The 62,445-nt window shown below is 43.5% G+C and overlaps 3 protein-coding genes across 8 annotated transcripts in view; 1 reads left to right on the forward strand and 2 right to left on the reverse strand.

Annotated features, from left to right (window-relative positions):
• Positions 1 to 2,817: 2,817 nt before the first annotated feature.
• On the forward strand, positions 2,818 to 23,407 carry NLRP2 (NLR family pyrin domain containing 2). Its single transcript, XM_044759950.2, has 12 exons — positions 2,818 to 3,227; positions 4,920 to 4,964; positions 6,659 to 6,736; positions 8,061 to 8,135; positions 8,283 to 9,879; positions 10,598 to 10,768; positions 12,580 to 12,744; positions 14,351 to 14,521; positions 14,842 to 15,012; positions 16,710 to 16,880; positions 20,656 to 20,826; positions 23,052 to 23,407. Exons 1-12 carry the CDS (start codon positions 2,948 to 2,950, stop codon positions 23,185 to 23,187), a joined length of 3,231 nt encoding a protein of 1,076 aa, XP_044615885.1. The 5' UTR covers positions 2,818 to 2,947; the 3' UTR covers positions 23,188 to 23,407.
• Positions 23,408 to 26,110: 2,703 nt separating this feature from the next.
• GP6 (glycoprotein VI platelet) lies at positions 26,111 to 41,099 on the reverse strand. Its single transcript, XM_014856711.3, has 8 exons — positions 40,860 to 41,099; positions 38,583 to 38,618; positions 38,208 to 38,465; positions 32,344 to 32,628; positions 31,382 to 31,435; positions 28,683 to 28,742; positions 27,778 to 27,828; positions 26,111 to 27,230 (listed from the first exon to the last, which is right to left on the reverse strand). Exons 1-8 carry the CDS (start codon positions 40,891 to 40,893, stop codon positions 26,995 to 26,997), a joined length of 1,014 nt encoding a protein of 337 aa, XP_014712197.3. The 5' UTR covers positions 40,894 to 41,099; the 3' UTR covers positions 26,111 to 26,994.
• A 14,741-nt stretch (positions 41,100 to 55,840) lies between these two features.
• Positions 55,841 to 62,445, reverse strand: part of RDH13 (retinol dehydrogenase 13) — a 17,722-nt gene continuing 11,117 nt past the window's right edge. For 3 of the 6 annotated variants that reach the window (XM_044759748.2, XM_070498562.1, XM_044759749.2), the window contains 3 exons: positions 62,097 to 62,309; positions 61,149 to 61,250; positions 58,020 to 59,690 (listed from right to left, as the gene is read on the reverse strand). In XM_044759748.2, coding sequence (XP_044615683.1) covers positions 59,446 to 59,690; positions 61,149 to 61,250; positions 62,097 to 62,309 — 560 coding nt within the window. In that variant the 3' untranslated portion in view covers positions 58,020 to 59,445. Of the gene's footprint in view, positions 59,691 to 60,309; positions 60,431 to 61,148; positions 61,251 to 62,096; positions 62,310 to 62,445 lie in introns of those variants that run through there. The other 3 variants (XM_014856639.3, XM_044759750.2, XM_070498561.1) reach the window with 3 other exon arrangements.

Here is a 62,445-nt window from a genome sequence, read left to right on the forward strand (position 1 = left end):
GAGGGGAGGAGGGGGAGTGACTGCTTAATAGGTATGAGATTTCCTTTTGGGGTGCTGAAAATGTCTGGAACTAGACAGAGGTGACAGTTGCACAACATTGTGAGTGCACTAAATGCCACTGAACTTAAAATGGTTAATGGTTAATTTCGTTATGTGAATTTTAGGAAAAATGAAAACAATGTATATGCTTACATGTTGGGTGGTCCACAGGATTTGTTTCAAAGCCCAGTGCAAACAGAATTATGAGGTATGCAGTCCAGCAGGCTTGGGGAGTGTGGAAGTTGGGATGAGCCTCCTGTTCTTAGGGTAGGATGTTCACACCTGAGGTTTCAGATATAAGGAAGCTTCAGCTGACTTTATCCCTCAATCCATGTCTGGAGTATACTCTGGTGCAGCAGCCTAACCCCCACAGGGTCCAGCGTCCCTCTTGCAGCTCTGCTGCCCTGAGCAGGGCCTTTTACCTTTAAGATTGCAAGTATCATCTCTGCTTACCAGGCAGGGTGAAAGGTCAAAGGGTACACAGCTGTTTCTGCCCCTTTTTATCAAGACAGCAACAACATTGTCAAAACCCCCACCAAAAAGACTTTGGCTAACTTCATTGGGCAGCAATGTCCCATGCCCACCCTTGGCTGAAACATGGTTTTGTGATGGAGCTGGTGACAAAAATCAAGTAGAGTGGGCGTGCACCTCAGACACACAGCAGAGGGGACTGTTCTTGACCCTAACCCTAAACCCAACCCCTTCCTCACTGTGAAGGGTATGTGGGAAGCAGCCAGAGGAGTAAGGAACCGGGCTCAAATGGAGGCTTATTGCGTTCTCACTCCCTCCATGTCCAATCAATCACAAATTATTGATTTCTCTCTGAAGATGTAACCTGAATTAGTTCTCCATGACTATGCCCGAGATCAAACAGCCATGATAGCACAGTGATCAGCTGAAACATGGACTCTGGAGCTATTTATTTTACCTGCTTCAGAGCCCAGTTCTGCCACTTTGTGGCCACATAAACTTAGATGATCTGTCTAACTTCTCTGGTACCTCAGGATCAATATCTGATCCTGGAGAGTATAGCACCTGGAATACTGTAAGGATGAAATAAGGCAAGCCTAAAGGGCTGATTGCAGGGCATGGCACCTCACAGAGACTATCAAGGTGTCCCTGAGCCCACTCTCACCTGGAAGAATTCAGATCCTAAGTAGGTACTGACAAAGACTCTCCTTGACCAAACTTGAACCAGTGCTCTGAGTCCTCTTTTCACTAGACCTCATCCTTGGGCTCTCTCCTTGGCCCACATAGTCCAGTTTGAGCAAGAGTCCTGTTGAGTCAGTTTAGCACAAATCCTCTACCATTGGTATCAGATCATGATCAATATCGGATCAAATTCCTCATCCCCCAGGGTGATAGCTGATCACCTGGCCTGCCCTCAGCAAGAATCCTGTTGAGTCGATTTGGCAAGAATCCCCCTAGCCTTGATGTTTCCTCTTAGTAGTTTTCCATCCACTGACCCTAACCCTGCTCCTTGGCTATCAATCTCCACTTGTTCTTATTGTATTCGTGGTTGAGTTCCATCCCTCTACCCTACTTCAAACCCCCTGTTGTAGTAGTTCCTCTCGAATAACATCTTCTTTACCTTCTTCAATGAGTGTCCTGAGAAATTTTTCTTTACCAGCTCCTTGGTGTGAGTCTCCATTCTCCCGAAGCAGCATGAGAAAGTGCTTCTGATATGGATCAGATCGTGTGGTATCCCTGCTGGAAACCTTAGAGCTGCACTTAGAGTCAAATCAAAAATCCTAATTTTACCTGCAACTGCCACCTTGATAGGATGGCTGATCCTTGGGTGTGAATAGCATTTTGTGTCCATCTGCTCCAGCCAATACACACCTTATGTTCTTTGCCTCAAACACACTGAACTCATTTCAGCCCCAGGCCTTGATATTGGTTGTCCACTCTGCTCAGAATTTTTATCCCCCATGAATGCCCACAACTGGTGGCTCCCACTCTTCATGTTTTCAGTTGAAATGATATTTCCTCTGAGAAAATGTCCATGGCCACATGAGGTAAAATAACCCTCATCCTACTTCCCTATATCATTATCTTCATATTTTTATGTCACCTGCTTCTGTTTGCATTCATTTATGAAATGTTTCCTCTCCTCCCACCCCATATGTGTAGTCAAATTGAGTAAAAACCCCAACTGGGCAGGGTTCTGACCCATCTTTACAGCTATCACTTTAGTTCTAAAATTGTTCCTGGCATCCAATGGGACCTTTTATTTGAATAAAGGAATGCCCACACCCACCTAATGAGGTGAGTGATGGCATACTTGTTTTTACAACTGGAAATTCAGGCTTAGGACCCTTGGCTCAAATACTCAACTGTTAAGTGAATAGGATTTCAGATCTACGTCTGTTGAGGTCAGGAAATGACTCTTTTTAAGCAACAGTGAATTGGGAAAGTGTACTACTCAACCGTATAGTGAGTATCTGTTCAGATATTTTCAACTCAAGATCCTTGTCTAGTACTCAAGCTCCATAAACATCCTGAGATAGCTACACATCAAGTCATTCCTGAGAGCTAAAGTCATGGTTGTCATTAGCTCATTTGTCCATCAAATTTACTGAAAACTAACAGATGATCTGCTAGGTCCGGGAGATCCATCAGCACGGGCTTCCTACCTACCCTCAGAGATTTTCATATTCTCAAAAAGGCCCTAGACTCTCAAAATGGGAACTGCTATGTCGAGCCAAGAAGTAAGAGAGTTCTGTGTGAGTTTTACCTCTGTTGGAGAGTTTGTTCTTAAAGTAGCAAGTTAGGCAGTGAGAATAGCCCAGTTACTGGCACAGAGGCAGCCAACATTTGAGATAGGAGTAGGGATTCACTGTCTCTTTCCATTTCTTCCTTAATTCTTCTTTAATGTTGAAAGCTCAGATCCCACGTATAGGACAAGATGGTAACTTCTGGACAGCTGGATTTCAACTTGCAGCCTCTTCTGGAACGGCTAGACCAGGATGAGTTGAGCCAGTTCAAGTCCTTGTTGAGGACCCTTTCCCTGCAAGATGAGTTACAGCACATCCCCCAGACAGAGGTAGAAGAGGCCAGTGGGAAGCAACTGGCAGAAATTCTCACCAACCGATGTCCCAGAAACTGGGTAGAGATGGTGACCATCCAGGTCTTTGACAAAATGAACCGAACAGACCTGTCTGAGAGAGCAAAGGATGAACTCAAGGGTAAGCAGAAACAAGTCCACACTGTGTCCTGGGAGGAAAGCTCTCCATGGTTTTAGAAACACAGAAATACATTGAGCCTTGGAGAAGCCACCTGTCCTGAACACAAATGCTAGATCCTCATAAAGTCCAGTGGTGTCTTTCCTGGTTCTTATATTCTAGCTACTTCTGCTCCTTCCAAGTGTTGTATATCTACCCTGTCCTCCTCACCATGCATCCCTTCTCCTGTTCAGGACAGTTTCTTTTTTTTTTTTTTTTTTTTTTCAAAGATTGTATTTTTTTCCTTTTTCTCCCCAAAGCTCCCCGGTACATAGTTGTATATTCTTCGTTGTGGGTCCTTCTAGTTGTGGCATGTGGGACGCTGCCTCAGCGTGGTTTGATGAGCAATGCCATGTCCGCGCCCAGGATTCAAACCAAGGAAACACTGGGCCGCCTGCAGCAGAGTGCGCGAACTTAACCACTCGGCCACAGGGCCAGCCCCCAGGACAGTTTCTGAAATGTATTCACGATCCCATTCTTTCGTATGTCCTCCAAGATGTTAAATTATTATAGACCCTCTGTTTTGTTTTCAATTCCCACTTATCAAGTTTCCTTTCCCCATATACTATGTCTGTAAACATCTCCCTCTCTCCCTTTCTCTCTCTCTCTCTCTCTCACACACACACACACACACACACACATACACATTCAAACTCCTTCCTTCCTTTAGTTCAGCAGCACTAATAACACTTGGGGCTGGATGATCCTTATTTGGTAGGGAAGGGGCATCCTGTGCACTGCAGGATATTTAGCAGCATCCCAGCACCTCTACCCATTAGATGCTAGCAGCACACTCCCTCCACTGTGACAACCAAAAATGTCTGTAGACATGACCAAATGTCCCCTTGGGAGCAAAATCACCAAGTGGAGAAGCATGTTTTAGGCCAGTGGTTCTCAACTTTGCTGTTCTTGGGAATCTCCTGGGCAGCTTTAAAGGCACTGACATCCAGGACCTCTCACTGGAGATACTGATTTAGCTAACTGATCTGTATGCCGCCTGGCCATGGGATTCTTAAAGGCTTCCCAAATGATGCCAATGTGCTTCCAAGGTTTTAGAATGTCGTCTAGGGCTCTGCTGCCAATACACTAGCTGCATGTGGCTATGAGCTTTTGAAACGTGGCTTGTTTGAATTCAGGTGTGCCATAAGACTAAAATAGGCACTAGCTTTTAACTGCATTGTTGTATTACTATCTCATCAATAACTCTTGTATTGATTACACATTGGAGTGATAACATTTGAGATAGTTACTGAAAACTTATGAAAAATAGTTTCACCTTTTTTTTTACCTTTATAATGTGCTTACTAGAAAATTTTTAATGACATAGGCAGCTTACTTTTGCAGCAGGCATTATATTTGTCTTGGAGAGCACTGCTCTACAGAGTTCTTTTTCTCTGTCTTTTGCTCCTCAACAAGGATATTTAAAACATCTCTACTTCCTATCCTATGATTTTTTTAATTGCCAGTTTTATTCCAGCCAGGGGTCAGTTTTTAGCTTTCTTTTCCCTGTCTTCCATGGACAGGTGAGGGTTTTAGCCCCTAGCTGGCCTCTGGAGATTACAAATTTGAAAATAGCATGAAGAAACTCAGAGTTGTACACCTACAAAGGTCTTGGCTCTGAAAAGTGAAAATTTCTTCCACTTTCTCCTTTTTCAGAAGCAGCTTTGAAGTCACTTCAGGAAAATAAGCCTCCATCATTAGGTAAGTTACTTCATTTACAGCCTTTTTTTTCATATGAGACTTTGGAATCCAAGGACTGGTTTTAATTACACAAGATATGGTGCTGAGCACTAGGAATGCAAAGAAATTTAAGTCCCTATCTCTGCTGTCATCCAGGTGGGCAGTAGTAAGATAAATAAAGCTAAAATGAGGCAGTATTTATACTAGACATCAGTAAATACATGCAAATGTGGGAAAGAAAATGAGCTTTCCCTTGGAATCTGGATAAGCTGGATTTTAATCTAAGTCAAGTGTTAGCAAACCGTGGCTCCCAAACCAAATGTAGCCTGCCACGTGTGTTTGTAACCCCACAAGCTAAAAATGGTTTTCACATTTTTTAAATGGTTGGGAAAAAACAAAAGAATATTTTATGCCTATGAAAATCATACAAAATTCAAATTTCAGTAAACACAAAGTTTTATTTGCACACAGCATACTTACTTGCTTTTATAATACCTATGACTGCTTTCGCCCTACAAGGCAGAGATTAGTAGTTACAACAGACAGTATGGCCACAAAGCAAAAAATATTTACTATCTAGCCCTCTGCAGGGGAAAAACAAGTTTGTTAATCCTGGTCAAAAAGATTTTTGAGTTAGTGATTTTCCAACATTCTCTTCTCTTGACATCACCAATATCCTTAAAAATATGACTCGGGCTCAAGGCAGTAGTAGACTGGGGGGTGGTTTGAAAAGTGAAGCCACCACCATTCACCTAAACCCCAGAGGATCTGACTACATCTGTCAATATGTAAATACACAAATACCCTACAATGACATCCTACAATGATGTCCTACAATACATAAATGTCCTACAATGATGACCTAAATGTCAAACATAAATTGGTGGTCTAGTAGATGTGACATTTGACAAAGCTTTAAGGAATAGCACCTGCCACGAGGCTGATATTCAATCAAATGTTCTGAGTGAACTAGCACTGGAGAGTTCTTTGTTTAAAACCTTACTCTTGGCAACATGACATTGCTTCTTGTATTCTGTTACTTGCCTATGATCATTTTTCCTCAATTCTTTCAGAGCCCCTCTTCTCTCACCTAATCTTCAAAATGGATGACTGGTTGGCCATTTTTTTTCACTCAGCACACTGCTCCTGGTTGATATCACTTGGAGTCTTACCGGCTATTTATATCCTGAAGACTTTCCAAAAGATATCTTCAGACCGGCATTTTCCCTGAACTTCAGGTGCTCATATCCAGTTGCCTCCTGGATATCTTTTCAGAAGTTCCACAGACTCACCTCTTCATTATCCAATGTTGAGCTTGAAATATTTCTTCTCCCATTACGACTCCACTCTGTTCCTCTATTCCTTCCCAAGACAATGTAACTTCATCTACCTCATCAGAAACCAGGGAATTGATCCATGAAATCTTTCTGATGCCCTTAGGAAAGAGTGATTGTGTTTATGCATCCATTTCTCTCACCATGTGTTCTGAACTTCATAGGAATTCACTTGCCAGAAAAGGCATGTGAGCCTGGGATCATGGCCTGACACACTTTAATTTTATCTGCAGTACCTCGTTAACATCCTATTTGTGTAATCTGGGCTTAAATATTGAGACCCAATTGTTGAACTTGAACTGTCTTGATGTCCTACTCTCTCCTAAACAGAAGGTTCAATACTAGCACAGTGACAAACCCATAATGTCCTCTTTTCTTCAGGGATCACATGGACTCAGGAATCAAAACGTGAAAACCTGGAAGAAATACAACAGCATTTAAAAGAAAAGGAGGAGCCAGGTTGGTCTTAGAACATCCACTGTTGGAGAAAGCTAAGTGGAGCATACTCTTCCTTGCTGTGCTCTCCCACTCCTTTTGGGAATTCCATCTCTCTAAAACCTCATTTTCTCCACTACTTAATAATCACCAATTGTCTCATAGAGAATGCCTTCCTCCTTTATGTAAGAATAAAGGGGGAAAATGAACATTGGAGAGAATTCAGTTCATAGAACTTCATATGAAACTAGTTCTTAAAAATTAGGAGTACATTGTATAGAGTTTCTCTTAGATTTTTCAATTTCAGATACTCAGACGACTTTAACAATATCAACTCACAGATGAGAAAATTGAGACCTGTTGTAGGTAGGTGACTCGCCTTGACTGATGTTATGGTTAGTTTAACATTAGTCTTTCTCTCAAGTCTTCCTGGTAGTATTTTTTAAATGGTTTTGTTGAAGTACAATTTATGTATTATAAACTTCACTCATTTTAAGTGTACTGTTAATAACTTTTAGTAAATTTACAGAGTTTTGTAACTATCACCACTATCAATTTTACAACACTTCCCAAAAGATCCCTCACGTTCATATGTAGTCACTCCCTGATCTCTGTCCCCCACTTCCAGGAAATCATTAATCTACTTTGTCCTCTAGATTTGCCTTTTCTGGACATACGTGGTCTTTGTGTCTGTCTTCTTTCACTTAGCGTATTGTTTTTGAGGTTCATCCATGTTGTTGCATGTATCATGAATTCATTCCTTTTTAATACTGAATAATATTTCATTGTATGGATATACCGCATTTGGGTTGCCCATTCATCAATGGATAGACACTGAATTGTTTCTACTTTTTGACTGTCTTGAATGATGCTGCCATGAGCGTTCATGTGCAAGTCTTTGTGTAGACATATTTTTATTTATCTTGGGTAGATACTTAGAGTTGTCTGGTATTCCAGACAGTTGGCACTCCACTACTTGTTTACTCAAACACTTGGGTGACTGTAATGTGTTGAGACTATTATGGTGAAGATCTATGCCCTGACCTCCTGGTGCTTGTTCTAGTCCAGTGGAAAAGATAGACAAGTAGTTTCGATAAATCATTTGAGTTTAGATAGAGCAAGTACTTCTTGTGATGACTCTATAGGATAGAGACATGTAACTTGATTTCAGGAGTCATTTGCTCTGTTCATCTCTATAAACCCAGCCATTGCACTTCCCAGCACATATTGTGGTCAAAGAACTCAGATTAGATTCTTGGACACCTCAGAGCCTGCTTTCACATCATATTTCTGATAAAAGAAGTACACCTATTTTTGCGTCAAGCTCACTTTAATTTGTATTATGCAGAGCTTACACCAGTACAGAAAGAGGACATCACAAACTCAGGAGAAGCAAAAGAAGGGTTGGAAGGAGAAAATCCAGGTCTGTATCATATCTTCCTGGAGTGAGTTTGCTGTCAGCTGATTCTTCATAAACCTCACTTCTTTTTTTCCTTTCCTACTTAAAGTATTTTTTTCCTATTGAATAACCGACTCTATCCTGTCTATTTCCTACCTCATATCACTGAAGGTAAACAAGATAAATATAGAAGTATAATGAAGAAGAAGTTCTGTCAAATTTGGGAGAAGAACTTTTGGCCTGGAGCCAGTGAAAACGTCCATATTGTCACCCAGAGATATGAGACTCTGATCCCATTCTGTAATCCTAAAATGCTTACAGGGCCATTTCCACACACGGTGGTGCTACATGGTCCTGCAGGCATTGGGAAAACCACACTGGCAAAGAAGTTGATGCTGGACTGGACACAGGACAACCTTGCAGAAACATTTAATGCTGCCTTCTATCTCAGCTGTAAGGAACTCAACCACAAGGGGGCGTGCACTTTTGCAGAGCTGATATCTAAGAACTGGCCAGATTTGCAGGATGCCGTTCCGGAGATCTTCGCCCAAGCTCAGAAAGTCCTGTTCATCATCGATGGTTTCGATGAGCTGAGAGTCCCCTCGGGGGCACTCATCCATGACATGTGTTGTGACTGGCAGAAGCAGAAGCCAGTGCCTGTCCTCTTGGGGAGTTTGCTGAAGAGAAAAATATTACCCAAGGCCACTTTGCTGATCACTACTCGACCTGGGACTCTGAGAGAGCTCCGGCTCTTGGTTGAACAGCCACTCTTCATAGAAATAGAGGGGTTCTTAGAGCTGGACAGAAAGGCCTATTTCTTGAAACACTTTGAAGAGGAGGTCCAAGCACTGAGAGCTTTTGACTTGATGAAGAGCAATGCAGCTTTATTCCACCTGGGCTCAGCTCCTGCTGTGTGCTGGATCGTCTGCACCTGTATGAAACTGCAGATGGAGAAGGGAGAAGACCCCGCCCCAACTTGCCAAACCATCACATCACTGTTCCTGCATTTCCTCTGCAGCCAATTCACATCACCTCCTGGCAGCTGCCCCGGTCCATTCCTCCAAGTTCCAGTGACAGCTCTGTGTCTCCTGGCTGCTGAGGGCATATGGACACAGACATCTATGTTTGATGGAGAAGACCTCGAGAGACTTGGGGTAAAGGAGTCTGACTTCCATCCTTTCCTGGACAAGAATATCCTCCAGAAGGGCAAAGACTGTGAGGGCTGCTACTCCTTCATCCACCTCAGCATCCAGCAGTTTCTTGCTGCCTTGTTCTATGTTCTGGAGAGAGAGGAGGAGGAAGATGGGGATAGCTGCAGGTGGGACATTGGGGGTGTGCAGAAGCTGCTCTCCAAGGAAGAAAGACTCAAGAACCCCAGCCTGACCCACATGGGGTACTTCTTATTTGGCCTATTGAATGAAAAGAGAGCCAGGGAGCTGGAGACAACTTTTGGCTGCCAAGTGTCATTGAAGATCAAGCAGGAATTACTCGAATGCAGAGTGAAGTCCACTGAGAATAAACCCTTATCAGTGACAGAAATGCAGGAGGTTTTGTACTGTCTTTACGAATCTCAAGAGGAGCAGCTTGTAAAGGATGCAATGGCCCACATCAAGGAAACGTCCTTGCATTTGAAAAATAAAATGGACATCATACATGCATCATTCTGCCTCCAGCACTGTCGAAACTTGCAGAAAATTTCACTGCAGGTAGAAAAGGGAGTATTCCTGGAGAATGATACTGCATCGGAATCAGACACTCAGGTTGAGAGGTAAGAACTCTGATTTTTTTTTTTTTTTTTTACTCTACTAGCTCTGCCTATCTTCAGCCTCACTCCATGCTCCATTAGGAAGAGGACAGAGTCTCCTGTCCCCTCCTGCTTAAAGTCAGTATTATCCCTCGTGAGAACTTTCATTCTGCCAACTTAACACTCAAGGCAGGAGGTATACCGATGATGTATACTGCTCTCAATGTTTTACCGATGACATGCTTAGAATTTTTTTTTTAAAGATTTTTTTATTTTTTCCTTTTTCTCCCCAAAGCCCCCCGGTACATAGTTGTGTATTCTTCGTTGTGGGTTCTTCTAGTTGTGGCATGTGGGACGCTGCCTCAGGGTGGTCTGATGAGCAGTGCCATGTCCGCGCCCAGGATTCAAACTAACGAAACACTGGGCCGCCTGCAGCGGAGCGCGCGAACTTAACCACTCGGCCACGGGGCCAGCCCCGATATGCTTAGAATTTTAACTTATTCTAACCCTTTCATTAGACTGTTGTGGAGGAAGTTTAAGTTCTTTCTCCAGTGATATGACTTGGGAAATGAGTTTTCTGATAGTGGTGCTAAGTGAGTAAATCATCCAATGTTTAAAGTTAAACTTATTTATTAGGGGTGTATGCCCATAAGAACTCTAAATACCTTCATGATGAGGGACAAATGTTAGTTTTCTCTCCAGCAATATTTGGTAAATTCCCTCCTTTGTCTCTTCCCTGTAGGTTCCAGAATGATGAACATGTACTTCCTTTCTGGATGGGTCTTTGTTCCATATTTGGTTCCAACAAGAATCTGATATTTCTGGACATCAGTCAGAGCTTTCTTAGTACCTCATCAGTGAAGATTCTTTGTGAAAAAATTGCCTCTGCTACCTGTAATCTCCAGAAAGTGGTGTAAGTAGAAGCTAACCCCTGGATTAAAACCCCAAGGGCATGACAAAGCTGCTGACGTTTTTAATACTGGAGCAATATTTGAATTCCTGTTCCAGACTCCAACCAGGTGCTCAACACAAGGAACTGAAATGGTCCAGTCCTTAAATTTGTCTACTGAGAGAATCACATAAAGTAATTTTTCCAATTTTTTATTGTTTGAAAAATATGCATAACATAAAACTTACCATCTTAACCATTTTCATTGACATATTTAAGTACATTCACATTGTTGTACAACCATCACCACCATCCATCTCCATCACTCTTTTCATCTTGCAAAACTGAAACTTTGTCCCCATTAAACAATAATTCCCCATGACACTTTCTGCCTAGCCCCTGGCAACTACCATTCTATTTTTTTTATAAAGTGATTTTCATACAATGTGAAATATGGTTTGGATGTCTACAAAGCACCACGAAGAAAATGAAGATCCTGGAGGCAGTTTTAATACTATTATGACAAACATAGGGCTTGCGTAGAGCAGGATTTCTCAACCTGTGCTGACATTTTGGGCTGTATATTTCTTTGTTGGAGGGGTGCCTGACCTGTGCATTGTAGGATGTTTAGGGGCATCCCTGGCCTTTACCTTCTGATGCCAGTAGCAGCCACACACCCCCAGATGTGAGAACCAAAAACGTCTCAGACATTGCCAAGTGTCCCCAGGGGGTACAAAATCACCCCTGACTGGGCACCACTTACGTAGAAATGGTAGCAATGTGCCAAGACAGGCCTGAGAACTGAGCATTAAAATTCACTTGGGCTGGATATGTGTCTGTTTGGATATGATTTTAAAAATAATATGTAGTTGAATAAAGTTGGAAAGAAAAGCTGAGGCTAAGAAACACCAGAAAAAGGTAATTTACATAACTTAAATGCTTATATTCAGAACAGAGTGTGCTTTTGCCATGTAAGACAGTATGTCAGAGTCTTCCTGGACCTGAGGCTCGTTTATGTGGATAGTGTGCTGAGAAAGACCTGCAAGCTTAAATTTGAGTAAGTTGGAATGCGGGGAGAAGAATAAACACGATTCATCAGCTAAGTGAGTTTTTATTTCAAGGAGACCTTCTCAAACTGCAGATATCTCTTCTTTCTCAACGTAGAGAAATAAGAGCTCTTGCCCACTTAGGAATACATGTGATCCCCACTCTAAATGCAAGAGCATTCCTTAGAGTCAAAGCATTCAGCAGGAAATAGTGCCAGTGAAATGTGTCCATGGGTGACACTTTAGGGAAGAGAGTTACCACCCTTCCTTATTTTTCACAAAAAGCCATAGAAGAACAGCTTTTGTCTGAAACAACTGTTGATGACCAACTTCGCTTCTGTGAAAGTCTGAGATGACTAGAGATTGGGGCTTCTAATAGTTTCTGAGGTGAGGTGTTGGCCAAGCGGTACAAAGTTTCACTTATGCAAGATGAACAAGGTCTGGAGACCTAATGTAGGGCAATGTGACTACAGTTAACAACACTGTAGTGTGCACTTCAAATTTGCAGAGTTGATCTTAAGTGTTCTTAACCCAAAAGAAAAAAAAGAAAAATATGTGAGGTAATAGACATGTTAATTCACTTGATTGTGGCGATGATGTCACAAGGTAACCATATATCAAAACATTGTCATACACCTTAAATATATACAGTTTTTACTTGTCAGTAATACCTCAATAAAGATGAAAAATTAGTCTGTAAAGTTTAAATATATCTCAGTCCTATGTTTCTACTTACATGCATTATAGAAATAGAAACTCAAGATCTCACCTTTGTTTTCTTTTCCCTAGCCTCAAAAATATTTCCCCAGCTGATGCTTATCAAAACTTCTGCATCACTTTTGGTGGTCACAAGACTCTGACGCATCTCACACTTCAAGGAAATGACCAGGATGATATGTTCCCCTCATTGTGTAGCGTCTTGAGGCACCCAAAATGTCATCTACAATATCTCAGGTATATCTCACCATCACTGAAAACCTTCAGCATATAAACAGATCTGCCACAAGCCTATACAACAATTCTGTGTAAATTAGAAAAAATAATCCCTTACTCTGCTGGAAATAGTACTGTTCAGGGCACATGTCCCAGAATAGAAAATGGGCTGGAGTTTAGTTTCCACTTATGTTGATCAATGAACAACCTGGACAACCAAACATAACAGCCCTGAATCCAAAGAAACTCCCAGAAATTGGATATCATCTTCTATCAGAGACAGTTTGTGTATAGTTCATGTTTCTCCTCTATCGTGATTCAGAATACCAGCTACTGGCCTCATCTTTCCAGGCAAGGACACTTCAGGAGCATCAGGTTTTCCCTTTCCTTGTACTCCCTCTGGGTTGAGAGATCTCCCCTTGGGAAATTCTCCTCATGGTTGCTCTGGTGATGATTATCCTCACTCCTCACTTGACCACATTTGAGTACTAACAGGAACACAGTTTAAGGTGATCAGTTGGTCTCAAATTGTGGCTCTGCCTCTACTGATACAATCTTGGACTATTTAGCTCTCCTCTCCACCAGTTGAATGGAATAACGCACATCTCAAAGGACTTGAGGATTGAATGAAACCAAGTCTGAGCACATATGGATTCAATAGTAGCTGCTATCCTTGTCGACAATTCCTAATGACCTTCCTTTCTTCTTCCTGTGGGGATGCATGTGGGGAAAATAAACTGTGTGATTTGAAGATTTGGGTTACTAATTTGTTTCTCAGTGAACACCAAAAATGGGAGGAGTAGGCTCCATATGAGTTTGGCTTATTTCATTGGAAGCAATTAACATTCTACTTCGTGCCCCAATCGCTAGTTAATTTTGGTTCCCCAATTATTGTTTAGACTCTAAGAGAAGAAAGTGTTTTAGCTGAATTTTAGCTATGTGGCACATATCCCACTTGGCGCTTCATGTGAGTTATCAACTTTAAACACTCAACGTGAGGATATGACTTATTTCCAACTTAAAGATGGAAATGAGGTTTAACAAAGTTAAGTAACTTGACTACATTTTCATATATAGTAAATGGCAAAATCAGGGTTGTTTTAGAAACCTCACCCCAAAGGCCAAGATGATATACATAATATTCCATGAAGTTCCATTTTCTCATGATAAGAACTTCTATCTCCAGGAATAGAATATGGGTGCCATGTTGCATGCTAGGCTTGATTGACTGGATTTCTAAATAAGTAGTTCTCAACATGTGGTCTCCAGACCAGCAGTGGCTGCACCACCTGGGAACCTGTTAAAATTCAAATTTCTGGGTCTCACCAGGATCTTCTGAATCAAACTTTTGGTGTATGGTCCAGGAATTTAACACATCTTCCAAGTGATCGCAGGACACCTTCAAACTACATCACTAGACTCTACATCTGGAGCTCCTGAGGATTTGCATTTCTAGCTGGTTGCCAGAGGATGCCAATGCAGCTGGTCCAGGGACCACACTTTGGCAACCACTGCTCCAGATAATTTGGTCCCGGGAGTAGCATAATGGAGAGGAGTGAGAGATGAAACTAGAGACGATTCTCCATTGTTTGTTCTCAACAATGACTTGTTCCAATTTCTCCTGCAGTTTGGTATCTTGCTCTGCCACCACCCATCAATGGGCTGATCTCTCCTCCTCCCTCGAAATCAACCAGTCCCTCACATGCCTGAACCTCACAGCAAACGAGCTTCTGGATGAGGATGCCAAGTTGCTGTACATGACTCTGAGACACCCAAAGTGCTTCCTGCAGAGGTTGTCGTAAGTGTCTCCTCTCTTCCCTGGAGCATCTCCGTTTTTTCACCTGGGGCCACATAGAGAAAAGCAACGATAACTCCTGGATTTTCTGGGCAACTTGTCTGGAAGATCTTACGGATGTTGACACTTGGTTCCCATTTTTGGTCCCAAGCAGATGTCTCATTCATCTTATTCTTCTCTCATCCTTGGTCCTTCATGACTGTAAACACTAGCACATGACTGAGCACATAACAAGAAAGGCTGTAGGAGCAGACTCTAGCAATTGCAAACAACCAAGAAAGTTGGGTTCTCACCATCTTACCACTTGTGTGGTGCTTTTGCAGGTTAGAAAACTGTCACCTTACAGAAGCCTCTTGCAAGGAACTGTCTTCTGCTTTGATTGTCAACCAGAGGCTGACACACCTGTGCTTGGCAAAGAATGCTCTCGGAGATGGAGGGGTGAAACTTCTGTGTGAGGGTTTGAGTTACCCCGAATGTCAACTACAGACCCTGGTGTAAGTCCCTGCTGGCTCTGTGTGTGTGCACACATACTGGATTCAAGTAGGACAGCTGCAAGCATTTAATAATCCCTCTGAATATACCGAATGTGATACTGATGGTTAGATCTGATGAGACCTGGGAGAGGGTGATAGAACAAATACAAGAAGTGGTGTCAATATTCTATAGGCATTTGGGGGGTGTAGCTGGTTTCCAGGTTTGATATTTTTAACGTGTGTTCTGGGAACTATGTAACAAACTCTACGTGTATTTCAGTATGCGTGGAGTTAATATTCGCCAACGAGCTCAGTATAATCCTCCTGTTAATACTAAAATCATAGGACAGATTTTTAGAAAGGAATGGGGCTTCACTGAGGGTTTCTATTCATAGATCCTATTCAGCGTTAAAATCTCTGGTGGTCTTGCTTACAAAATTGCCTTCGATGGTTAGTAATTGTCTGCTTTTCCTATAAACTAGTTTTAATCTAGGATATGCCTTAAGGCACCCAGTCTCTGAAAACCACTCACTCACTTAAAATTTCATGACGTATTTAGTTCATGGTTGAAGAGAGGTAAAAGGAAAGGCTTTTCCCCACTGGCTAAGCCCCCAAACACTAAAATAATATACGGTTCCCTATGGAATAAGATGCTCCCCAGCCACTAGCCCTAAATTCACATCAATTTACGTTAGAAGTTGCTGCCATCCAAGGCATCAAAAAAGAAAAACAAAATAGTGATGGTCAACACCTATTAAGCCCCTAATATGTGCCAGACACTACACTAAAGTCTTGCCAAGATTATTTCATTGAATCCTCCCAGACTTATAAAACCCTCATCTCTCCCAGTTTGCAGATAAGAAAACTGAGACTTAGACAGTGAACCTCACCAACTGGCATCCCTGTAGACAGTGTGAATCTCAGGAAACATAGGTCAAGTCCTTTCCTTTCTAAACCTCAACTCAGTTTTTTAAATCTATGCCCCTATTTTGCTAAATTGTCAAAACTTAATTTGCTGGGGCCTTCCTCTATTACCCCGTAGTCATCAAAGTTTCGATAAATTTACAAACTACCAAACCATAGGCATGTATGCTGGCTCCCCTCAGACCATGTGGGTCACCCTCAAATCTGTTGTCCATTCCTATTGTCCCTCCAGGTCCTATGGTCCTCATCTTGGGGAACACGGGTGCTGAGGCTGCCTGTGGTCCCATATCCCTAAATACATCACATGACCACCACTCCCTAGGGTCTGGCCATGTCACAGGGACATTTGTGGAAGCCAAGGCCTATATAATCACTTAGAGCTCATGAAAATTAAAAGGCAGCTGTGTTGGTCTTCTATTGCTGCTGTAACAAATTAATGTAAACTTATTGGCTTAACACAATTTTATAGTTCCGTAAGTCAGAAGACCAATACACATCTTACTGGGATAAAACCAAGGTGTCAGCAAGGCTGTGGTCCTTTCTGAAGACTGTAAGAAGGAATCCATTCATTTATTCGTTCAGGTTGTTGGCAGAATTTGGTTCTCTGTGGTTGTAGGACTGAGGTCCCTGTGCCCTTGGCTGCAAACTGAGAGCCAGCCTCATCTCATGATTTCATTTCCATGTCTCCAGGCTTATCTAAAACCTGTGGCTTGAGGTCAACGATCATGGTTTTGGTGCATCTCACCAGTGAGGGACTAACAAGGTTTTTTTTTCTCCACGTGATTGATTTCTAGGCTATGGTACTGCAACATAACCAGTGATGGCTGCAATCATCTCTCAACGCTTCTCCAACAAAATTCAAGCCTTATGCACTTGGATCTGGGGCTGAATCACATAGGAATTATTGGACTTAAGTTTCTGTGCGAGGCTTTGAAGAAACCACTGTGTAATTTAAGATGTCTATGGTAAGTTATGTTTTTCTGAACTTTAATATGTATCTGAAATGAAATGTTATTGGAGCAAATCTCTCCAGCTCTAATACCAAGGATGGGAATAAATTCAGTGGAGTATTTTAAAAATCCACTAGGATGGCATTTTTCAAAAAGTTTTTTTTCAAGATCCCCAAATTCCTAGGGAACCACAAAAGACCTCAAATAGCCAAATCAACCCCGACAAAAAACAACAAAGCTGGAGGCATCGCACTTCCTGACTTCAAACTATATTACAAAACTATAGTAATCAAAACAGTGTGGTACTGGCATAGAAACAGACAAACAGACCAGTGGAACAGAATAGAGAGCCCAGAAATAAACCCCCACATTATATGGTCAACTACTTTTTGGTAAGGGTATCAAGAATACTCACTGGGTATAGACAGTCTCTTCAATAAATGGAAAAGAACTCTCCACATGCAAAAGATTGTAATTGAACCCTTACACCATACACAAAAATTAACTCAAAATGGATTAAGGTACTTAAACATAAGACCTAAAACCTTAGAACTCCTGAAAGAAAACACAGGGCAAAAGCTCCTTGATGTTGGCCTTGGCAATGATTTTTTTGGAAGTGAAACCAGAAGCACAGGCAACAAAAGCAAAAATAAACAAGTGGGATTTCATCAATCTAAATATCTTCTTATACCAAAGGAAACAAAAAATGAAAAGACAACCTACGGTATGGGTGAAAATATTTTCAAACCATATATCTGATAAGGAGTTAATACCCAAAATATATAAGGAATTTACACAACTCAATAGCAAAAAAAATAGGGACTGACCCCGTGGCCGAGTGGTTAAGTTCATACGCTCCGCCTTCAGTAGCCCAAGGTTTCACTGGTTCGCATCCTGGGCGCGGACATGGCACTGCTCATCAGGCCATGGTGAGGCAGTGTCCCACATGCCACAACTAGAAGAACCCACAACTAAAAATATACAACTATGTACTGGGGGAATTCTGGGAGAAAAATCAAGGGAAAAAAAAAGAAGAAGATTGGCACCTGAGCTAACAACTGTTGCCAATCTTAAAAAAAAAAAATAGCAAAAAAATCAAATTAATGGGAAGAGGACCTGAAAAGACTTTTTTCTAAAGTATATAACCAAGTGGCCAAAATGTACATGAAAAGGTGCTCAGCATCACTGATCATCAGGGAAATGCAAATCAAAACCACAGTGAAATATCACCTCACACCAGCTGGAATGGTTATTGTCAAAAAGACAAGAGATAACAAGTGTTGGTGTTGTGTACTGTTGGTGAGAAGGAAAATTGGTGCAACCACTAAGAGAAACAGTATGGAATTCCTCAAGAAATTGAAAGTAGAAACACCATATGATCCAGCAATTCCACTTCTGGGTATTTATCCAAAGGAAATGAAAGCAGGATCTCAAAAAGATATCTGCACTCCCCTGTTCATTGCAGCGTTATTTACAGTAGTCAAGATATGGAAACAACCCAAGCATCCATCAACAGATGAATGGATAAAGAAGATGTGATATACACATACAAGAGAATATTATTCAACCATGAGACAGAAGAAAATCCTTCTATTTGCGACAACATGGGTAAAACTTGATGGCATTATTCTAAGTGAAATAAGACAGTCAGAGAAAGACAAATGCTGTAGGATATCACCAATATGTGGAATCTAAAAAAGCTGAACTTACAGAAGCAGAGAGTAGAATGGTGGTTACCAAGGCCTGGGAGATGGGGGAAATGGGGAGACACTGGCCAAAGGGAACAAAGTTCCAGATAGAAGATTAACAAGTTCTGGGGATCTAATGTACAGCATGGTGATTATAGTTAATAATACTGTGTTATCTACTTGCTAAAAGAATAGATATTAAATCTTCTCACCACAAAAAAAAAAAAGGTAATTATGCGTTGGGTTGGAGGTATTAACTAATGGTGTGGTGGCAATCATTTTACAATATATAATCGTATCAATTCAACACACTTTGAATTCACACAATCTTATGTGTCAATTATATCTCAGTAAAGATTAAAGAAAAACTCCAGCAACCTCTATTTTTCAACAACAAAAAATAAGGAAAATTTGCTAAAAGAGTAGATCTCAAGTGTTCTCACCACAAATAAAAAATGGTAACTGTGTGAGGTGATGGATGTGTTAATTAACTTGATTGTGGTAATCATTTCACAATGTATATGTATATTAAATCATCACAGTTTATAGCTCAAATACATATAATTTTCATTTGTCAATTATATCTCCATAAAGCTGGGGGAGAAAATTCACTGCAACGGTTAAAGGAATAGCTTCTAGTCTGGGTCATCCAAAGGCCAGCAGTGAAAAATTTTGAGGATGAAATGCCACAAGGCAACCAGAAGAAGCCACTGATGTCCCAGCTCCCCAGCTTCAGAGAGGTAGGAATTAGACGCTGAACCAGAAAAGGCTGCCTCCACGAGCAGATAAATGGCCTCAACTCAGTTCTGTCTCACAATGCCGTGTGAGTTAGGTTCCATCAGTCAGATGCACTTGAATCTGGAACCCTACCTGTGAAGGACTCTGAAAGGATAACTGGTTTTCTGGCCTCTACAGTACAAGAAGGTATAGCGGAGGAGTAGAGGTCAGTCTCTCTTGCATTGTAGAAATGCTGGTAGCTTTGAAAATCCCTATGCCCCGGCTGTACTCCAGACCACTCAAATCAAGATCTCCAAATGTAATACCCAGACGACAACATTTTTCAAGCTCCCGGCATGACTGAAATTTGTGATGGTGACGATGCCAAGTGAGCAATCCTTGGAATCACAGGTAGAGGACCACTGGTTGTTACCATCCATGGTATGTACGTGTTTGCAGGAGAGTGGTAGTGTTAATGATGATGGGGGCTCCCTTAATCAAGTGCACTACTGGCATAGGGAAGGACGGCTGCCCTTTATCCAGCCAGCTATGACTTCCTGACTGTATGATCTCAGTTATACATTCTAGGGAATAGAGTTAGTTGCGTCCATCAGAAAAGTTTGTTATGATAATGAAATACGTATGCATGTTATTCAACAATGTGCCAGGGGGTATGCTCAATGCTTGGTATTATATTTAGCCTCTTCTAAATCCTGGAGTGAATGCAAATATATGACCTATTCCCTTCTCCTATATGTGTGTGTGTATGGATGTGTGTGCATATATATGCAAGAATTGTCAACATTTGTATGACCCTTATTTGTCTGTCTTCTGCCCATTTGACAACTCCAGGTGGAAGAAAGCTTTGTCCTCGATACTGCACTCATCTAACATCCAACTTGACACTTCCCCTTGGAATTCAGATAGGCGGAATCTCGATGTCTGTCCAAAACTGAGTTGCTCTTTTTCCCTGCCTAAAGCTGCTGCTTCTGCAGCTCAAAAAAAAGATTATTTTATTTACTCAGAACAAAATCCGTCATGTGTCATCTTTTCTTCCTTTTTCCTTTCAAATATTGAGTCTGTTCCTTTGTGAAATCCTCTACCCTGGTCTCTCTATCATTAATTCTCTTCACCCTCTCAGGTCATCTTGACCATTGTAGTGGCACCCCTAGCTACTCCCTTTACCTCTTGCCCTTCATAACCTTTATTGGTTATGGCACACTGTTTATTGGGTATGGCATCTGTTTCCTATTACTAGATGAGCTCTGAGGGCAGAAGTGTTGTTCACTGTTGGATCCTCAAACCCAAGAGTGTGCCTGGCATATAGGATGGTATCCATAAGCGTTGTTTGAATAAATGAATTAATTTTTGTGTTTCACCTATAGGTTGTGGGGATGCGCCATCACTCCTTTCAGTTGTGAAGACCTCTCGTCTGCCCTCAGCAGCAACCAGAACCTGACCACTCTGGACCTGGGCCAGAATTCCTTGGGGTACAGTGGAGTTAAGGTGCTGTGTGATGCCTTGAAACTTCAAAGCTGCCCCCTCCAGACACTCAGGTATGATCCTCCTACACCCCTACAGTGTTCTTTCCATGATAGAAGGTTTGGAAGAAGCACAAATGACAGGAATTTGTTGTCGACATCTATGGCTTACGTTCAGCTGTCATCCATTGATGTTTTGTCACCAGGTAGCCCACCCATTGATTCCTTCTGTTGCTTTGACAGGTAAGATGAGTCTAAAACTCAACCTGAAACCAAGAAGCTGGATTGGCAGCTTTTCTAAGTGAAGGAGTTATGGCAGCCAGCCACAGTCGTGTTAAGGAAATCAAACTGCAGCTCTCCCATGATATTTTTGGAAAGAGTCTGTTTTCAGGCTGTGTTGGTTACAGAGGTCTAGCAGGTCGATGTCAGCCTTAGAAACATGTTTTCTGGAATGAACCTGCTGTCTGATGAGATTAGTCTGTGAGCAGACTAGTCTGGAAGCTATCACCAATTGGCTCTCATCTCCATGCTCATTGGAGCAAGTTGTCATTGAGTTCTGTTGCTTACTTGCTAGCATGGCAACAAAGAACCAGAAAACTCTTCCTAGCAGTGTGGAAACTCCTTTAAATTCTCAGATGCAACATGACAACTGATGGCTTAAAACGATAATTATGTAGAAGAAGCAGATTATATATTTATTTAACATCAATCTCAGGCCCTAAGATAACTTGATGATCAAAAGAAGAGATATGTGGACACTAAAGTTTTTTCTTTTCCTGACCCCTTTCTTGTGAGTTAGCCCTCTCACTTTAGATAATATTGGTGAGTTTCATTCGAGGTAAAATCCCCACAAAGAAAACATTGGAGCTGTTTCTTTAGACCAGCCAGTCAGACGTTCTTTACTGGTCTTTGAATTTCAGGATGAGTGATTCAAGGGGAGGACGGCTTCTTCCTGAATCATAGATCCTAGAAAGTCACGGAGCCCCTGGCCCTGCCATTTCAGAATTTGGATTTTTGTTCTTTCATTCTATAAGCTACCCCATATCCTTCTGAGAAGCTCTTTTAAGTTAACTATTGTCATTTTCTCTTGCTTGCAGAGAAAGAAACCTAACGGCGCACCTCAATCTCAGAGCAACACATTTATATCTTCTGGTGTGCACCTTCCATTTCTGATTCCTTCAACACTTTTGTCCAGACACAGATCTGCTGCAGGAACTAGTTTTGTGCTTCTACCGTAGACCATGACCAACCTCTGACAATCGTGAATAAACACACTTATGTTTGACCTTGGAGGGTCATGTTTAAGCTATTTTGAAGCTAGTTAGCTCTTACTTTAGCCAAAGCTATTTTGTTGGCTGTTTTGATATACATAGCCATTGTGAAATGATTACAACAATCAAGCTAATTAATACACCCATCATCTCTCATAGTTAGCTTTTGTGTGTGTGGTGAGAACACTTAAGATCTCTGCAAATTTCAAGTATATAATACAGTATTGTTAACTGTCATTAGGCTGTACATTAGATCTCCAGAACTTATTCATCTTATAACTGAAAGTTTGTTGCATGGATGTATTGTGAGTCTCGAGCAACAGAACAAAAATCAACTAATATGCTAGTAAAACCAGGACTACAGTGCCAGCAAGAAACATGGCAGCTAATATCCTTAGTCTCTTATTTTTATACATATTTTGCTTTAATTATTCCCTCTCCTGTCTTGACCCCCATTTCCACATGCACGTGGCTGAATAAGGTTACTAAAAGGTGAATCCTAGAAATGAGGCTGCTGTCTATCAACGTAGGTCAAATAAAGCATGGTAGTTAGCTAGTATCATATAGCCAAGGGGGATAAAAAGCTCATCCAACTGACTTGGTTCAAGTGTGTATGTCTCATCCTGAGTCCACCAAGTAGTAGGAGAAGTTGTCAAAGTGAGTTGTGGAGTAGGTATCATATAACTGGAGCTGTATTACAAATATGGAGCTATATCACAGATTCCATATTGCAATTCCCTATTGCATAGTGCAATCCCATATTGCACACCAACTATGATTTGATAATCACCCAAGACCATTCAAGCATCCAAAACTACTACATCCAAAATGGCTTTATACCATTACAGTGTTAACCTGATATCTTTTTTCCCTACCAAGTCAATACGGAACTCTACTTTGCAGCATAGAATAATCAACAAAGATGGCCCCTGCTCTGCAAATCCCTAAAGCATGAGATTTGCAGGCACCTGGGTGTTTGGAATGAATCTCCTTGAAGCAACAAACATTTTTTTTCCATTGTACCCCCAGGTTGAAGATAGATGAATCTGATGCTCGAATCCACAAGCTACTGAAAGAAATCAAAGACAGCAACCCACAACTGACTATTGAGAGTGATCAAGACCCAGAAAATAACAGACCTTCTTCCCGTGACTTCATTTTCTGAATCCCCTTGGAGTTATTCCTTCTCCAATAAAGTTATGAATCTTCAAGGTGGTGGTGAACTTCCTATGAGCCTTCTCAGTGGTCCTAATTTCTGGGCCAGACGTTATTTTAGCCATGGTTGTGCCTGTGGCTTACGTAAACATGCACAAGTCACTTAACTCTGTTATGAATGAAGTGTCTGTATCTTGAGTATATTGAGAGAAATAAAGGTAGGAGCATTCATGAGTGTCATTGTATTTATTAATGGATTCTGACCAAACTTAGAAAAAAGATATTTTATTTGAAGGGAACGTAGTCGAGGGGGTGGTGTGGGGAGGTTAGGGATGGAAATGTCTGTGATCACTTTGATTTCTGTTTACCTTGCCGGTCATTGCCCTGTTGTGGTATTTCTTGACCTGCATGGATAACTGTCTGATAAATTTTCCTCATCAGATTATTACTCCTACAAGTCTCACAATATTCTGTAGCACTCTTAGGTGCTTCAATGAAGCACATATATTATCATGTCGTTGCTCTGATTAGCTTTCTAATAATTCCAACTATTCTTACAGAAAACATCATGGTATGCATAGCTCTTCCTGATAGAGTCCCCAGTATGTCTTTGTGACAGACAGAATCCCAAAATTCCTTAAGGAAATAGTGTAAGTAAGAATTACCTTTTCTAAGTACTAATTTTTAAACTTTTCTTCCAATTCTCCTCCTTTCTCCTATTTCTTCATTGGGATCCATTAGTTCATCACTCTCACCAAATACACCACATTCCCACACATCACCTTTAAACCATCCTATAACAAGCTCCATCATTTCAGCGATGTCATTGCACACACTGTGGGCTCCTGGAGTTTCCTGTAAGTTTCCTTCTGTCCCCGTCTCAAGGCCTCTTGTTCAGCTGGATGTAGGTCATTCCTAGAGAATCTTCCTTCTAAGATTCTAAGGGGTGAATGCCTTTAGTGGTAGTGTGTGGGGTTGTTAAAAGAAATAGAGGCACACAATTCCTCTTAAAAAGCTTGAAAAGAATTTAGATGTCTTCTAGCCATGGATTTCTTGACCTCTACACTATCATCATTTGGGGCAGATAATTCCTGTTATCTCAAGAGAAGATACTCTTGTGAGAGAGACACTGTCTGTGCATTTGTAGGGTGTTAGCGGCATCTCCACCATCTACCCACTAGCTACCAGGACATCCTTCACAATTGTGACAACCAAAAATGTCTCCAGGCACCAGCAAATATCCCCTGGGGTGCAAAATGCCGCTAGGCTGAGAACCACTATAATCCAGCCCACCCTTCTTCCTCCCAGCTTCAACCTCATCCAAAAAGTTTCTCTGCATTTACTCCCTTCTAAACCCGCAATACTGAGCAGATTGACATCCAATTCACAATCACTGTAGTTCACACTGGCAAATCTACAAGTTTCCCTATCTTGCCTGATCCCTTGTAGCATTTTATATGCCACAGACCATAAGCCCTACTTTTAGAAATTCCAATTATCCCCTTTCTGGTTTATTTTCCTTTTAACCAACCACCACCCCCCATCAAAAAAAAATTCCCTGTAGGAAGACTCAGAGTCAACTGGCAGAACTAGATTAAACCAAGCTCCAGACCTGAATAGCTTCAGGTAGATCATTTAATGTGTCCAAGTCTCACTTTCCTCATCTGTAAAATGGACAAATCTTCATTGCAATTTGACAATCTGGTTTGTTGTTGTTTTACTTTCATCATTACCTTAGGATTTGTTTATTCCTCTATCATAGAGATATACATTGCCAGGATTGAAAACCTCATTCACCAGACATGTAGCATCAAATATGACATTTGAGTAGCTGTGCACAGCTCAGATGCTCATACCTCCTCCTGCCCCTGTTCTTTGAACACCAGATACCACTTCACTTTCTTCTTTTGCTCTTTCCCTTCATTTTTGGAGATGGAATCCCAGCTTGTATGGCTGAATTATCATGGAAAGTGATTGACCAAGGTAGATTAGAGGACTATCTCATTCTTTAATCTTGCTGCTGCTGCTCCTGCTGCTGCTATCTTTTTTTACTGAGGTATGATTGACAAAAAAACTGTATGTATTTAATGTTTACATCTTGATGAGTTTGAAGATAAGCATACACTTGTAAAACTATCACCATAAACATAACCATCACCTGTAAAAGTTTCCTCCCCCTCTCTTTTTGTGATCAGAACATTTAACATAAGATCTACCCTCTCAACAAATTTTTAAGCATATACGATAATATGGTTAACCGTATGCACTATGCTGTACAGCAGATTTCTAGGACTTATTCTTTTTGCATAACTCAAACTATGTACCCTTTGACCAATATCTCTCCCATTCCCCCTCTGCCTAGCCCCTGGTACCACCATTCTACTCTCTGTTTCTATGAGTTTGACTATTTTAGATTCTTGATATAAATGAGATCATGTAATATGTGAATTATCCACATTTTAGTGTATTTGCTTGAGTTCCTCAAGGTTTTAAGATTGGAGTAAGATTCCTCTCCCCCAGCATCACATTCAGGCACAGAATTTGTCAGTGAAAAGTGGAGATACTATTCTAACCGATTAAAAATATACCTATTTCTTTTTCTCTAGAAAATCTCATGGCCAAGCCCAGAATATCATCACGGCCAATCTTTAAGATGGTCCCTGGGAGAAAGTTATCATCCGAGGTCAGCATCTGAGGTTCACTCTAATAGGAGCTGGGACCCCATGTGTGTACAAGAGTCACACCCATGGAGGAGCCAGGCTGGATTCCATCTAAGGACTGTGCGTGTCACCAACAGAGAGGCTTCAGTTTTGCAGGAGGGGACAGCCCCCAACAGGTGGCTGGAGGCTGGTAACAGGGAAGGGAAAGTATATCTGACATATTCCACATAGCTCCCTAGGACAAGTGACCCCACACAGAGATGAATACATGTCAGGGAGAATGATTTTTTTCTTTTTATTGAGGTGAAATTCAGATTACATAAAGCTAGCCACTTTAAAGTGAACAACTCAGTGGCATTTTGCACCGTCACAATGTTGTGGAACCACCATCTCCATCTAGTTCCAAAAATTTCCACCATCCCAAGATTATATATATATATATATATATTGATTAAGTAATTACTCCCTATTCTTTCCTCCCCTCAACCCTGGCAACCACCAGTCTGTTTTCTGTCTCTGTGGATTTACCTATTCTGGTCTGTAGGACAAGTTTAGGACTTTGGACTCTCTTTCTAATATGAAGAGAAGCCATTGACAGGTTAATTATAGCTATCATATTCTAGGGAAAAGAACAGAATGCCCAAAAGCCTGAAAGCAGCAGGCCCATTCCAAGAAACAAAAGGAGATTTATCAGTCTGCCTTTGAGGATAGGGTTGGAGTGAAGGGTAGCTTGGGGATAACCAGAAAAGAGCACAGGTGGGCAAGGGGGGAATGTGGGAGGGTTTTGTGCAGAGAATAGAACAAGGTCAGCTATGAGAGTTAAGAATATGAGAGGTCAATCTGGAACCCTTTTTAGAGAAGGCTGACAGAAGAGTAAGGATGATGGCCCAGTTAGGGTACCACAAAATCCACAGCATGCAAGATAACGGTGAAGAGACTTTGGCATCCACGACATTCCTTCCATCCCAAACAAAAGGAGTTTCCGGCACAGAGCCAAAGAGACACTGAGTCACCAGCTTCTTGATGGAGCTCCAAGAAAGGGCCACTGGCCCTCCTTTGCCACAGCTGTAGCCTCTAGCCTCTTTCTCTCACACGCCATACAAGTCCTCTTCCCACTCCCATGACCTATCCCTTAGATATAACCAAGCCTTGGGATTCTAATGGTGGCACCCAGGTTTATGACCATCTGGTCGACCCCATTCCTGACAACCAAGTGATTTCTGTGTCCGTGGGAGGGGTGGGAGTGGCCTGTGGACAGCTCTGACCCGGTGCACCAGGGGTTTCCTTCGGCTGTGCCAATCTTCTGCCAGAAACCCCACCAAGAGTATTAGAATCACCGCCCCAAGGCATATCCGGACCAGATTGCCCTTAGTGTAGTGCTGGTGGGCAAGACCTGGAGAGATTAAGAGAGACAGAAGCAGGTGATAAAAGCTTATCCCAAGGACCCACTCCAAGCCACATCTTGGGTTTCTCATAGCTGTATCCCTCATCTGAGATCTGATTATTCTATGCTAGCTAGGATGCCAATCTCCTTCCTAGAAGGTCCCTCCCCTCCTCACCCCTCCAAAGGTCAAGACTAGATAAATCCAATTCTCTAAATATAACCTCCTCCATACACCCCCTCACAGGCCTCTGACACAACCCCTTACCACACACAAACACTACCAGGTCATTTGGCTAATTGTGGAAGAGAAGACTGTTAAAGGGGTGGGGAGAGAGATGGAATTTGTCTTTCTCGACCCTTTAGAAAATCTCAACCTTCACACCTGATCTTTGCCCAATTCTGATCTCCACATGCTAATAATCCCTCTCCCTTTAATACTTTGCACACCAGGACCTAACATCATAGAGCTGTCGCTTCTGTAGAGGGAGATCAGCCAGCTTTGGGTAAAGACACAGGGGTGGGAAGGGAGGTTGTCCAGAGAAGACCACTTACTCACCAGTTGGAGAGTCTGACCCCTTTGGGGAGACGGTGATATTCCTAGAAGGCTCTGAGAATCAAAAAGGTAAGAGTAAAGGGATGGGACCATCTCTCCTACCCATCTTCCTGCCCCTACCCTGAACACATGCACTTGGGAAGCAATTTCAGGGCTATAAGAAGAGCATGCAGTACAGAGTCAGGCTGCCCAGATATGAATCCCATACCCATCACTTATTAGGTGTGGGGCCTCCATCAAATGACTTAACATCTATGAGCCAGTTTTCCCATCTGTCCTGAAGGTGACTGGGAACCCAGAAAGAATTTGAAGAGAAGATTTGGAAGAATCCCATCAGGGCCTTAGAATCTGCCAGCATCAGCAGCTTAAAGACAGCTAGACTTGTGCAGGCCCAGTGGAGATATCTAACACATCCTCAGGGGATCTGTTGAGGTTTTCTGTCTTGAGGGAAATTGAGACTTTTCCCAGGAAAATCAAGGTCAAAGTGAACTTCTGGATGAAGGAAGCATATTTGCATTGCACTGGACTGGTAAGAGGATGCATTGTGTCCAGGAGCCTATGATCTACGTGGGGCTGAAGCACAGGCTGTGCGTGGAGGCAATGGGAGCAAGATTGGTCTGATCTACAGAGCCCAGGCAGAAGAGCACTGTGTAGGGATGAGTGTGATGGTCTTCCCATGACAGCTTTGGCTCCACCATCTTGGAAATAGCCACATTACCCAGAATGCTGCTCTGTGCCAAAGCTCAGAGCCCAGCTCCATCCCATCCTCATCCTAAAAGCAAAGACTTTCCTGGGAAGAGTCAGGTGGTTTTGTGAAGCAGAGATAAAGCCTAGAGCCTCAGATGATGGAAGAGAACTCCCAACCCTCATACTCACTTCTGCTGAGCATTAAGTGCCTGGTTACTCACTCGTTGTGGAGACTTTGTTTACGAATGAGATGTTCAGTTTCCTGGAGGCTTCTGGGAATTCTAAGCAGAAGGATTACAAAGAAGTAGATAATGTCAGACCTGCTCAGCGAGCCCCTACTCTCCATACCCCTTCTGAGATATCTGGGCTCCCTGGAACCCATTTTTCTAACACACACTGCACAGACACTAAGGAGAGACAAACTCAAAAGGTCCTAAGACGTGTTGTCTTCTGTCTCTCAGTGGCTTAATAAGAAATGGATCCATTCATCCGTTGATGGACACTAGGTTATTTCCAAATTTTTGGCTATGAATAATGCTATGAACGTTCATGCACAAGTTTTTGTGCGAATATACATTTTTTAATTTTCTTGAGTATATACCTAGGAGTGGCATTGCTGGGTCATGTGGTAATTCTGTTTTGCTTTTTAAGGAATCACTGAATCATTTTCCACACAGTTACACCATTTTTCATTCCCACCAGTAATGTATGAGCGTTCCAATTTCTCCAAATCCTCACCAACACTTGTAGTTGTGCTTATTTTTATTATAATTTTAGCTATTCTAGTGAGTATGGTGAAATCACGGTATGTGGCTTGTATCTCAATTTTTAAATATGAAGTAGATCAGGAGGTCTGTGTGAGCTCACTGGAAGAACAAGCTGATACCAGCCTCTGAGCATAAGAGCCTCCCTCCCGACTAAGGCCATTTTCTTAACCTGAGACCTCCTATGATGTTTACATGACCACGAAAATACTTCCTGAACCCCCTCAGCCTATATATATGTGGCTCTTATTTAGTGTGGGGACAGTCTCTGAGGGCCTTTTTATGGTGTAACCAACTCCTCAAAGCCTAGCATATGCTCACCTATCCATGGTAGGATCAGAGCTTGAATGTTGTTTGTTCTCTGTTGTTTCTCTTCCTGTGAGTTTCATTAATAAATTTTTGAATTTAGGTTTAAACATGGTGTGGTACCATGGAATACTACTCAGCCACGGAAAAGGGACACACTCTTGAAACATGCCACAACTTGGATGGATCTCAAGGGCATTATGCTGAGTAAAAAAAGGCAATCTCAGGGGCTGGCCCCGTGGCCGAGTGGTTAAGTTCGCGCACTCCGCTGCAGGCGGCCCAGTGTTTCGTTGGTTCGAATCCTGGGCGCGGACATGGCACTGCTCATCAAGCCACGCTGAGGCGGCATCCCACATGCCACAACTAGAAGGACCCACAACGAAGAACATACAACTATGTACTAGGGGGCTTTGGGGAGAAAAGGGAAAAAAATAAAATCTTTAAAAAAAAAAAAGGCAATCTCAGAAGACTCCATTCTATATGATTCCATTTTTATATAACATCCTCAAAATGACAAAATTAAAAGGACAAAGAACAAATCAGTATTTTCCAGGGGTTAAGGATGGTGGGAGGGGAGGGGTAACTATAAATGGGTAGCCTGAGGAATATCTTTGTGGGAATGCAATAGTATGTTTTTTTTCTTGGAATAGGATCTTTGGAGCAGTGGTGGTTCCATGAATCTACATGTGTGATAAATTGACATAGAACTATACACATATATTGTGCCAATGTCAGATTCCTGGTTTTTCTCTTGTACTATAATTATGTAAGATGTAACCACTGGGGAAATCTAGGAAAAGGGTACCTGGGATCATTCTGTACTATCTTTGCAACTTCTTCTGAATCTATATCTCAAAATAAAAAGTTAAAAATTTCCAATCAGAAACACACACACACTGCAGCTCATTTGCCATGAGAGCCCCATACTGCCCTCAACCTCACAGGTCAGCACATTTTTGTCAACCCTGGATCTTTTCAACATGCTTCTTGTTCCTTGGGATTTGAGTCTACACTGAGACATAGGAAACATTAGAGATGCCACAGCCTAGCACGTTATTTCTTAAGGCACAGGCTGTCATCAAATAAGACAGAATCAGCTGAGACGCCTTTGAAAATGGGGAAACACGATGACTCACACAAAATTTAGTGCAGTGTTTCTCAAAGTGACATCCCCAGGGCATCAGCATCAGCATCACCTGGGAACTTGTAAGAAATGAAAATTATTGGACCCAACCCCAGACTTTCCGGACCTGTCAGAGATTCTGAGGGGTCCAGAAACCTGTCCTTCGTAAGCCCTCTGGGAGATTCTTGGGCCCACTAAAGTTTGAGAACCCCTGACCAATGGCATTGAGACTCAGAAATGGAGTCCGGAATCTACAATTTTACAAGCCCTTCAGATTCCTCTTCTACACATTAGACATTTATAAAGCACCCCACTAAGGCTGGATAGAGCTGGGGATGTGGAACAGCAGAGTAACATCTAACTATTGGTTGTATCTACCTTCTTAACAGGAAGAAATAAGGGTTTTTTTGTTTTAGGAAGATTGGCCCTGTGCTAACATCTACGCCGGTCTTCCCCTATTTTATGTGGGACACCTGCCACAGCATGGCCTCACAAGCAGTATATAGGTTCGCACCCAGGATCTGAACCTGAAAACCCCGGGCTGCCAAAGCAGACCATGCAAACTTAACCACTACACCACCAGGCTGGCCCCAGGGATTTTTTTACTAAAGCAAATTTGTGAAAGAGACAAGTGAAATAAATTGAGAAATCTAGACAAAGAGGAGAAAAAAGAGAAGGGATCCATGTGCCTGTACCCCAGACACCGAGGGAAGCCTCCAGAACATACCTGTTATGGAGGAAGGTGGTTTTGTGGGCAACCGGGTGGAGGTCACAGAGGTCCCTGAGAAATCAGAAAAGGAGAGAATTCTGTGTTCTGTAAGCTGTAGGTCCTGAGCAGATAATAAAACATTTCTGCGCCGCAGTCTCCTCACCTGGAAAAATGAATATAAGGACATTTACATCACTGGATTGTCCTGGGGTTAATAGCATTGGGAAAGCACACTTAGCACATTTTGGGGCTAATTAATAATGACAGTCCCTATAGCCGGCTTCCTGGCTTTTCGAGCCTCAGTTCTGTTCCTTCTGGTTCTCGGTGACCTGCCCCCTTGTTTGGGCCTGGAAGCAAAACCGGCTCCTGTCTCCCGGGAACCAGATGAGGAGACAGGAACCATGGGATATATCTGGAGAAAGGAGGAGGCATTCCATGTGAGGGAAAGGGGATACCTAATAAAAAATAAAACATGGCCCATCCCCACATCCCACCACCCTCCTGCCACACTGGCCTTGCAGCTACACCAATCTGTCAACCTCCTTCCCCCCACAGGGCATTTGTTCACACAAGTCCACCCACTTGCAGCCCACCCCACCTACTCCACCCTCCTAGTCAGCTCTTATTCTGCCCTAAGAGCCAGATCAAAGATGGATTGCTCAGAGAAGCCTTCCGAATCTGCCTCCCCTTCCAGGTTCTAACAGCACTGTGTACTTCTAATCCATACTGCTTACCGCAGTCACAATTATACTTGTGCTGGATGCATCTTTGACTTAAGACTGTTTGCTCTACTAATTACTATATTTATCTGTTATGTCTCACGTGTATATGCATGTGTGTATGTGTAATGGAAAAATATGCTGCATATTGAGTGGAATCATGTAGCATACATCCTTCACACCTATCAGTCCCTCCCCTTGGAATTTCCCTCAGGGCCTGTGAAGGCTGAGGAAAAAAGGTTTGGTCTGCATCCCCCTTACCTGTGACCACAAGGTCCAAGGGATTGCTGGGGGCTGACCACAGGTACGGGGATGCACTGGAAAAGCTGTAGCATCGGTAGGTTCCGCTGTGGGCAGCAGTCACTGTGACGATGGGGAAATCAGCCCGGTACCACCGCTCTGGTCCCTTGTAGGGCCCAGTGTCCCCCTCCTTGTACAGAGCAAATTGGTCAAAACCGTATTGGCTCTGACACTGCAGGGTCACGTCCCCTCCTGGGGACACCGCTGGGCTGGGCTGGGCTGAGAGCGAGGGCTTGGCGAAAACTCCTGGGAGAGAAGAGAACTCTGGTGTTAAAGATGGTGGGTGGTGCCTCAGCTGGGGAGTGGGAAGCTCCCCCAGCCTCCTTAAGAGCTAGGGAACTTTCCAGCTGAGTCCATCCTAGAGGGCCCACTCTCCCCATCACCAGCTCACAAAATGGTGGAGTGGTCACATCAAAGTGCCCCAAGCTCACATCCAGCTTCTGCTGCTCAGGGGCTGTGTGATCCTCAAGATAAATCTCCCCCCAATATCTGTGCCTCAGTGTTCTCTCTTACAAAATGGGAATGATTGAATGAAACAATATGTATTAAGCATTTAGCAGAGTATCTAATGCATAGTAAGCACTCAAAATATGGTGGTAGTAACAAAACAGCTTAACCTTATAGTGTACCATAAGCTTATATTAGGGAACTTAATAGCTATATTGTAAACTTGTATCCAAGTGCCAGCTTCTAGGTGCTGTTCCAAGCTCATTACATATATCAATTCATTGAATCCTCTCAAAGACCTATGAATTCATCACTACGAATACCCCTATTTTATAAATGTAACTAAGGTGCACAGCGCCAAATAACTCATCTGAGGTCATAAGATAGTAAGTGGCAGAGCTGAAATTTGCAATCGCAGAGTTTGACTGCAGACTCTCCACTCCTAAATGTGAACCTACAACTATGTAATGTGATATCATTATCATCGCCTGCCACACAGTACTCGCAACAACAAAAGTTGCCTCATAACTAAGGCTCATTCATTTAACAATTTTTTTCTTGAGCAACTATGATGTGTCATTCTCTGCTCTAAGAAATAAAAATCCCATTGGGAATAAAGAATAGACAATAACTAAGATGAATTAGTAAATGTATGGCATATCAGATAGTGAGGAGTGCCATTTTAAATCTAGGTGTAATTTTAAGTAGGGTTGTGAGAGACAAGCTTAAAGAGAAGATAGCACTTGAGTTGACAAACGCTTAGTCAGACTTATTAGGAAAAAAAGAAAGACGACCCAAATAAACAAAATCAAAAATGAAAGAGGAGATATTACAACAGATACCACAGAAAAATAAAGGATTATAAGAGGATACTATGAAAAGCCATATGCCCACAAACTGGAAAACCTAGAAGAAGCCAATAAATTCTTAGAATCACACAAACTTCCAAAACTGAATCAAGAAGAAATAGACAATATGAATAGTGCAATCGCAAGTGAAGAGATTGAAACAGTTATCAAAAACCTCCCAGAAAACAAAAGTCCAGGACCAGATGGCATTTTTGGTGAATTCTACCAAACCTTCAAAGAAGAGTTGATACTTATCCTTCTCAACCTACTCTGAAATATCGAAGAGGACAGGATGTTTCCTAACTTTTTCTATGAGGCCAACATCATCCTGATACCAAAACCAGACAAAGACAACACAAAAAATGAAAATTACAGGCCAATATCACTGATGAACATAGATGCAAAAACTCTCAACAAATATTGGAAATTGAATACAACAATACATTAAAAGGATCATACACCATGATCAAGGTGGATTTATACCAGGGATGCAAGGATGGTTCGACATCCACAAATCAATCAATGAAATACACCTCATTTACAAAATGAAGAATAAAAATCACACAATCATCTCAATAGATGCAGAGAAAACATTTGACAAGATCCAACATCCATTTATGATTTAAAAAAAAAAAAAAACCTCTCAGTAAAATGGGTATAAAAGGAAAGTACCTCAACATAATAAAGGCCATATATGACAATCTTCTGACGACAAGAACAAGACAAGGGTACCCACTCTCGCCACTTTTGTTCAACATAGAACTGAAAATTTTAGCCAGAGCAATTAGGCAAGAAAAAGAAATAAAAGGAATCCAAATTGGAAAGGAAGATGTAAAACTCTCACTGTTTGTGGATGACATGATTCTATATACAGAAAACCCTAAAGAATCCACTTGAAAACTATTAGAAATAATTAACTACAGCAAAGTCGCAAGGTACAAAATCAACATACAAAAATCAGTTGCATTTCTATGCACTAATAATGAGTTTGCAGAAAAAGAAGTCAAGAATATAGTCCTTCTTACAATCACAGCAAAAAGAATAAAATATCCAGGAATAAATTTAACCAAGGGGATGAAAGACCTACACACTGAAAACCATAAGACATTATTGAAAGAAATCAAAGAATACATAAAGAAATAGAAAGATATTTCATGCCCATGGGTTGGAAAAATAAACATAGTTGAAATGTCCATATTACCTAAAGCAATATATAGATTTAAGGCAATCCCAATCAGAATCCCAAAGACATTCTTCACAGAAATAGAACAAAGAATCCTAAAATTTAGAGGGAACAACAAAGGACCCCAAATAGCCAAAGTAATCCTGAGGAAAAAAAGGACAAAGCTGGAGACATCACAATCCCTGAATTTAAAATATACTACAAAGCTGTAGTAGTCAAACCAGCATGGTCCTAGCACATAAACAGACACACAGATCAATGGAACAGAATTGAAAGCCCAGAAATAAAACCACACATCTATGGAGAGTTAATCTTGAACAAAGGAGACAAGAACATACAATATAGAAAAGACAGTCTCTTCAATGAATGGCATTGAGAAAACTGGACAGCCACATGCAAAAGAATGAAAGTAGACCATTATCTTACACCATACACAAAAATTAACTCAAAATGGATTAAAGTGGGGCTGGCCCTGTGGCCGAGTGGTTAAATTACGCACCCCACTTCAGCAGCCCAGGGTTTCACTGGTTCGGATCCTGGGCACAGACATGGCACCGCTCATCAGGCCAGATGATGCCACAACTAGAAGGACCCACAATTGAAAAAAAAATACAACTATGTACTGGGGGGATTGGGGGAGAAAAAGCAAAAATAAGATATGCAACAGTTGTTAGCTCAAGTTCCAATCTTTAAAAAAAAAAAAGGATTAAAGACTTGAATGTAAGACCTGAAAACATAAAACTCCTAGAAGAAAATATAGGAAGTACACTCTTTGACATCGGTCTTAGCAGTGTCTTTTTGAATTCTATGTCTCCTCAGGCAAGGGAAACAAAAGAAAAAATAAACAAATAGGACTACATCAGACTAACGAGCTCTGCATGGCAAAGGACACTATGAACACAATGAAAAGACAAACCACCAACTGGGAGAAAATATTTGCAAATCATGTATCCTACAAGGGGTTAATTTCCAAAATATATGAAGAACTCATACAACTCAATGACAAGAAAATAAACAACCTGATCAAAAAATGAGCAGAGGATATGAATAGACATTTTCCAAAGAAGATATACAGATGGCCAACAGGTACATGAAAAGATGTTCAACATCACTAATTATCAGGGAAATGCAAATCAAAACTACAATGAGATATCACCTCACAACCATCAGAATGGCTATAACTAACAAGACAAGAAATAACACATGTTGGAGAGGATGTGGAGAGAAGGCAACCCTCATACACTGCTGTTAGGTGTGCAAACTGGTGCAGCCACTATGGAAAACAATACGAAGATTTCTCAGAAAAAAATAAAATATTAAAAAAAAAAAAAAAGCGGGGGCTGGCCCCGTGGCCGAGTGGTTAAGTTCGCGCGCTCCACTGCAGGCCCAGTGTTTCGCTGGTTCGAATCCTGGGCACCGACATGGCACTGCTCATCAAACCACGCTGAGGCAGCGTCCCACATGCCACAACTAGAAGGACCCACAACGAAGAATATACAACTATGTACTGGGGAGCTTTGGGGAGAAAAAGGAAAAAAATAAAATCTTTAAAAAAAACATTTCTCAAAAAATTAAAAATAGAAATACCATATGATCCAGATATCACACTACTGGGTATCTATCCAAAGAACATGAATGCAACAGTACAAAGAGATTGAAGCATCCCTACGTTCATTGCAGCGTTGTTCACAATAGCCAAGATGTGGAAACGACCCAAGTTTCCATCAACTGATGAATGGCTAAGGAAGATATGGTACATATACACAACAGAATACTGCTCAGCCATAAAAAAACCAAAATTGTGCCATTTGCAACAACGTGGACGGACTTTGAGGGTATTATGTTAAGCAAAATAAGCCAGACAGAGAAAGACAACCACTGTATGATTTCACTCATATGTGGAAGATAAACAAACACATGGACCAAGAGAACGGCTTGGTGGTTACCAGAGGGGAAGGGGGGACAGTGAAAGGGGTAAAAGGGCACGTATTTATGGTGATAGATAAAAATTAGACTGTTGGTGGTGAACACGAAGCAGTCTATATGGAAACTGATATATAATAATGTACATCTGAAATTACACAATGTTATAAGCCAATATGACCTCAATAAAATAATTAAATTTACAAAAAGAAGAGCTAGGGTTTGAGTCAATCCCCAAGGCGCACATAAGGCCTGGGGGACCATCGTATGCTGGGTCAGGAACTAGGGTGAGATGAGTGAGACACCCTCCTTGGATGCAAAATGTAAATGGGTGAAAAGAAAACCCTCAGTAATCAAGATAATATTTTAACGTAACTTTTAAATCAAAATCAACGCAAACACATTCACAATAAACAAAATATCAAAATTTTAAATGAAAACAGATCTAGCTGTGCCCAGCAAAGGGGCTTGAGGCAAAAGGGGAAATGTGGGCCTCTCTACACACGTTTTCATGTATTTTTTATGGTTAATTTTTTCCACACTATTAACATTGTTGAAAAAACTATTGAAAAATTTTAAAGAAGGTTTTGAAAACACATTAAAACTTAAAACATTATTTTAAGTTTAAATATTTTATTTACATCAACAAAACCAGAATTTATCATCATTTTACTCTCCTAGCTTTCATGGAAGCAAACTCAAAAATGATATTTTCAAAACCTACTTTGGAAAATAACCATTTAAAAATGCTTTAGGGGCCAGCCTGGTGGCATAGTGGTTAAGTTCACAGCCTCCACTTCGGCAGCTGGGGCTCTCAGCCCGGATCTGAGGCACGGACCTGGCATCGCTCGTCAAGCCACGCTGTGGCAGCATCCCACATAAAATAAAGGAAGATGGGCACAGATGTTAGCTCAGGGCCAATCTTCCTCACACACACAAAAAAAAGAAGAAATTCATTAATTAAAATTAAAATGCCTTAGAAATGAAAGGCATAAGCTGAGAACATCTTATTACATCAAAAAATAAAAAACAAAAATGCAATAGAACATGGATAGGAAAATGCACATTTTTCCTTTTGCATCAGGCTCAGATGTGGCTCGGCACAGCCCTGTTGGATCCCGTCTTCACTGAAAATCCTGACACTTGTTCATTGTGGGTGTTCTTGCATTAATTTCAATTTTTTTTTGAAGGCATCGCCTTAGCATATTATTTATGTTGATTAACCAGGTTTTTTTAGAATCACCCGTAAATCTGGCACTCAAGGCCAGTGCCTCTCTTGCCCTACCCTAATCCCTGGCCCCTGGGATTTTTAGATTTACTGTCATCCTCATCCCCCTCCACACCCTCTTCAGGCCCAGAGCTGAGGACCACGTAGCCCTGAGGCCACACATCCGGCCACGCCCCGCCTCCTCCCCTCCTGTTACCAGTAGCAATCAGCTCCAGCTGGTCGCTGGGGGGTGACCAGAGGCTCCCATTCTGGTAGGAGCAGCGGTAGCGTGCGGCGTGCTCTCTCGTCATGGCCGGAATGACGAGGACGGCCTGGTCCATATACTTCCCGGATCTCAGTTTCTCCAGGCGGTACAAGTCCACACCCGGAGGCCCCAGGCAGCGGATGGTCACCGGCTTCCCCAGGGGCACAAGGGAGCTGGGCAGGGCCTGGAGGGAGGGCTTGGGCAGTGGGCCTGGAAGGGAAGCAGAGCCTAGCCGAGGCCAGCTTCCCCACAGGCCCCTCCCCCCGGACCCTCACGCCCCCTCCTGCCCTCGCACTGGCTGAACCCCGAGGAGGGATCCGGACTCACCGTTCTGAGCTTGCATCGCCTTCCCCAGACACAGTCCTGAGGACAGAAGGAAAGGACCAAACGTTAGGATGTCACTTGAACCCACACGTCCCGCATCGCTGGGCACGGTGATAAGATATGTGGGTGCGTTTGCTTTCTTCTGTCATAATTATTTTTTTTTCAAAGACACCCATGCACATAAGTCAAAGAAGGCCACGGATGGCATGATTTCATTTATACAAAACGTCCAGAATAGGCAAATCTATCCAGAGACAGAGACAGAAGGAGTTGGTAGCATTATCTGTTTGTCTCACTAGGGTTGCCAGATTCGGCAAATAAAAATATAAGACTCTCAGTTAAATTTAAACATCAGATAAACAACGAATAAATTTTTTTTGCATAGTGTGTTCCATAAGATATATGGGATATACTTAGGCTTAAACAAGTATTTGCTGTTTATGTGAAATTAAATTTAACTGGGCATCCTGTGTTCCATCTGGTAACCCCATCCTTATCCCCCTCACACACACACACAAACAGGAAGAAAGGACTCTTACTGTTTCCGTTATAAACATTAGGAAACTGGACAGAGAGGCTAAGCCATTTCTTGTAGCACACACAGCTAGGAAGTGGTGAACCCAGATCATCCGTGACTCAAGAGCTCAGGGGGTGACACACTTGTCACCAGCCCCATCTGAGCCCCATCATCTGTCCACACCAGGTTCTTCTGTACCATGTGCCCAAGCTCCACCCATATCTTTGCCCACTGCCCAACACAACCCCACCTCAGTCCTTCCGTGGTTTCCATGCAACCCGCCAATGTGACTGGAAATATTCCAGGTGCCGTTCTGAGAGCTTTGTGAATAGACTCAGGATCACCACAATCCTACTGGTTAGGTACCATTATAAGCCCTATTTTATAGATCAGGCTATTGAGATGGTATCTTGTCCGCGGTCCTGCGGCTGGTAAGAGGTATATTCAAACATTGGCAGCATATTTTAGTTCAAAATAATGTGGACTTGGTGCCAAAATTCCTTAGTCTGTATTCGAGCCCTAGCTGTGTGACCTTAAACAAGTTCCTTAAGCTCTCTGGGCCTCAGCTTTCTCACCTGTAAAATGGGGATGATAATAGGCCCTACTTCGTTGGACTGTTTGGGGGATTAAATGAGTAAGTGTCTGTTAAAAAAAAAAAAAACAGAATAATATCTAGCCCATAGTAAGTGCTACATAAGTGTGTGTTAAAGAATGAATGAATGAGAGACTGTTTGCGTTCACAGTCTGCCCTCTTATCCCCAGTAACACAACTATTTCCTTCCTGCTTGGTCCCTTGAAGCCTCTATCCCTTTAGTGATAAAGTTCTTTTAAAGAAATAAGGAAATCATGCATACGACACAGCTGGCACAAACCCCGATGAAGAGCAGGCCGTAGAAATGCACCTGACCCCACCGCCAACCCCGTTATGGGGGACTCTCCCTTTTTCCAGCTTTATGGAGCTATAACTGACAAATAAAAATTTCTATATCTAAGGGGCACAACGTGATGATTCAATATTCTTATACAGAGTGGAATGATCCCTACAATCAAGCTAACGAACGCCCCCATCACCTCACATAATTACCTTATTTTTGTGAGAACACAAGATTTACTCTGTCAGCAAATTTCAGGTATAAAATACAGTCATGTCAACCATAGTCACCATGCTGTCATGAGATTGCTAGAACTTATTCCTCTGATAACTGGAAGTTTGAACCCCAGGACCAACATCTCCCCATTTCTCCCACCGCTCAGCCCCGGGCAAACACCACTCTACTGTCTGCTTCTGTGAGTTCAGTTTTTTTAGATTCCACACAGAAGTGACATCGTACAAGACTTGCCTTTCCCTGTCTGGCCTATTTCACTTTAGCTTAATGCCCTCCAGTTTCATCCATGTCGTCGAAAATGGCAGGATTATTTCCTCCAGTATCATGAGAGATTCTGACAAATTAAGTCTATATAATCTAGTCCTAATATCACCGAGTCCACATTAAAAAAAAATAAAAGGTGGTTTGTGGGAGAAAGTTGCAGCCGGAACTGGGAGACCCGTGTTCATTTCCTGTCCCAGCCGTGAATAGACTAGAGTAACTCAGACAAACACTTCACCTCCCTGGGTCCCAATTTTCCCACCCAACAGACGAAGGGGCCCTCAGAGGTCCCCTCTTGCCCTGAAATTCATCGCTGATTCAGTTTTTTAAAAATTCTTTGCCTCGTAGCCCACTGTCTGTCCCTCAGCATTTCCCGGATGGACCCTCAGGACTCACCAAGGCAGAAGAGGGCAGGCAGCGTTGGGGACATGGTTCCTCAGCCCCTCCTGAGCTCTGCAGCCCGGGAGGGAAGCCGTGGGGACTGGAGCAGAGACACAGGGTGTGATGAAGTTGAAGAAGCCTCCCTTCCCTTACTCCATCAGCCCTGGCTTTTCCTAATTGAGACTCATCCAGCTGGAGCCATCCCCTCAATGGAATGACTTGCAAACAAGCTCCAGGGAGCCTCGCTTATCTCCTGTCACCAGCTGGGTGTCGCACCACATCTGCCTGTTGAGGCTTTGTCTGTGTTCCCACACTCCCATAAGCTCCCTCATATTCGTTAGGGACATCCAAATCAAAACGCTGTGAGGTATCACTTCACACCACGAGGATGGCTATAATCAAGAAGATAGGTAATAACAAATGTTGAGGAGGATGTGGAGAAGTTGGAATCCTCATGCATTGACGGTGGGAATGGGAAACGGTGCAGCCACTGTGGAAAACTTGTGCGGTTCCTCAAAACGTGAAACACTGAATTGCCATAAGATCCAGCAGCTCCACTTCTGGGTACATACCCAAGAGAACTGAAAGCAGGAATTGAACAGATATTTGTACACCCGTGTTCACAGCAGTCAAAACATGGAAACAACTCAAAGGTCCATTGAAGGATGAATAAAAAAACTGTGGTCTATACATCCAATGAAATATTATTCAGCCTTAAAAAGGTATGAAATTCTAGTAAACAGTATGCCACGGAAGAACCTTGAAGACATTATGCTAAGTGAAATAAGCCAGACACAAAAGGCCACATAGTGTATGATTCCATTTATATGAAATACCCAGAGCATGCAAATTCATAAAGACAGAAAATAGATTAGAAGTCACCAGGGGCCATGGGGAGGGAGAATGGGGAATTATTGCACCATCTTACATTCCATCAACAGTAAAATGCATGGAAATTATGATAAGTGTTTTGAACAAGGTGCTGAGATGGAATATTATCTGGTGCATCTCCTTAATAGGATTCTTCCATGGAACTTTCCTTTGGAGTGGTGACGTCTGAGGTTATGCCCGATGATAAGAAATATTCAGGGAAGAAAAGTACCACATTCAGTGTACCCGAAAGCCTTAATGAAGTGAAGAGTTTGGCATTTTCATGTAACTGGGAAGTGATTAGCGAGGCTAGAATTGAGTGAGCATGAAGCTGAGACGGAAGAGAAGATAGGGGTAAGATGAGGGTGTCTCAGCCTCGGCACTGTTGGCACTAGGGACCAGGTGATTCCTGGAGTGGGCGAGAGCTGTCCTGTGCCTTAGAGGAGGTTTAGCAGCATCTCTGGCCTCCATCCACTAGATGTCACTAGCACAACACCCCCTCCAGTTGTGACAACCGAAATGTCTCTAGACATTGCCAGATGTCCTTTGGGGAGCAAAATCACCTCCAGTCAAGAACCACTGGGTTAGACCATTCAGGGACTTAAAGGGCCAGGTAAACGCGCGTGCACAAGTGTCTTTACATTGTCACTCACTTCTCATGAATCATTTCATTTGACCTTCACACAGCACTGAGAAACAGGTGCTGCTTTAGGTCCATTCTGATAAGAAAACTTGAGCTTAGGAGAAAATTTCTTATTCTAGTTGACGCTTAGGTGCTGGAAGCTGAGTAAATCATTTTCCTCTGGCTTAGCACATGTTCACATGGAACTAGGCAGAATCTCTCCTGTTTGATTGATCTGTGCCCTCTAGTTCTCATTTCTTTTCTCCACCTCAAAGGAACAGCTGTAAAATATTCCACGTGAATTAGCTCATTTCTACAAAACATTGTTTTGTGTCTTGCAAAATGTATATTGTATCATCAATTGTATAATGCTGTGGAAGTCATTCATTTTTCCACTGCACACTGAGCTTTTACAGTCCATTCGTATACCTGTAAAACATTTATTTGCTTCCAATGCATTTATCCCTCTCCTGTCTCAGTGATGGACAGCCATATTACATCCAAATATCTCTACTGTAAGCGATTCCGAGCTAAATGTCATTCTACGGGCACTCCCTACAGACATGTCCCTTTAAAATATATACCCAACAGGAAATTGCCGTATCTTAAGTTAGGTGTGTCTTTAATTTACTCACTGCCAAATTGCACTTCAGATTCACTGCACCAGGTTCCTCTTCCACAGCAGAGCAAGAGGGTCCCCATACCTCCCAATACACCCAAAACCTGGGGTTATCCAGCCTTATAATCTCTGCCAGTCTGCTGGTATATTAGCCTGCTAGGGCTGCCATAAAAAAGCATCACAAACTGGGTGTCTGAAACAACAGAAATTTGTTGTGTCACACTTCTGGAAGGTGGAAGTCTGAGATCAAGGTGCCAGCAGGGTTGGTTTCTTCTGGCAACCGGCAAGGGAAAACCTGGTCCATGCCTCTCTCTTGGCTTCTGGGGATTTGCCAACAATCTTTGGCGTTCCTTGGCTTGTAGATGCATCGCCTCGATCTCTGCCTTCAGGTTCATGTAGCATTCTCCCTATGTGTGTGTGTCTGTGTCCAAATTTCCTTTTTTTTTTATAAGGATGCAAGTCGTATTGGATCAGGAGCCCACCCTACTCCAGTATGACCTCATCTTATCCTAACTAACTACATCTGCAGTGACCTTATTTCCAAAGACGTTCCCATTTGTGAGGTAGGGGTTAAGGACTTCAACATATGGAGGGGACACAATTCAACCTGTAACAGATGGGTATCAAGCAATATCATGTCATTGTTGCAATTTTCATTTCTCTAATTCCTAATGAGGTCAAGCATCTCATCACATGTTCAACTGAGCTTGTATTTTCCCCTCTATAAATTGCTAGTGTCTTTCTGGCTCATAGAATAATTTATGAAATGCATACATCATCATGCAGCTAGTGGGTGCAGAAGCAGTTTGAAGCCAGGTTAGCCCATCTGTTCCAGAGTCTGAGCTCTCACGAATATGCTGTCTCACCAAGTGTCAATCATCTCTCACTCTCCAATGTCGCCCACATTATTTTCTCCCCTGGTTTATTTCCATCAGTAAATATACATGTTCAGTTCCCCTCTATTTCTTCTACTCCTCACTCCAGACCACATCTCCATGTCTCTGGTACCTGTGTCACTGAGTCCACCATCAGCTTCCTTCTCTACTTCCTCTCACCAAAACTTATTGAAAGAGTTATTTTTAATACCAACTCCAATTCATCTCCTCTCATTCACAGCTCCTTTTTTTACCATGTGCTATTTATTTTAATTGCATAATTGAAAAGGGAAATTCATCAAAACCGGAGGAAAACCATAAATCCCCTTCAAACCCCCTCTGTACCATTCCCCTCCCTAGGAGTAACCTCTCCTGTGGTCAAATTGTTCTATTTTGCATTTTTGTTCCTTCACAAAGAACCTTGTTCACTTTTCACTACTTTGAAGTCTTTGGCTCTTAACTCCCGGAACGTTGGACCAAAATGCCATTAAGAATGTCCTCCTTGCCCAGTTTGACTCTTACTTCTTCTTGACGTGTCCTCATATTTGGTACCAGTGAGTGCTCCTTAAATGTACCTAGACAGTTGTGTCTGCTCAGTAACCGAAAGCATCCTTAGTTCTGCTCTGCAGGTCACTCCCTCTTTACTTTCTAAGGGCCAGATCACATGGCTTGCCTCTTTCAGTAGACCATGAGCTCCTTGAGACTAGAAGCTATGTCTTACAATATGTATATCCCCAGCACAGGTCCAACGAAAGAGTCAACTTCTGTAAACATCTGTTGAATACACAAGTGAGTGGATAAACATACAAAGACCCAGGAATCTGTCGAGAGATATTTGATGGATCTTGGAATTTTTAGACAGTTGACGAGGCTTCTCTACTCTTGAGTCTTTGGGGAGCCCCACGATGATGACTGGTGTTGAGAGACGTGAGTAGGACACATTCCTTAAGGAGCACTTGAACGCTGGAGTCCACCAGCCAGTTCTGGCTCTGCGCTCAGGACAAAGTGAGGGTGGCATACACACAGGGCTGTCTAGAGGAGTCCTCAAAGGTGCAGGAGAGCAGTGGAGACACACTGTCCATAAGGGTCTCCTGGTGTAGCTGAACATAGGTCACCTCCTGTGGGGACCTGTCAGCATGGAGATACAGTGATAAGAGAGCATGAGGGAGAGGAGACTGGGGAAAGAGAGGCGATGGGTGAGGCAAGTTCCCCTGCATGTCCGCCCCTCTGTCCTTCTCAGGACTGACGACCTCCAAGACATCACCTCCAAGGAAAGATGAGGGGGTAGGCCTCCAGGGAGGGCCTTCAAATTACCCAGTCCCACAATCTATCTTTCCCCCTTTTCCCCATGCTTGAAGTCAAGGAAGGGCAGTGACATCACAGCCAGTAAGGTGGTGCCCCCACCTTTTCCACTTCTTCCGGGATGCCTTCTATCTTCCCCTGAACACATGCTTTCCCCATGCCAGCTGCCCCTCCTTCTCACTCCCCCTTACATTGATTTTCTTCCTGAAAGTCCGTGCCTGGGCTGGAGTTGAGAGAAAGGAGATAGAAGCATTAAGGTAGGTCTGAGAAATGAGGCAGAAGTAGAGTTTTTTTTGTTGGGGGAGTCAAAATTTTCCTACCTCTTATACTTCATCTGCCTCTTGGTCTCACCATTCATGTCCCCTACAAATAGTCAGTGATCAGAGTCCTGGTAGATGACCCACCAAGCCCCTCCCCACACTCTTCCCAGGTTAACCCTTCCATCTCCAGGTTATATTGCATTGACGCAATGCCAACATCTGCAAAGGAGAAAGAAGAGGAAGAGGAGAAGGAAGACACCAACAGCCAAGATCCCAATCACAATGGGAAAGCATCCATTTTCAGAAGTAGGTGGATCTAGGAATTAATAAACAGTAAATATCTCTTATTGAGTTCCTATTGGATTAATTCATCCGTTCAACAAACATCTATTGTGTGCCTACCACATACGAGGCAAGTTCTTGGATGTCTGGGAAACTGTAGTGAACCTACGCAACAACAGAGTCTACTCATGTGAACCAATAAATAGAAGTGTTGTTACTCATAGAGATAAATTCTATGACAAAACTATTTACACCACATTATAAGAGAAGGTTTCTTTGGCAGATGAGCCGTGAAGGATAAGAAGCACCCAGATCTCTGAAGTGCAAGGGGAACTGCCTTCCAGGCAGAGGGAAGAACATACGTAAACTTGGAGGTGAAAAAGTGCTTTGTGTGACCCACACACAGAAAGGACAAACGGTGCATGATGGGAAGAGGGGCTCTTGATAACGATGGAAAGGTCAGGAGAGGTCAGGAAAGGTCCCAAACTGAAGAATGTTGGAAGCTGTAGAGAAAGAGTCCGGATTTAAGTCTAAATGCAATAATGACCCACAAAGGGATTGGCAAGTAATGAGATACACAATTTTTCTTAATCACTGGATAGTCTGTGTGATAAATGGATTTAAGGGGCCAAGTAGAAAGTGGAGAAACAATTAGGGAACATACTGCAGGCAGCCAGGTGACAGGTGATCATGTCATGACCAGGAAGAAAAGAAGGAAATGGATTTCAGAAGATTTTTGACAATAGAGTTGATGAGATTGGAGATTTGGTGATGGAGTATGTGGGCACTGAGAGGGAAAGAGGAGCTTCAAATATCATCCTCAGTGACTTGAACATTGGAGAGGAGGGATGGCATCTACTGAGATGTGAAGACCAATATGAGGAGAAGGTTTAGAGATTCGTCAGTTAACAGCTCTCCTGAGATGCTTTACTTTACTATATCTCTGAGTGGATGTCAAATAATACAGTGGATATGAAACTCATGGGAACGTTTTGGACTGGAGTGATAAGTTTGAGAGCCATCAGCAGATATTGGACAACTAAAGCAGATGGTCTTTAGTTGACCCAGCATTCCTGCATGCGCGCTCATCATGCACAATTTCTCCAGTCATGCACTAACGCCTCCTCTACTCTATACCTGTCATTTCCTCCTCAGGTCCTATTTTGTATGTGGGTATGGGGGTTTCCATCACAGCATGGCCGCCAACAAGTGGTGTAGGTCCATGCCCAGGAACCGAACCTGGGGCCGCTGAAGTGCAGCGCATCGAACTTAACCACTAGGCCATGGGGTTGGCCTCTAGGACGTTTTTAATAAAAGGAAAAGTAAATATCTTTACTTCTCTTAAAATTTTTTTGATAGTAAGATAATTTTCATAATAATCAACAGGTTTTTTTATGTTTATAATTCAAAATGTGTGATTGATTAATTTTACAGATTTTTAAAGTTTAAAGGATGAGATACATTTTCTAAGTGGAATCAGGGGTAGTTTTCATACCAGGTGAGAATCCCTGGCTTTTCCACTGTGATTTGCTGGAGTTGTTTTTCTACTTGGGAAGATTTTTATTCTGAGTGGCAAAGGTTCAACTTCAGAGAAGGCACATCCAGTCTCTAAGATCTACTGTTGTCATTTGTAAAGGAGGCTATGATATACCTAACACAAAATGCAAAAATTAACTCAAAATGGATCAGAGAGCTAAAACTATAAAACACTTAGAAGAAAACGTAGGGCAAAAACTTCACAACATTTCTGTTGGCGATGATTTCTTAGATACAACATCAAAGACAGAGGTAATAAAATAGGAAATGGACAAATTGGACTTCATTCATAGTAAACACTTTTGTGCATCAAGGGAGACTATCAACAGAGTGAAATGTCAAGCCCAAAGAATGGGAAAACATATTTGCAAACTGTACATCTGATAAGGAATTAATATCCAGAATATGTGGCGAACTAAACCTCAAGAACAAAAAAACAAACAACCCAATTCAAGAATGGGCAAAGGACTTGGATAGACATTTCTCCAAAGAAGACATGCAAATGGCCGATAAGCACATGAAAAGATGCTCAACATCACTAATCATTAGGGAATGCAAATAAAAGCCACAATGAGATACCACCTCCTATCCATTAGGATGGCTACTATCAAAAAAAAAAAAAAACAGAAAACAAGTGTTGGCAAAGAGGTGGAGAAATCGGAACCCTTGTGCACTGTTAGTGTGAATGTAAAATGGTAGAGTCCCTGTGAAAAACAGTATGGCAGCTCCTAAAATATGTTAAATAACTTTACCCTATGATACAGTAATTCTACTTCTGGATACATATCCCAAAGAATTGAATAAGTGTCTCAGAGAGATGTTAGTACACCTGTTCATAGCACCATTATTCGCGTAGTTAAAACATAGAAGCAAGGCAAGTGTCCATCAACAGATGAATGGATAAACAAAATGTGATATATACATACAATGGAATATCATTCAGCCTTCAAAAGGAAGGCAATTCTTTGCCTCAACATGGACATCATGCTAAGTAATTTGAGGCCATTATGCTAAGTAAAATAAATCAGCTACAAAAAGACAAACACTGTATGAATCCACTTACATAAGGTGCCTAGAGTAGTCAAAATTATAGTCAGAAAGTAGAATGGTGGTTGCCAAGGGCTGGGGGAGGGGGAATGGGGGGTTAGTGTTTAACAGGTACCAAGCTTCAGTTTTGCAAGATGAAGAGAGTTCTGGAGATGGATGGTGGTGATGGTTGCACAACAATATGAACATATTTAATACCACTGAATTGTACTTTAAAAATTATTAAGATGGTAAATTTGTTATATGTATTTTACCACAACAAAAAAAATGGAAAACATCTTAACTAGGAAAAAATACAACAGAAAATTATTCTCTCACAGTTCTGGAGGCCAGAAGTTCAAAATCAAGGTGTCGTTGGGGATGGTTCCTTCTGGAGCCTCTGAGGGAAAATCTGTTCCATGCCCCTCTCCCGGCTTCTGGTGGCTGCTGGCCATCCTTGGTGTCCCTTGGCCTGTAGATGCATCGCTCCAATCTCTGCCTCCTTTGCATGTTCTTCATGTGTCTTCTCCTTTTCTGTCTCTAATAAGGACCCTCACCATTGGATTCAGGACTCACTCTAATCCAGGATGATCTCATCTCAAGATCCTTACCTTAATTGCATCTGCAAGACTCTTTTTCCAAATAAGATGACATTCTGATATTTGGGGCAGATATTTTTGAGGGGTAGCCACAATTCAACCCACCAGAAGCCATTATCCCATAGGATATTAGTCACTAATTGGAAGGAAAAATTAGCTGCTCAAAGTGACCATCACCTCAAGCTAGGGCTTATGGGTTGGTGAGAGGAGGTAGAATAGTTATGCTCCTATTTACGCATTAGCCAACTGCCTTTATGCAGTTAACAACCTGAACAACTCTATGCTATAATTCTGGGAGCCAGGAGTTTCCAATTCAAACAGGGATACCTGGCTGAGGATAATCAAACTGGGAGGCAGAGAAAATGATTGTGGGAGGCAGAATAATGGTGCCCCAAAGATGTCCACATCCTCATCTCCAGAACATATGAACATGGTACCTTATGCAGCAAAGGGAAATTAAGGTTGCTCACCAACCCAATGTAATCACAAGGGTTTTTTAATTCAGAAGAAGGAGTCAGAAGACCTAGTGCCAGATGGATGCAATGTGAGAAGGACTTAACCGGCCATTGATGACCTTGACAATGGTGGAAGGGGCCGTGAGCCCAGGACTTCAGATGGCCTCTAGAAGCTGGAAAAGGCAAGAAATTGGATTGACCCTCAGACCCTCGAGAATGAATGCAGCCCTGTCAGCCCTTGATTTTAGCCCAGTGAGACCCATTTCGGAGGTCTAACCTCCAGAACCATAAGACATTTGTGTTGTTTTAAGTCACTCAGTTTGTGGTCATTTGTTATAGCAGCCATAGCAAACTGACATGATGACCTTCAAATTTGGGGCTTCTTGTGTGAGATTGGGCAAGTTCCCATGGCAGCAACCTCCCTGTGTCTCTGTCCCCACGGTCTGCCCCTTGGGATTACAATGCAGCGAACATCATCTGGTTGGCTCTGGCTGCAAGGTTTCTGGTGATCCTGGGAGTCTTCCCGGCTGATGCCTGGCTCAGCAGAAAGGCTTCTGAGAGGAAGCCAAGAGCTTGTTGTTCTCAGCCAACCAGGGCAAAGTCCACAGAAACATAAACACCCCCCGCCCCCAAGATTCTCCTCTGCCCAATGCTTCAGTTGAACACACAGCTCTGGCCGTTGCTCATGTTCACTTCGGGGAGATGCTGGAGTGGAAGATGCTGAGACAACGACGGAGGTTGGGAAGGAGGGATGCATCAGTCCTTGGTCAAATCCACAGCTTTTCCTCACGCTGCAGCTCCCTGTGCTTCCCTGCCGTGTCGGACGCCTGTGACCCCAGACTCCTCCGAACTCTTCCATCCTCAGCTTTGATGATACAAGACAGGTTTTCTTCCCTCTGTCTCACTCCCCATCCCCTTTTCTCCATCCCAACTCCATGCCATCAAATCCACCAAATCTTGGCCCTCAACTTATACATCCTCTCTTGCCACTCTCTCCATCCCTGGAGAACTCATCTCCTCCTAGTGTGTCAAGACTCACCTCTAAGGAGATGACTCCCACTCCGGAATTTCCAGCCCCAAAGGACTCCTAAGATGGACTCTCTCATTTTCAGCTGTCTCTTGGACATAGGTGTTAATGATGGCTGGTCCTGGCCACATGGGGAAAATAGTGCCTACTGATGAAGTAATGTGTTCATCTGCCCTCTCTTTCTACTATATTTCTGCAGGAGCAATGGTGCACCCTCTAACTGGGGTCCGGGCACATACATCCCACCGTCCATATTTCACAATGTCCTCTTTGAACATCTCCCCCAGATGACGTTTGAGAATAATAACAGCAGAGGCTGGCCCCATGGCCGAGTGGTTAAGTTCACACGCTCCGCTTCAGTGGCCCAGGGTTTCACCAGCGTAGACATGGCACCACTCATCAGGCCATGCTGAGGCGGCGTCCCACATACTACAACCAGAAGTTGTATAAAATATACAACTATGCACTGGGGGGCTTTGGGGAAAAGAAGAAGGGGGAAAAGGAAAGATGGCAACAGATGTTAGCACAGGCGCCAATCTTCAAGAAAAGAACTTTTAGTTCAAGAGTGCCCTGTAGTGTCAGTTCAGTGAAGTACATCTTTTTACCACATGGCTCTTGGGAAGGAAGGGGAAATTAGGGTTCTTGATATTTTTTAGTTTCTTTTTTCCGGCAAAAATCTTGAATGTCCCCCACTTTCTACTTTTTCCCTTCACCATGTAGGATCCCAGAAAGTGCCTCTCCTCTACTTAATTCCCTCCTCTCACCCGAGAGTCACCTTTCCAAGAAAGCAGTCAGTGCCCTGATCTGTCTGAACGGTTTTTTACTATTTTCACACCATCCTCCTTCTGGTGGTGGTTTTCACACAATTTTAGGCCTGCCAATAGCACCTGTCTTCTGTCTTTCACACAGCTTTTTTCCAACTGCCTTTGTGGCATCCATGTGGTACGTCCATGTGATGAAATCACGTGCAGACATTTTTACAAAAGAATGTGGTCGAACTTCGAGTAGTGATACAGGAAGACCTTCAAGATCTATGGCTACACGTTCGAAAAAACATGACGCAGAGTCTATTAGAGTATGCTGCCATGTGTATGCACTCCTTTGCTTTTATTTATTGAACTTAATTTTATTCTACAAATGCTTTCACATGGCTCAAATATAACAAATATGAAAAGAGAGAAAGCACGAGGGGTTGCTCACTGGAAATTGGCAGGTTTTTTCTTTTTCATTTTACTTGGGATTGTTTTGAAGTTGGGCATCATCTATCTTCTCACTATGCTGAGGATGTGGTTTTTGTGCTGTTTGATTTGTTATTCTGCACTACTTTTATTGTTTTCAGTTTAACTCATTTATTTTGAAACAAACTTACGAAGAGTTACACACACAGTACAAAAGAACTTTCTCCCTGGACCATCTGAGACTATGTTGCAGATCTGACACCCCATCACCCAAATACAGATTGTACTTCTTGCAAACAAGGATATTCTCCTACTTATCCACAGCACAATCATCAAAACCAGGACATTAATACTGCTCCGCACTGTGTTTAGACCTTAAATAGAGACACATAGGCAGTTGCCATAGCCTTCAGCTACCCAGAAAGCCCAAAATATTAAATAAAATCTTCATCCTATTTCACTCATATGTGGAAGATAAACACATGGATAAAGAGAACAGATTAGTGGTTACCAGAGGTGAAGGGGGTTGGGGATGGGCGAAAAGGACGAAGTGGCACATATGTATGGTGATGGATAAAAATTAGACTACTGAGGGTGAGCACAATGAAGTGTATTCAGGAATTGATAAACAACAATGTACACCCAAAATTACACAATGTTATAAACCATTATAATCCCAATAAAATTACTTAAAAAAAATCTTCGTCGTAAGTGAGTGGTCCCAGATTCTGTCCGTGGATCCTGCCCAGCTGCTGTCATAGACTGGTGCCCCCAGGCTAACGCCCTCGAGATCCACTCCCGCACATGTCCCCCAGGGTCACATTAGCCAGGCCCTGCAACTCACCCAACATGAGCTGGGACCTGCCACAGGAGATGAGAGCTGGGGGAGGGGGGTCTTCAGATGAATGAACATCATCTTGTGAGACACCTGATGAAGGGGGTGCTGTCTCTTCTTGCAGGGAAGTCTCAGGGGAATTGGGGGGTTCAAGATTCTCAGGTTTGTCCACACAAATGACCCAATCCCAGATCTCAGATGGGTCCCAAGGCTGCATATTTCATTTCCTTTGAAGCACTGCCACTGTTCCAATAAGACCCCTGCCCAATTTTCTGCAGAGTCCACCCTGCAGCTGCAGGAGATCACGGTCTCCTTTCAATCTGCTGTGGAGGACCTCTGGATCCTGTGGCATATCTTCAACAGGAAATTGGCTGCTCTGAGCCAGTCACCCTCTTTACTGAGGCTTATGTCACCTTCAGAAGCAGACACCATCTTATATGTTTTGTTTCCATAATGATCTGTTGAATTCTAAAGCCACTTAATCTGCCAGCACCTTGCCTTCCACCTGCACGCCATCCCAATTAACCGCAGGTGAAAACAAGTAATCGGGCTGCCACCGTGTGCGGTGATCAGCTCCACCTCATCTGCTGTCAGTTTGCAGTTCCTAATGCTTACAGCCCCGAAAATGGATGCGAATCCATCTGCATCAGTGTTCCTCGACTGACGGCGACTTTTCCCTCCCAGGGGACGTCTGGGAATGTCTGGAGACAAATTTGGTTGTCACATCTGGGAGGAGGGTGCTACTGGCGTCTAGTGGCTGGAGACCAGGGATGCAGCTCCACATCCTAAAATGCACAGGACAGCCCCTCGCAAAGAATTATCGGGCCCTGAATGTTAATAGTGCTGGTGTTGGAAAACTCTGCCTTAAGTCCATCACCTCTTGGTGTTCCCTGGGGAACTTTTGTGGGTCTTAACAGAAGCCCATGACCTGAGACAACACAATCAGACAAACGAAAGACACGTGCTTCTCTCTCCCACTGGACAGAAATCAAAAAAGCCAAGTGGCTCAGATTGGCGCTGGCAGCCATCTCGAGACCCCCTAAAGAGATTGTATCAGTTTCCTTTGGCTGTTGTAACAAATCACCACTAACTCGGTGGCTTAGAACCACATAAATTTATTCTCTCACAGTTCCACAGGCCAGAAGTCCAACATCAAGATGTCGGAGGGCCGTGCAACCTGCGGAGGCCCTAGGGGGAGTCTGCTCCTCGCCTTCTGCAGTTTCGGGGGCTCAGCCATCCCTCGGTTTGAGGCCGCATCATTCCCACTCTGCTCTCCGTCTTCACCTGACTCCTCTGCTCTCTCTCTGTCTCCTCTCTGTCTCTTATAAGGACATTTATGGTTGGATTCAGGGCCCACCCAGATAATCTAGGATGACCTCATCTCGAGATCCTTACACCTGCAAAGAAGCTTTTTCCAAATTAGCTCACATTCACAGCTACCGGGGGCAGGACGTGGACGTACCTTCTACGGGGCCACCATTCAACCCGCTACAGAGTCGCAGCCTTGGGATGAAGTGGACCCTGGTAATGGTCAGTCAGGCGGAAGGAATCTTGACAATGTCACCGAACCCAAAGCCTGCCCTACGTCCGGACTCCTACGTCCATGAAATAGTGTTCCTTCTTGCTTGTGCCTGGGGTGAATATCAGCCCAGCTTACACCCTTCGAGTATTTCCCGTCACCGGCAGCCCACAGCACCCTAACAGAACGCCCGGGCCCCTGGGAGCGGGATGAAGGATTTGACACGGACTTAGGTTCCTTTTCGTGAAGAGCCCATCCCCTAAGGCACCATCCTTTACGTCGATTCCTCTGTCTGCTTGTTACTTTGCCACAATCTCCTCTCTGGGCTTCTGTGGGTTTGGGGGTTTTTTTAAGTGGTTTTTATCATCTTTCATCTCTCTGAAGGGTGTGGGAGGTTTGTGAGCCACCTCAAAGCCCTTGGGGAGGCAGGTAGGGTTGCACTGATTTGCAAGTCAGCGTCTGTGGTCCTTGGGGTTTCTCCATTTTGGAAAGGAAGCGGATGTCAACCACGAGGGTTTGCAGCTAGAATTAGCCCCGAGCCACATTGCACGAGTCTTCAGAACAGACAAGTCGCCGCGTGGCCAGCCCTCGTGGGATGGGCTTCTCTCCTTTCGTTTAGACCCATGACGACCCCAAAAAGAGTGAGCTCCAGAATCTGACTTTGAATTCCAACTCCCCTTCTTGCTGAGACACTCCGAGGCTTCTTAAAGCAGATAGTGGAGAGTTAGTGATGACATCTGCTCGTTTCAGTTGATTCACTCGCAAGTGACACTGGTGACACTGATTCCGCTCAATTTCAGCAGAAAGGGAGTGATGGAAGCATGTAGGGAAGCTCCCAGAGTCAGGAGAACAGCTAAGAAACGAGGTTTTGAAAAGGACAGTGTGTAGGGCAGAACAGTGGCCCCCCAGCGATGTCCACATCCTCATCCCCTGAACCGTTATTTTACGTGGCAAAAGGGGATTGAGGTGGCAGATGGAATCGAAGTTGCAAATCTGCTAACTTTAAAGGAAGATGATCCTGGATTATCTGGTGGCTGAATGGAATCGCAAGGGTCCTTACAAACAGAAGAGAGAGAACTAGAGAGACGGCAGCATGAGGAGGGCTTGATCCGCCATTGCTGCTTGAAGGAAGGGGCCACGAGCCAAAAGATGCCGGCACCTCAAGAAGCTGGAAAAAGCACAGGAACCGATCCTTCCCTGGAGCCTCCGGAGGGAGCACAGCCCTACGACACCTTGACTTTAGCCCAAAGACCCATTTCAGACCTCCAGAACTCTAAGAGAATAAATGTGCATTGTCTAAGCCACGCAGTTTGTGGTCATTTGTCACAGCAGCCGTAGGAAGCTAACACAGATAGGAACAGGCAAACACCCAGGGTGCAGGGGCCAGGAGCCCAGAGACATCTTTGGCCGCCATTTTGTTACCAACATGTTTAGTCTTAGTGTCAGTCTCATCGAGATCTAAAGTCAAGGAGAAGGTCTGACTGGTCTTGCTGAGTCACACTCACATGCCCACTCATCAGACATGGGGGGACAAGGAACCTTGATTGAGAGACGCAGCAAAACTGTAGCTAAGAGGGGAGCAGAAAGAGTCTATGCAGAAGCTTCTAGGTTGGTGAACTTGGGGAGAGTGGCGCACCCAGAGAAGGCATGGAGGCTCCTCACCCCTCCCCACGTACCTTGCTCTGTGCACTTCTTCCATCTGGATGTTGCTGAGTTAGCTGACAGCACCAGTAATGGGGCAAATAAGACATCTCGTGCCTCCTGATTAATGCACCATGAAGGCTAGAGCATTGCTTCCATGACATTCTTACCAAAAATGCAGCAACCGATTTTAATCATGAAGAAATAACAGACAGACCCAAACTGAAGGACATTCTGTAAAATACCTGGCCAGTACTCTTCAGAAGGGTCCAAGTCATGAAAGATAAAGACTGTTCAGTTTAAAGCAGACTAAGGACACGCGGCAACAAATGCAAGCTTGATCCTGGATTGGTTCTTGAGTCAGGAAAAAAAGTTTTTATTTTGCTATAAAGAACATTACTGTTGATAAAATTTGAAAATCTGGAGATTGGATATTAGATACTAGTTTTATTGCTATTATCTTCTTGACGTTGATCATCATATTGTGGTCACGTAAGAGAAGACCACCAGAGCTGGGAAAACTGGAAAGCCACATGTAAAAGAATGAAAATTGACCATTCTTTTTCACCACTCACCAAAATAAACTCAAAATGGATCAAAGACCTAAAGCTGAGACCTGAAACCATAAGGCTTCTAGAAGAAAATGTAGGCAGTACACTCTTTGACATCAGTATTAAAAGAATCTTTTTGGACACCATGTCTTCTCAGACAAGGGAAACAATAGAAAGAATAAACAAATGGGACTTCATCAGACCAAAGAGCTTCTTCAAGGCAAAGGAAAACAGAATTGAAACAAAAAAACAACCCACTAACTGGGAAAAAATATTTGCAAGTAATACATCTGACAAAGGGTTAATATCCATAATATATAAAGAACTCAACAACAAAAGATCAAACAACCTGATCAAAAAATGGGCAGGAGACACGAACAGACATTTCTCCAAAAAAGATATACGAAGGCCAATAGGCACATGAAAAGATGTTTATCATCGCTGATCATCAGGGAAATGCAAATCAAAACTACACTAAGATATCACATGAGAATGACAAAAACAACTAAAACTAATAGTAACAAATGTTGGAGAGGTTGTGGAGAAAAAGGAACCCTCATACACTGCTGGTGGGAATGCAAACTGGTGCAGCCACTATGGAAAACAGCATGGAGATTCCTCAAAAAATTAAAAATAGAAATAGCATACGATCCAGCCATCCCACTACTGGGTATCTATCCAAAGAACCTGAAATCAGCAATTCCACAAGTCCCATGCACCCCTATGTTCGTTTCAGCATTATTTACAATAGCTAAGACGTGGAAGCAACCTAAGTGCCCATCAACTGATGACTAGATAGAGAAGATGTGCTATATATATACAATGGAATACTACTCAGCCATAAAAAAGAACAAAATTGTCCCATTTGCAACAACATGGATGGACCTTGAGGGAATTATGTTAAGTGAAATAAGCCAGATAGAGAAGGACAATCTCTGTATGACTCCACTCATATGAAGAATTTAAACATGTGGACAAAGAGAACAGATTAGTGGCTACCGGGGGAAAGGTGGGGTGGGGGGTGGGCACAAAGGGTGAAGTGGTGCACCTACAACATGACTGACAAACAATAATGTACAACTGAAATTTCACAAGATTGTAACCTATCATTAACTCAATAAAAAATAATTTAAAAAAAAAAAAAAGAGAAGACCACCATCTCCCCCAGGTGAGTCCTATACAGATATTTCGAGAAACAGAGGTTTTGAGGTTGTCCCCAGACTACCCATCTGGTAGGAGTTTTTCAAGCTTGTTTTCCCATGATCCCAGGGTAATACATATGTGAGGGATAAGAATCGGCCACCCCAAAATGTGTCTCTTAGGTATGAGGATTATTTTGGGCTGGTTACTTTTAAAAACTGCAGACACAGGAGAAGCTCTGAAAAGCAGAAGTCACCCTCTGTAAGAGAAATTTACATTTGTGAGGGAAATCTCCATCTGCAAAGGTGTCTCCCTGTCTGTACCAGGAAGAAGGGGGGATGACCTTATCTCTAGAAACTCTCATCAGTGCAGAAGGCAAGGACTTAAACCTGCACAATAACCTCACTCGTGTTTACTGTGCTTTTCTGGTGATCTCCCATAACTGACTCCCCCCACCCCCAACACCCTTTGTCTTTAGCTGAAGGTGGGATTTGAGATGAGAGGCTCCACCGTTTTGGTGAGTTGCTCAGTTTTCCTGAGTGTCTCCCATGTATACAAGCTATAAAGCTTTATTTGATTTTCTCTGGTTATTCTGTCTCATGTCAATTTAATTCATAGCCCAGCCAGAAGGACCCAGAGGGTAGAGGAATTGTCTTCCTCCCCTACGTGTACATACATACATATATGTCTACGTATCTCCCAGTGGAGGAGGGGCTCTCAGGGTGGCCCCACCATGATTCCCGCCTCCTGGTATTCACACTCGTCCATAGTCCCCTCCTTTTGGGGATGGCTAGGTCAGCAACGTGCTTCCAACCAATAGAACACACCTCCACAGTTATCTCAAATATTACATTTCTTTAATTTCAAAATATTTTTATCTTGATCACTGAGCTTTTTGGTGCCCCCTCAATTCCATGCCGGAGCTGAGTGCCAGCCCCATTTCTAACACAGAAGATGCCCAGACTTCAGCGCCTGTTGCCAGGTGAAAGGGGGGAAGGGAACCCTTCACCCCTAAAAAGTCTGGACTTCTGACTAGTTTCTTGCCCCGGTAATATTTAAACTGACGACTTGGTTTCCCAAAAAGAAGAAATACATGAGTTGCTTCTGTTCAGCTCACTGGCACTTCCTCATGCGCATGCACAGAGGAAGAAAATAAAACCTGTGACTCAGCCAGCAGTTTTACTATTACTATTAAAGAGCAAGTTTGAGACTCCACGGTTTAAATTACCACAAGAGTTGGAGGGAAGGGCGTGATCCCAGCATCCTGGGTCCTCAGCAGCAGCAGCTGGTGTGTTTTTCACTCCATGCTTGACTTGGACTCAAGCATGACTTGGAGATAACAAGGCCAGATCTGTGCCAGCTGGTTCTCCGGGGTCTCCCCAGCACCTTGCTAGTCTGGCACACAGAAGACCCACAGTAAACATCCACTGGCACGGAATGCGCAGCTGCCGTTCACCAAGCCAGGGAATAACACATTCACTGCCATCCTATGAGGTAGTCAAGTCACGCTGCACATTTTCCAGTTGGAGAAATCAAGGCTCAGAGAGGAGACTGGAGGTGTACAAGATCCCACAGGGAGCCGTGAACTCCATGGCATCTGTCAGGCAACTTGCCTACTGGCCATACAGTCCCCCACCACGGCCACCATTGGCTTTCCTGACATGGCCCACAGCAGAGGGGGCTGACCCCTCCCTCGGCAGCACCCAGTTTAGATTCCCAAGGGAACGATCTGCTGGCCCGGCTCACCTGTTGGCAGCAGGGCACACTGCACCAGCCAGTCCCTGGGCAGGTGCCCAACTGCAGTCCAATCCACTGTGGCCAGAAAAGGGAGAGAAAGAGACAGAAAGAGGGGGCCAATACTGCCACCTAGAGGGTGCTGCAGGTGTGACAGCCAGTTTTTCTTGGACTTGAGGCTCATGCGTTGCCAATACTGCCACCTAGAGGATAGTGTGAGCATGGCAGTCAGCATTTCTTGGCCAATACCGCCACCTAGAGGATGGTGTGGGCATGACAGTCAGCATTTCTTGGCCAATACCGCCACCCAGAGGGGGATGTGGGCATGACAGCCAGATTCTTTGATCTTGAGGCTCATACAGTGCCAATACTGCCACCTAGAGGGTGATGTGGGCATGGCAGCCAGCAAATCCTTGGCCAATACCACCACCGAGAGGGTGATGTGGGCATGGCAGCCAGCTTTGGTTGGTCTTGCTGTTCCATCCTGATGACTCCCTCTCCCTGGGGGCTTTCAAGCCTGATCCCAGAGGTTATTTAGGGAGGGGCTGTCCCTTCACAGAGGACCCATGGGACATCTCCAAGCCCACCAGGTGAGCACTTTCAGCCCAAAGCCTCCGGGCTACCTCCTCATCCTCAGCCTCAGGGGCTGGAGCCTTCTCTTTGAGTCCATCAAAGTACTTTCCAGAAACGCCCTCCAATTCTTCCGCAACGGCCAGGTAGGTGCTGGGCTGGGCTGCCAGCTGGGGGCTCTTCACCAGCAGCCAGAAGATGGGCCCTGCAAACAGCCCACAGAGGATTCAGTCTACACACATTCAGAGAGGACACAAAAAGGCCTACTCCACCCCAGGGGTCTCAGGGTCCACTGAGGTCAGAAGTGAGCCTGGAGTCCCACAGAGCCCACACCCAGGCCTGTGCCCCTGTGGTTCCCTCCACCAAGAGGTCCCTTCCCTGGTACTGCCCAGTTGAACCCTTCCAGATGCAGGAACCACCCTCCCCCCCAAAAAAAGCTCCCTCCTCCAGGAAGCCTCTTGGCTTTTCCTAGGCAAATGGAAGCTCTCCCTCCTCTGTCAGCCCCAAGTCCTCACCCTAGCCCATCTTTCTTTAAAATAACTTTTATTTATTAAATGTCTGTGGCACCAGCCTCAGCTTAAGATCCTTGATACCCAGCACCCACCCACTAAATGTTTTTTATGGTTACAAATACTAGTTATAAAGTTCTAATTATTTATTCAGCCTAAATCTGCACCAGGCACTGTGCTGTCCCTTTTAAGGACATCTAATCCTCCCAAAGAATGTGATACAAGATACTGTTCTGGCACTCACTTTGCATATGAGGAAACTGAGGCTCAAAGAGGTGAAGTCACTCCCCTGGGTGGCACAGTTAGTTCTGGGTGAAGCCGGAGTTCCCCTGAACACAGCTGGACTCCAGGAGTCAGCTCCATGGGAGCTCCCCTGAGACATGGTTTTCTCATCAGTCAAATGGGCTCTGGCCTGTTTCCTGGGGTCATTCTGAGGCTGCAGGCCAGATCAACAATGACACAGAAAAGTGACTTGTTCTCAGTACCAAGGAAGATACGGGGAGGGGGCAGAAGGAAAGCCCCTGAGACAGTCTCTGGGTGTGATGTTAATTTTATGTGTCAACTTGACTAGGCTAAGGGATTTCCAGAAAGCTGGTAAAACCTTATGCCTGGGTGTGTGTGTGAGGGTGTGATCAGAAGAGATTAGCATTTGAATAGATAGACTGAGTAAAGAAAATTTGCCCTCCCCACTGTGGGTGGGCATCGTGCAATCAGTTGAGGGCCAGAACAGAACAAAAAGGTGGAGGAAGGGCGAATTCACTCTCTCTCCACTTGAGCTGGGATGTCCACCTCCTCCAGCCCTCAGACACTGGAGCCCGTGGCCTTCGACTCAGACCTGGAACTTACACCATGGGCTCCCTGGGTCTCAGGCCTTGAGGTTTGGACAGGAACTACACCACCAATATGCCTGGGCCTCCACCTTGTAGATGGCGGATCAGGGGACTTCCCAGCCCCCATAAATGTGTGAGCCAATCCCTCCTAATCTAAATATCTATATCTGTATCTATAGATACCTATGGCTAGATCTAGATATAAATGTATCCTATTCGTTCTGTTTCTTTGGAGAACCCTGACTAACACACTGAGGAAGGGTCCTGGGCCCCAAACTGGGAGGCCAGGGGTTCAGCTAAGGGACCCCAGGCTGGGAGACTTACCGAGCATGAAACTGGAGAAGGCAGAGCTGTGCAGGCCTGTGTGTCTGCCCAGCTCCGTCCTGGCTACACCGGGGTGCAGAGCATTGACGGTCACCCCCGTACCTGAGAGAGAAGGGAAGATGGGGTGGAGGGGCAGGCGCCAGGTTCATTCCTTACCCAGAAGGCTGATGCTGCCCACCCTAAGCTCTGGGGCTCCCCCGTACCGTGCTGTTTCCTACCCCTGAATCCACATCACCCTCTTGCTCTGAAACCTCCATGTCAAGTGGTTTCATCTTGCAGGGCAGCTCCGTCACATGGCTGCCCAGAGCAGAGCCTCTCAAACCAGAGTGTGTAGGAAAAGCCCCTGGAGGGCTTGAGAAACCCAGGCCACTGGGCTCCCCCCAGCAAGTCTGAAGCAGTGGGTTGGGTGGGGTCCGAGATGCTGCAGTTATGACAAGCTCCTACGTGTGCTGACACTGCTGGTCCACAGACCCTCTTTGAGAAGCAAGGGTGAAGGCTAGACTTTTCAACTTTGCCTCTATGGACCCTGAGGTCAGACCATTCTTTATCTTGTGCTTTATAGGATGTTGAGCAGCATCCCTGGCTTCTGCCCACTAGATGCCAGTAGCAACACCCACCCTGTCCCCACTCCCCAAAGTGACAGCCAAAAATGCCTGCAGGTATCGCCAAATGTCCACTAGCCTACAGCACCAAAGGCTCAGATGCCTGTCCAGGATAAGCAGAGAAGAATGTCATGATTGATTAGTGATGTCTGCTAATGCCATAATTGATTAGTGATGTCTGCCTCAGGCACCAGGAGGAAGCATGGTGGTATGTGTGTCATACATTTGCCTACTCCGTCCTGGAGCCAATGTTTGACCTCCCATCAGCCCAGGGTCACATCAGGACTGTTCCAGGTTCAGACATAAAGGAATAGGGGGGCCAGCGAGGCTCACCACACACACACACCTTGCAGCCGCCGACTCAGCTCCTTGGTGAAGAGGACGATGGCCAGCTTACTCTGGCAGTAGGCTGCTTTGGTGTCATACTTCCTCTTCTCCCAGTTCAAGTCATCAAAGTCTATGTGCCCAGCAACATGGGCCAAGGATGAGAGGTTGATGATCCGCGAGGGGGCCGAGGCTTTCAGCTTGTCCAGCAGTAAGTTAGTCAAAAGAAAGTGACCTGGGTGAAGGATGACAAAAAAATAACTTTTACTGAACTCTTACCACATGCATAGGACCATACTGAGAACATTAGCTTATTTCACCCTCCCAATAACCCACGGTTCTCAACCGGAAGCAACTTTGCCCCCCAAGGG

Source organism: Equus asinus, chromosome 26 (assembly GCF_041296235.1).
Source record: "Equus asinus isolate D_3611 breed Donkey chromosome 26, EquAss-T2T_v2, whole genome shotgun sequence".
Taxonomy (NCBI): domain Eukaryota; kingdom Metazoa; phylum Chordata; class Mammalia; order Perissodactyla; family Equidae; genus Equus; species Equus asinus.

Bases quoted from the DNA above. Each gene is read 5' to 3' on its own strand.
- NLRP2 (XM_044759950.2), top strand. From the start codon at position 2,948: ATGGTAACTTCTGGACAGCTGGATTTCAACTTGCAGCCTCTTCTGGAA. The intron at 8,136-8,282 runs GTCTGTATCATA...ATATCACTGAAG, and splicing joins GTTGGAAGGAGAAAATCCAG to GTAAACAAGATAAATATAGA. The intron at 20,827-23,051 runs GTATGATCCTCC...TTGTACCCCCAG, and splicing joins TGCCCCCTCCAGACACTCAG to GTTGAAGATAGATGAATCTG.
- GP6 (XM_014856711.3), bottom strand. From the start codon at position 40,893: ATGTCCCCAACGCTGCCTGCCCTCTTCTGCCTTG. The intron at 32,629-38,207 runs GTAACAGGAGGG...CTTCTCTCCCAG, and splicing joins GCTGGAGCTGATTGCTACTG to GAGTTTTCGCCAAGCCCTCG. The intron at 27,829-28,682 runs GTGAGTAACCAG...TTTGATTCTCAG, and splicing joins AAACAAAGTCTCCACAACGA to AGCCTTCTAGGAATATCACC.